Source organism: Cherax quadricarinatus, chromosome 89, assembly GCF_038502225.1.
Source record: "Cherax quadricarinatus isolate ZL_2023a chromosome 89, ASM3850222v1, whole genome shotgun sequence".
In the NCBI taxonomy this organism is placed as follows: domain Eukaryota; kingdom Metazoa; phylum Arthropoda; class Malacostraca; order Decapoda; family Parastacidae; genus Cherax; species Cherax quadricarinatus.
Window position 1 is genome coordinate 92,272 of NC_091380.1, and position 72,089 is coordinate 164,360.

At 41.6% G+C, this 72,089-nt stretch overlaps 1 protein-coding gene across 1 annotated transcript; it reads left to right on the forward strand.

Moving 5' to 3' along the window:
- The first annotated feature begins 13,075 nt into the window (after window positions 1-13,075).
- On the forward strand, window positions 13,076-44,140 carry LOC128697165 (uncharacterized). Its single transcript, XM_070104232.1, has 9 exons — window positions 13,076-13,257; window positions 17,943-18,103; window positions 21,642-21,714; window positions 26,557-26,675; window positions 33,026-33,158; window positions 35,038-35,172; window positions 36,485-36,546; window positions 40,894-41,632; window positions 44,078-44,140. Exons 1-9 carry the CDS (start codon window positions 13,249-13,251, stop codon window positions 44,138-44,140), a joined length of 1,494 nt encoding a protein of 497 aa, XP_069960333.1. The 5' UTR covers window positions 13,076-13,248.
- The last annotated feature ends 27,949 nt before the right edge of the window (window positions 44,141-72,089 follow it).

Here is a 72,089-nt window from a genome sequence, read left to right on the forward strand (position 1 = left end):
GTGGCTAGTTTATTGTGCACCCCATATCCATCCTGTGGACGGTAGCGCGAGAGCATATGGATACACAAAAGGCCTAGGAACTAGGCCCCAAAGGGTTAACAGGAATACATATGGATTTATATCTACATATCTATAGTTCACTTATCTGTTACAAGCAAATTTAGGAAATTTGCTTAGTATATCTGGTATCTTATTTTCATTAATAAGATATCTTGACATGTCACATAGGTTATTATACTGTCTGTCTCTGTATTCCTCAATAAGTGGACAATTAAGCACATAGTGTTCAAGACAGTGACCATATGCCTGATCACATAATTTACATTTAGTTTGATCATCATCTGTGTGTCTCCCAAACTGCCAGAAGTACTTGTAACCAAGCCTAAGCCTGGCCACTACAACATCAGTCAGTCTGTTCACATTGCAAGTTGCTCCATAAACATACTTATCTACGTTCATGTTATCATAGTGGGTTATAGATCTACTCAGGCTTCTAACTGCATTCCTATAACAATCATTTTCATTATTTACTTCTCTCCTAATATTATTCCTAATGCTAGACACAGTTATACCAAAGTTATATTCTACATTCTCCTTCTCGATACTCTTCTTGGCTAACATATCAACTTTATCATGAAGGAGTAATCCAATGTGTGATGGGATCCATAGCAATTGTACATTAATTCCTTTGTCCCTAATTTTTGAGTATCTATACCTGGCTTCTCCAATGAGCATGTTGTTGGAGTCATTATATGAGCCAAGAGCCTTCAATGATGACATAGAATCAGTAATGATGATAGAGTCAAGCTCAGTGTCATAGGTTAGCTTTAGCGCCATTAGGATTGCAAACAATTCAGTTTGCAGTGTAGACGCCCAGTTGTTAATTCTTATGCCTAACTCAACAAATTTATTATCGTTCTTAACTAGGGAGGTGGCAACAAGAGCAGATGCAGCCCTGCCAGAAGACTCCTGTTTAGATCCATCAGTGTATATAACTTGTGATAACTTGTTACTACCAGCTAGGTGAGAAATTTCTTCTTGAGCAGTTGCTCTAACAAGAGATTTAAGGAAGGGATTACTAGCAATGAGCTTCTTGGGAGGGACTTGTAGGTATGTGATATTAAATGAACACATCTTCCATGGAGGGGTGAAATGCTCTTGTTGCCTACAGTGATACAGTTCATGCAGGTTATAAAACTTAATGCAATTGCACGTTTTCACAATCCATTTAGATCTGTGTGTATTTACCTCTAGACACTTGGTAAGATTCACTGTGACAGTGTCTGGTTCGTTTCTCAACATTCTAATACCGAGTACAGTGTTAATTTCAACAATCCTATCACTGATACTAGAAATACCAAGCTCCTTCCTCATGTTAAGAACTTTTGTAGATCTGGGACAGCCAAGAATAATCCTGAGAGCTTCATTTTGCATTAACTCCAAGGGTCGGAGAGAACTTTCTCTAGCTAATATCAACATGGGAGCAGCATAATCAATTAAGGACCTAACATAGGCTATGTACATCATTCTCACGATTCTCACATTTGCACCATAGTTGGGATTGTAGCCAGCAACAGATTTGAGAGCATTTAGCCTAGCTTTACATTTCTTGTTTAGTTGTGGTATAGTGGATTTGTTAAAGGGTACATCTACACCAAGATATCTGTAAGTTTTAACGTAGCTAATGATTTCACCCTGCAAATAGGTAACAAGATCACTAAGGATGTGGTGGGTTACATAACAAGATCACTAAGGATGTGGTGGGTCACGTAACAAGATCACTAAGGATGTGGTGGGTTACATAACAAGATCACTAAGGATGTGGTGGGTTACATAACAAGATCACTAAGGATGTGGTGGGTTACATAACAAGATCACTAAGGATGTGGTGGGTTACATAACAAGATCACTAAGGATGTGGTGGGTCACATAACAAGATCACTAAGGATGTGGTGGGTCACATAACAAGATCACTAAGGATGTGGTGGGTTACATAACAAGATCGCTAAGGATGTGGTGGGTCACATAACAAGATCACTAAGGATGTGGTGGGTTACATAACAAGATCACTAAGGATGTGGTGGGTCACGTAACAAGATCACTAAGGATGTGGTGGGTTACATAACAAGATCACTAAGGATGTGGTGGGTTACATAACAAGATCACTAAGGACGTGGTGGGTTACATAACAAGATCACTAAGGATGTGGTGGGTTACATAACAAGATCACTAAGGATGTGGTGGGTTACATAACAAGATCACTAAGGATGTGGTGGGTTACATAACAAGATCACTAAGGATGTGGTGGGTCACATAACAAGATCACTAAGGATGTGGTGGGTTACATAACAAGATCACTAAGGATGTGGTGGGTTACATAACAAGATCACTAAGGATGTGGTGGGTTACATAACAAGATCACTAAGGATGTGGTGGGTTACATAACAAGATCACTAAGGATGTGGTGGGTCACATAACAAGATCACTAAGGATGTGGTGGGTTACATAAGGTCACTAAGGATGTGATGGGTTACATAACAAGATCACTAAGGATGTGGTGGGTCACATAACAAGATCACTAAGGATGTGGTGGGTTACATAACAAGATCACTAAGGATGTGGTGGGTCACATAACAAGATCACTAAGGATGTGGTGGGTTACATAACAAGATCACTAAGGATGTGGTGGGTCACATAACAAGATCACTAAGGATGTGGTGGGTTACATAACAAGATCACTAAGGATGTGGTGGGTTACATAACAAGATCACTAAGGATGTGGTGGGTTACATAACAAGATCACTAAGGATGTGGTGGGTCACATAACAAGATCACTAAGGATGTGGTGGGTTACATAAGGTCACTAAGGATGTGATGGGTTACATAACAAGATCACTAAGGATGTGGTGGGTCACATAACAAGATCACTAAGGATGTGGTGGGTTACATAACAAGATCACTAAGGATGTGGTGGGTCACATAACAAGATCACTAAGGATGTGGTGGGTTACATAACAAGATCACTAAGGATGTGGTGGGTCACATAACAAGATCACTAAGGATGTGGTGGGTTACATAACAAGATCACTAAGAATGTGGTGGGTCACATAACAAGATCACTAAGGATGTGGTGGGTTACATAACAAGATCACTAAGGATGTGGTGGGTTACATAACAAGATCACTAAGGATGTGGTGGGTCACATAACAAGATCACTAAGGATGTGGTGGGTTACATAACAAGATCACTAAGGATGTGGTGGGTCACATAACAAGATCACTAAAGATGTGGTGGGTCACATAACAAGATCACTAAGGATGTGGTGGGTTACATAACAAGATCACTAAGGATGTGGTGGGTCACATAACAAGATCACTAAGGATGTGGTGGGTCACATAACAAGATCACTAAGGATGTGGTGGGTTACATAACAAGATCACTAAGGAAGTGGTGGGTTACATAACAAGATCAAGATCACTAAGGATGTGGTGGGTTACATAACAAGATCACTAAGGATGTGGTGGGTCACATAACAAAATCACTAAGGATGTGGTGGGTTACATAACAAGATCACTAAGGATGTGGTGGGTTACATAACAAGATCACTAAGGATGTGGTGGGTCACATAACAAGATCACTAAGCATGTGGTGGGTCACGTAACAAGATCACTAAGGATGTGGTGGGTTACATAACAAGATCACTAAGGATGTGGTGGGTCACATAACAAGATCACTAAGGATGTGGTGGGTCACATAACAAGATCACTAAGGATGTGGTGGGTTACATAACAAGATCACTAAGGATGTGGTGGGTTACATAACAAGATCACTAAGGATGTGGTGGGTTACATAACAAGATCACTAAGGATGTGGTGGGTCACATAACAAGATCACTAAGGATGTGGTGGGTTACATAACAAGATCACTAAGGATGTGGTGGGTCACATAACAAGATCACTAAGCATGTGGTGGGTCACGTAACAAGATCACTAAGGATGTGGTGGGTTACATAACAAGATCACTAAGGATGTGGTGGGTCACATAACAAGATCACTAAGGATGTGGTGGGTCACATAACAAGATCACTAAGGATGTGGTGGGTTACATAACAAGATCACTAAGGATGTGGTGGGTTACATAACAAGATCACTAAGGATGTGGTGGGTTACATAACAAGATCAAGATCACTAAGGATGTGGTGGGTTACATAACAAGATCACTAAGGATGTGGTGGGTCACATAACAAGATCACTAAGGATGTGGTGGGTTACATAACAAGATCACTAAGGATGTGGTGGGTTACATAACAAGATCACTAAGGATGTGGTGGATCACATAACAAGATCACTAAGCATGTGGTGGGTCACGTAACAAGATCACTAAGGATGTGGTGGGTTACATAGCAAGATCACTAAGGATGTGGTGGGTCACATAACAAGATCACTAAGGATGTGGTGGGTCACATAACAAGATCACTAAGGATGTGGTGGGTTACATAACAAGATCACTAAGGATGTGGTGGGTTACATAACAAGATCACTAAGGATGTGGTGGGTTACATAACAAGATCACTAAGGATGTGGTGGGTCACATAACAAGATCACTAAGGATGTGGTGGGTTACATAACAAGATCACTAAGGATGTGGTGGGTTACATAACAAGATCACTAAGGATGTGGTGGGTCACATAACAAGATCACTAAAGATGTGGTGGGTCACATAACAAGATCACTAAGGATGTGGTGGGTTACATAACAAGATCACTAAGGATGTGGTGGGTCACATAACAAGATCACTAAGGATGTGGTGGGTCACGTAACAAGATCACTAAGGATGTGGTGGGTTACATAACAAGATCACTAAGGATGTGGTGGGTTACATAACAAGATCACTAAGGATGTGGTGGGTCACATAACAAGATCACTAAGGATGTGGTGGGTCACATAACAAGATCACTAAGGATGTGGTGGGTCACATAACAAGATCACTAAGGATGTGGTGGGTCACATAACAAGATCACTAAGGATGTGGTGGGTCACGTAACAAGATCACTAAGGATGTGGTGGGTCACATAACAAGATCACTAAGGATGTGGTGGGTTACATAACAAGATCACTAAGGATGTGGTGGGTTACATAACAAGATCACTAAGGATGTGGTGGGTCACGTAACAAGATCACTAAGGATGTGGTGGGTCACATAACAAGATCACTAAGGATGTGGTGGGTCACATAACAAGATCACTAAGGATGTGGTGGGTCACATAACAAGATCACTAAGGATGTGGTGGGTTACATAACAAGATCACTGTTATTATTTTATCATAATCACAAGCGCTAAACCCGTTAAAGGGGGTAAATATTTTAAGAGAGAATGGTAGGTAATGACTCTTGATCCTAGGAAAGGGAGGGTATCTTCAGTTCCTTGGATCAGGAGCCCTGGAGGAGACTCAGGTAAGTGACAACTGCTGAATTTCACAAGAGAGGAAAGTGATGCAAGTATTGAAAGGTTGCTCATAAGGTCGGTTTTAGTATGCTCAAGAAAAGGAGAAACGACCCTATAAAACTTTTAAGTGATCTTCTTCAAAAGTTTACCAGTCATAAAATGTTGAAGGAACTGCGTGTGTATGAGGGCAGCTTTTATATTGTGAGAGAGAGAGAGAGTGAGAGAGTGAGAGAGAGTGAGAGACTGTGGTAGGTAGCACTGGACACTGCTGGCGCTTTCGACCGGGTGTAGCACCAGGGCCTCTTAGCAAAACTGACTGTGTATGAGGGCAGCTTTTATATGTATTGTGTGAGAGAGAGTGAGAGAGAGAGAGAGAGAGAGAGAGAGAGAGAGAGAGAGAGAGAGAGAGAGAGAGAGAGAGAGAGAGAGAGAGAGAGAGAGAGAGAGAGAGAGAGAGAGAGTTAGTTTATTCAGGTATACAGTTACATAGATTATCATACATAGCAGTATATGAGATTAAGACACATGTGCAACATCTGGGTATCTTTATTGTAGACGTTTCGCCATCCAGTGGCTTTATCAATACAAATTCTAGGACATAACTTGAAGACAGTAGAACTATGTACAGAATATGAGGTAATCAGTCCCTCAACCTAGGAGTAGGTGCGAAGAGCACCTACTCCTAGGTTGAGGGACTGATTACCTCATATTCTGTACATAGTTCTACTGTCTTCAAGTTATGTCCTAGAATTTGTATTGATAAAGCCACTGGATGGCGAAACGTCTACAATAAAGATACCCAGATGTTGCACATGTGTCTTAATCTCATCTTGTCGGTATTATATACCATTCGTACATAGCAGTATATGTTTAATTAAAGAACCCAGGATAACCCAAAAAAGTCAGTGACTTATTTACATGGGGGTGGGGGGTGGGGGGGGAAGGGGGGCGTGTATAATCTCAGTAAGTTTGCAGGGGTTCGAGACTTGGTTCCTAGATAAGAACACATAAGAACATAAGAACGAAGGAACACTGCAGAAGGCCTACTGGCCCATGCGAGGCAGGTCCAAGTCTCCTACCGGCTTAAGCCGATGCACCCAACCTAGTCAGGTCAGGTCACATTGACTTAAGGGAGGAACACGGCAACCGACCTGGTATCTCAAGCTATCAGGTCCAACTCACACCCACCCACATCCACTCATGTATTTATCCAACCTATTTTTAAAGCTACACAACGTTCTGGCCTCTATAACTGTACTTGGGAGTTTGTTCCACTCATCCACAACTCTATTACCAAACCAGTACTTTCCTATATCCTTCCTGAATCTGAATTTTTCCAACTTAAAACCATTGCTGCGAGTCCTGTCTAGGCTAGATATTTTCAGCACACTATTTACATCCCCTTTATTTATTCCTGTCTTCCATTTATACACCTCAATCATATCCCCCCTAATTCTACGTCTTTCTAGAGAGTGCAGATTCAGGGCCCTTAGTCTATCCTCATAGTGCAGATTCAGGGCCCTCATAGGGCCTCATAGGGAAGGTTTCTGATACATGGGATCAACTTTGTCATCCTCCTTTGTACATTTTCCAGAGAATTTATATCCATTCTGTAATACGGTGACCAAAACTGTGCAGTATAATCTAAATGAGGCCTAACCAAGGATGTATAGAGTTGAAGAACAACCTGAGGACTCCTATTATTTATGCTTCTTGATATGAAGCCAAGGATTCTATTAGCTTTATTGCGAACACTTATGCACTGTTGTCTTGGTTTCAGATTACTGCTAACCAGAACTCCTAAATCTTTTTCGCAATCCGTAATATTAAGATCTACATTATTTAGTTTATATGTGGCATGGTTATTGTCCTGTCCAACATTTAGAACTTTGCATTTGTCTATATTAAACTGCATCTGCCACTTCTCCGACTATTGCATCAGTCTATTCAAATCTTCCTGGAGTGCTCCAATGTCCTCGTCAGAATAAATTCGACGGCCTATTTTGGTGTCATCGATAAATACGTGTATGAGTGTACTCACCAATTTGTGGTTACAGGGGTCGATGCATAGCTCCTGGCCCCTCCTCTTCACTGACTGCTACTAGGTCCTCTCTCCCAGCTCCATGAGCTGTGTGTGTGCCATTACCATCATAATATCACTGCCATTATGGTATCATAACCATGATCCTGTCACTTCCATGATGGTGTCATTATCATGATGGTATCACTACCATGATAGTATCACTACCACGATAGTGTTACTACCATGATAGTGTTACTACCATGATAGTATCACTACCATGATAGTCACTATCATGATAGTGTCACTACCATGATAGTGTCACTACCATGATAGTGTTACTACCATGATAGTAACACTACCATGATAGTATCACTACCATGATAGTCACTATCATGATAGTGTCACTACCATGATAGTGTTACTACCATGATAGTAACACTACCATGATAGTATCACTACCATGATAGTCACTATCATGATAGTGTCACTACCATGATAGTGTCACTACCATGATAGTGTTACTACCATGATAGTAACACTATCATGATAGTGTCACTACCATGATATTGTCACTACCATGATAGTGTTACTACCATGATAGTATCACTACCATGATAGTCACTGTCATGATAGTGTCACTACCATGATAGTGTCACTATCACGATAGTGTCACTACCATGATAGTGTCACTACCATGATAGTGTCACTACCATGATAGTGTCACTATCATGATAGTATCACTACCATGATAGTGTCACTATCATGATAGTATCACTACCATGATAGTGTCACTGTCATGATAGTATCACTACCATGATAGTGTCACTGTCATGATAGTATCACTACCATGATAGTGTCACTATCATGATAGTATCACTACCATGATAGTGTCACTGTCATGATAGTATCACTACCATGATAGTGTCACTATCATGATTGTGTCACTATCATGACTGAATTGACGTGCGTGACGACCTATCAACGTATATTTTGACACTATCAACGTACATGTGGACAATATCAACGTACGTGCTGACACTATCAACGTACATGTGGACAATATCAACGTACGTGCTGACACTATCAACGTACATATGGACAATATCAACGTACGTGCTGACACTATCAACGTACATACGGACAATATCAACGTACGTGCTGACACTATCAACGTACGTGCTGACACTATCAACGTGTCCGCCACACTGACTTCCAAACACTCCTGCAAGTGTCAGATTCTTATTAATATCTTATAAATACTATTTCTTTCAACATGATTTGTTTTATTGTTGGGTAGATAATGTTGTATATTATTTATTTTGTTACAAATAACTCATTACGTAGTGAGTTATTGTTGTTTATTGAGTTTCTTGATGGTTGAGTTGGAGACGTGGCAACGTTGCACTTAAACTTGGTTCTTATCTTAAGTTATTATTTTATTATTTACTCTTTAATCAATGAAAGGTGCGCCTTTATAGTCCTTCGTTTTGCTGATGTTTAAATATTTGTTTAATTATTATTTTTAAGGTGGTATCAGGTGTGGTTGGCTCAAAATATGTCATAATTGTTGGTGGTTTGAGCGGGAAACCAGCAGTGAATGGCGGCAAGTTTGAACGAATATTTCTGAGCACTTTTATTATTGCTATATTTTCTCTTATGTCTTCCATATTTATCGGCTTTTTAATTATTGTTATTGCACGGGGATGTTAACGGTATTGCCCACATCACATTATTTTGAAAAATAATATACAATAAATCTGAAAATTGACACAGACTGATCACCTCAGGCACCTTCACTGACTTTTTTGTTATCCTGGGTACTTTATACATATACTGCTATGTATGATAGTCTATGTAACTACACATATACTGCTATGTATGATAGTCTATGTAACTACACATATACTGCTATGTAACTGTTTTTGTGTATACCTGAGTAAACTCACTTCTGACCTTCCACTGTTATTCTCTATATTGGACTGTAGAAACCACTGGCCACGTCTCCTACATACAGGTATACATAAATACAGTTACACAAACTACCATACATAGTAACATATATGTATATTTAATACCAGGATAACCCAAAAAAGTCAGACTTACCTGCAAATGTTACCCAAGTGTCTCATTATTCAGGTATATATGAATAACATTGTATATCTGGGTGACCAGATATATTTTTGGTAAAAATTGTATAGGCGTTTGACAGGTGGTTCGATTAATATATATAATTCCCTATAACTTCTTGTTTATGAAGTTTTTAAGTTCATACTCCGACCTGTGTTATTATTAATGATTTTTATTGTAAATTGAGTCGTCTGTAAATATTATTATTTGTGTTTTCAATGATATATAATATACATGAGTGAAGTTTAAATATTAAAATTATTATTAAAGTCACACAGTGGTGATAACTTTCACCTGTATAATCGATGATAACTTAACAAATTTAAATATGATTGACTTCCGTCGATCCAAAAATATTTAAAAAATAATATAAAAATTAACTAAAAATAGTTTGCGTTACCCTTAAAGGGTAACTAGGTAAAGAAAACGGAAGATGAAGTTGAATAATGAGAAAGTTTCCTGAAAACTCTTGTTATGAATGATGTACTATATTATGAATAACTTGATAATGTTTTTGGTAGATTAAACACAATGTTTATCTTAATTTGTAAATAAACCTTAGGCTCGTTATTAACAAGTTTGTTGTTGTTGTTGGGGTTTATAGGGCCACTGACAGCATACGCCGTAGCTTATTATTATATAAACTACGGTGAATTAATGAACCTGTTGTTGTTGACTCAGGTGAACGTGGTTTGAACTCTCCTATATGTAGTTGCAGGGGTCGATTTACAGCTCCTTGACCCGCCTCTTCGCTGGTTTCTACTAGGTCCACTCCCTCCCTGCTCCAAGAGCCTTATCGTACCTCTTCTTAAAGCTATGTATGGATCCTGCCTCTACCACTTCACTCTCCAGATTGTTCCACTTCCTGACAACTCTAAGGCTGAAGAAATACTTCATAATACATGTATTTCTCTGATTCATCTGAGCTTTCAGTTTCAAGTTGTGCCCTCTTGTTCCTATTTTCCACCTCAGAAACATTTTGTCTCTGTTCAACTTGTCAATTCCTTTCGGCATTTTGTACAGTTGCCATATTTCCCCTAGTTCTCCTGTCCTCCATTGTTGTCAGGGTAATTTCCCTTAACTTCTCCTCGTAGGATATACCCCTTAGCTCCGGGACTAGTCTTGTTGCAAACCTCTGCACTTTCTTCAGTTTCTTGATATGCATGACCAGGTGTGGGTTGCATACTGGTGCTGCATACTCCAATATGGGCCTGACGTATACAGTATACAGTGTCGTGAACGACTCCTTAGATGTTCAGAAGCTATTCCTAGATTTTCTTGGCACCCATATGTTACAGCAGTTATTTGGCGGATGTGTGCCTCAGGGGATATGCTCGGTATGATGCTGACCCCAAGGTCCTCCTCAAGTGAGATTTGCAGCCATCCATGAAGCCGTGCTGTCTGTCATGCATGAACTCTCTCCTTTCTAGGTATTCTACCAACCTTCTGATAATCTCAATAACTTCACATACATGTGAGTGACACTGGTTTGTAGTTAAATACAAGTGTCTGTCTCCTCTTAAAAAATGGGACTATATTTACTGTCTTCCACACTGCTGGCAGTTGTCCTGTTTCAATAGGCATGTTGTGGTTGCAGGGGTTGAGTCCTATCTGTTGGCCCCACCTCTCGTCGCTTGTCAGGTTTACTCCCTTCTGTCCCCGTCTTCCTTATCATACCTGTTCTTAAAACTATGTATGAAGCCTGCCTCCACAACTTCTTCACCAAGACAGTTTTATTTCTCGATCACTCTGGGACTAAGAAATACTTTCTGACATCCTTGTGGATCATCTGTGTCTTAAACTTACAGTTTTATCTCAAAGTTCCCATTTCTATCCTGTCAAATATCCTCTCATTGTCTTCTATCAATTTCCAGGAATATTTTATATGTTGTCTATCATTCAGTGTTGTGAGATCCAATTCTGCCTCTAAGTAAGTTAATTTAGGTACACATATGTATAATTATCATGCATGTGTAAATTATTCACCAGGATAACCCATAAAAGTCAGAGTGACATGTTTCCATTGTGGTTCTTGTGATATATCTCTCATGGCTCATATTCCTAACTCTGGAACTAATCTGACTGCATATTTCTGCACTTTCTCTACTTTCTTAACAGGATTTTCCAGGTGTTTGTTCCATACTGATGCTGTATACCAGGATGGGTCTGACTTATGTTGCATATAAGGCCTGTAATGACTCTTTGTTGAGGTTCCTGAAGGCTGCTCTTAGATTTGCCAGACCAACATGGGCTGCAAAGGTTATTTGGTTGATGAGAACCTCTGGCACTATGCTGGGCACTTTGTACATCTGTAGCTGGCATAATTGGTAGCGTCTTCAGCTCCCAGGAACCCAGTGGAAATAAGTCACTTTGTCTGATTTTTGGGGGGGTTATTCCAGGTTCTGTACACATATGCTGATATGTATGATAATCTACGTAACTGTATTTGTGTATACCTGAATAAACTTACTACCCCACATTGAGGATCCGGGATCGATCCCAGCGAGGGTGAAATGTTAAGCTTATTAAGGTACAAGTACACATCAGTACAATTATCATGCAGTATTTAAATTACCCTCCAGGATAACCCAAAAAAAGTCAAAGTGACTTATTTCCATTGTGGTTGGTAATATTTTCTTACAGCTGCTGCAACCCGTCCTCTGAATTAGTCATTATTTAACTGTTGTAAAGACAGTCAAGAGGGAGACTGTTGAAGGTGACTTAAACAGTTAGATTCTGACTGTTATGTTGAGACTGGTCTAATCTGCAGGGAGGAAACATGGAACAAATAGCAAATGTGTGTCTGAGGCTGAGCAGACGGAGGATCAAGCCTTCACCACGTCTTGTGATGCATAACCACACCGTGGTTATGGACAGAACAAGGTGGACAGAACAAGGTGGACAGAACAAGGTGGACAGAACAAGGTGGACAGAATAAGGTGGACAGAAACAGGATGTTCCAGAGATGGGACACAGAAACAAGAGGTCACAGTTGGAAGTTGAAGACTCAGACGAGTCACAGGGATGTTAGGAAGTATTTCTTCAGTCATAGAGTTGTCAGGAAGTGGAATAGCCTAGTAAGTGAAATAGTGGAGGCAGGAACCATACATAGCTTTAAGACGAGGTATGACAAAGTTCATGAAGCAGAGAGAGAGAGGATCTAGTAGCACTCAGTGAAGAGGCGGGGCCAGGAGCTGAGTCTCAACCCCTGCAACCACAATTAGGTGAGTACAATTAGGCGGGTGCGGGTTTAGCGCTCAACAATGAGCACGGGGGGGGGGGAGGCCCGAGCTTTAACGGCCCTTAACAACTATATCACCAAAACTCAATTTTTCGGTCAAATTTTTGTCTTTTATTCGATTTTTACTAAAATAAATAATATTTTGGAAGATGAGAAGACAGCGAGTTTGTTATCAGTTTATGTTTCACCGTCAGATAAGATAAATAAGATAAGACACAGCAAGATATAGCGGTAAATAATGATAGTGAAATGTTGGTGGGATATCACATAGTACTTAACTACTTGTGCTTGTAGGAGGTTGAGACACAGCTCCTGGTCCCCGCCTCTGTGTCCTTGTAGGAGGTTGAGACACAGCTCCTGGTCCCCGCCTCTGTGTCCTGGTGCTGTCACGTTCTTTGAGGGATCTTGCTGTATGACCCTTGTAGGTTTAGCGATTCGTTATTATAGTAATTTTAGGGATCTTGATCCAAGGAATTGGATCATCTTAAATCGATCTTAATTACCTCCAGTTTTACCAGGTGTTGCATTACCCCTACTGGTTTAGCACTTCTCGAAATATAATAATAATGGCATCGTCTCTTAGTACCTTATTGTGGATGAAGGCTCTTGATCCAAGGAAGAGGATCAGTCCTCTCCTTGGATCAAACCTAATCACCTACAGTCTCCTGATGCTTCACAAACCGTACGAGTTTAGTGCTTCCCCTCGTTAATGTTATGGCGTTTGTATGACCCATACGGGTTTATAGCTCATTTTATATACATACTTCCTTAAATACTGACAGGTGGTTCTCAGACAGGTGGTTCTCAGACAGGTGGTCCTGAGACAGGTGGTCCTGAGACAGGTGGTCCTGAGACAGGTGATCCTGAGACAGGTGGTCCTGAGACAGGTGGTCCTGAGACAGGTGGTCCTGAGACAGGTGATCCTGAGACAGGTGGTCCTGAGACAGGTGGTCCTGAGACAGGTGATCCTGAGACAGGTGGTCCTGAGACAGGTGGTCCTGAGACAGGTGGTCCTGAGACAGGTGGTCCTGAGACAGGTGATCCTGAGACAGGTGGTCCTGAGACAGGTTGTCCTGAGACAGGTGATCCTGAGACAGGTGGTCCTGAGACAGGCGGTCCTGAGACAGGCGATCCTGAGACAGGTGATCCTGAGACAGGTGGTCCTGAGACAGGTGGTCCTGAGACAGGTGGTCCTGAGACAGGTGATCCTGAGACAGGTGGTCCTGAGACAGGTGGTCCTGAGACAGGTGGTCCTGAGACAGGTGATCCTGAGACAGGTGGTCCTGAGATAGGTGGTCCTGAGACAGGTGATCCTGAGACAGGTGGTCCTGAGACAGGTGATCCTGAGACAGGTGATCCTGAGACAGGTGGTCCTGAGACAGGTGGTCCTGAGACAGGTGGTCCTGAGACAGGTGATCCTGAGACAGGTGGTCCTGAGACAGGTGGTCCTGAGACAGGTGGTCCTGAGACAGGTGATCCTGAGACAGGTGGTCCTGAGACAGGTGGTCCTGAGACAGGTGATCCTGAGACAGGTGGTCCTGAGACAGGTGGTCCTGAGACAGGTTGTCCTGAGACAGGTGATCCTGAGACAGGTGGTCCTGAGACAGGCGGTCCTGAGACAGGCGATCCTGAGACAGGTGATCCTGAGACAGGTGGTCCTGAGACAGGTGGTCCTGAGACAGGTGGTCCTGAGACAGGTGATCCTGAGACAGGTGGTCCTGAGACAGGTGGTCCTGAGACAGGTGGTCCTGAGACAGGTGATCCTGAGACAGGTGGTCCTGAGATAGGTGGTCCTGAGACAGGTGATCCTGAGACAGGTGGTCCTGAGACAGGTGATCCTGAGACAGGTGATCCTGAGACAGGTGGTCCTGAGACAGGTGGTCCTGTGACAGGTGGTCCTGAGACAGGTGGTCCTGAGACAGGTGATCCTCAGACAGGTGATCCTCAGACAGGTGATCCTCAGACAGGTGGTCCTCAGACAGGTGATCCTCAGACAGGTGATCCTCAGACAGGTGGTCCTCAGACAGGTGATCCTCAGACAGGTGATCCTCAGACAGGTGATCCTCAGACAGGTGATCCTCAGACAGGTGATCCTCAGACAGGTGGTCCTCAGACAGGTGGTCCTCAGACAGGTGGTCCTCAGACAGGTGGTCCTCAGACAGGTGATCCTCAGACAGGTGATCCTCAGACAGGTGGTCCTCAGACAGGTGATCCTCAGACAGGTGATCCTCAGACAGGTGGTCCTCAGACAGGTGATCCTCAGACAGGTGATCCTCAGACAGGTGGTCCTCAGACAGGTGGTCCTCAGACAGGTGGTCCTCAGACAGGTGGTCCTCAGACAGGTGGTCCTCAGACAGGTGATCCTCAGACAGGTGGTCCTCAGACAGGTGGTCCTCAGACAGGTGATCCTCAGACAGGTGGTCCTCAGACAGGTGGTCCTCAGACAGGTGGTCCTCAGACAGGTGGTCCTCAGCATTATAATAATCAGGCACCTCTTAAGTGGACTACAGAAGGTTACTAGTTGAACTTATAGACTAGTATATTCTTCACTAAATGTAAACATATACTACATTAAACACACACAAAAAACGCAAAATTACTGAAATATTTCGTGAAGGTTTTAAGTAATTTTTAATGATAAAGGAGTTTTACGTTAGAACTTTAACTGTCCCATTCATCAACAACTCTATTTCCAAACCAATATTTTCCTATATCCTTTCAAAATTTAAACTTAGCCTATTTGAATCCAATATTTTGAGTTGTTTCTCAAAGGGATATCCTCAGGACCTTAGATATATCTACTTCATGATCCTCAGGACCTTAGATATATCTACTTCATGATCCTCAGGACCTTAGATATATCTACTTCATGATCCTCAGGACCTTAGATATATCTACTTCATGATCCTCAGGACATTAGATATACAGTGGTCCCTCAATAATCGTCCGGCCTGAAAGTCGTCCATTTCGGAAATAGTCTCGTTATTTCGTCTAAACATTGACTCGCAAATGGTTCGTTAACTCGCTAATCGTCTTGCGTCCTGGAAGCATACTCATGGCTCTGAGCCGTTGTTTACCATTGAGTGACAGTCCCCTCACGTGTTCATACGAAATATTTCATAATATTCCATTCATTTTAGTGCTTGCAAGTGCTAAATAAGCTACCATGGCTCCAAAGAAAGCTCCTAGTACCAAGCCTTTGGTAAAGAAGGTGAGAAATACGATTGAATTTAAGAAAAACATCATTGAACAATACGAAAGTGGCGTACGTGTGGCCGAACTGGCCAGGATGTATAACAAACCCCATACAACCATATCTTCCATCGTGGCAAAGAAAAAGGAAATCAAGGAAGCTGTTGTTGCATGGAGAAAATTGTGGCCAGATTGTGTCCACAAGAGGGATTTTGAAGGGTTTGTGGCTGACCTTGATGAGCCTGTCAGTTGTGAACTCTGTTGTGGCACTGGGGAGTTCCATGGGGTTGGATGTGAGTTTGGAGGATGTGGAAGAGTTGGTGGAGGACCACAACGAAGAGCTAACCACTGAGGAGCTGCAAGAGCTTCAGCAGGAACAGCAACAGATCGCAGCTCAGAATCTTGCTGCAGAGGAGGAGGAAGAGAGATGGAAGAAGGTGCCTTCTTCAGAAATTAAGGAGATTTTTGAAATGTGGGGTAGGATGGAAAGATTTATGGAGAAACATCACCCTGAGAAGGATGTTGCAAGCCATATCGGCAACTTGTACAGTGACAGAGTCTTGGCCCATTTTAGGGAAGTTTTAAAGAGACGCCAGAAACAGAGCTCTCTGGACAGTTTTTTTGCGAGACAGGACTCCAGTGACTCTCAAGCTGGTCCTAGTGGCATTAAGAAACAGAGAAGAGAAGTAACCCCAGAAAAGCACTTGGTACCCGAGGTGTTGATGGAAGGGGATTCCCCTTCCAAACAGTAAATCAATCTCTCTCCTCCTCCAGTCTCCCATACACTAAGAAGAATCGCCAGTAAAGGTAAGTGTTATGCTGTTAATGTTTCATTCATCATTTCCCATTGTATTGTTTATGTACTACATCTATATTTCATGTAAAAAAAAATTTTGTTTTAATACTTCTGGGTGTCAGGAACGGATTAATTGTATTTACATTATTTCTTATGGGGAAAATTGGTTCGTAAATCGTCCATTTCGATAATAGTCCCACTTCTAGGAATGGATTATGGATGATAATTGAGGGACCATTGTATCTACTTCATGATCCTCAGGACCTTAGATATATCTACTTCATGATCCTCAGGACCTTAGAGATATCTACTTCATGATCCTCAGGACCTTAGAGATATCTGCTTCATGGTCCTCAGGACCTTAGAGATATCTGCTTCATGGTCCTCAGGACCTTAGAGATATCTGCTTCATGGTCCTCAGGACCTTAGAGATATCTACTTCATGGTTCTCAGGATCTCAGATATATCTGCTTTATGTCCATAATGGATTGAACTTGTTTACAAAGATATTTATTGATCTGTCATTCTTCCTCTAATTTCAGATTTTTAGCATCAGTCTTCGAACTGAATATGACCACGTAATGGGAATTTCAAGGACCCCAGTGGGTTATCCTGGAGGGTAATTTACACTATGTATGATAATTGTAATTATGAGTACCTGTAACTAAATAAAGTTACGTACTTACTAATTCTTAGTTAGTTTAATATCTTCATTATGCAGCCCATACCCATCCTGTGGGCAGTAGTCAAAAGATTACAGAGGTACATAATGGGTCCAGGGACTGTATCTCAACATTACAGAGGTACATAATGGGTCCAGACACTGTACCTCAACATTACAGAGGTACATAATGGGTCCAGGGACTGTACCTCAACATTACAGAGGTACATAATGGGTTCAGGGACTGTACCTCAACATTACAGAGGTACATAATGGGTTCAAGGACTGTACTTCAACATTACAGAGGTACATAATGGGTTCAGGGACTGTACCTCAACATTACAGAGGTACATAATGGATCCAGGGACTGTATTTCAACATTACAGAGGTACATAATGGGTCCAGGGACTGGACCCCAAAGTTTTGATACAAGTTGCTAACTCTGCATGATGTATAGGCAGGAAATATGGAGAGGAATGAGTCGGTAGTGAAGGTTGATACACAAGAGTGTGATGACCTTCGTCACTGGGATCCACGAGTTGATGATTACATTGACCTGAAAAACTCAAGAATAACCACTGCTGGACCAGGTGCTAACTTCTCTCGATGTAATAACCTGTAAGTTGTTTAACACTAATGGTTTTTGTAGATTACTCTTGTGAAATTCTATGTTGACAGAAGGGAAATATTTAACTCAGTAATGCACCTCAAGAATACAATTCTGAGGTAGGTATTAAAATATATACGGTAGAACCCGTGTATCCACTGATTCAGTATCAGAGGTTTCAGTTATCCACAATTTACTGTGGCCCAAAAATACCTCTTAATTTTGTATATATGTTGGTAAAATTACCGACAATATGTAAAGTAAAAGGACACAAGTGCAACTAATGTGACATGTTATTGTGGCAACGTTTTGCTCTCCAGGAGTGAAACAGCTTGACAAAGCTCCTGGAGAGGGAAACGTTGCCACAATAAAATGTCACATTAGTTACACTTGTGTCCTTTTACCTCTAAATTTTGCATAATAATGGACCCAAAGTGCAAAGGTGGAGAAGCTGGCAGTTCTTAAGCCTACGATAAGCTGTGAAGTGCTTCCCATCAGTGAAAAAGTGAGAATTCTCCACTTACTGTGCATAATTTATCAATTAAACTTTATAATATGTATGTAAAGGATTAACGTATAGCGTTTGTTACTATCCCGGGTTTTGGTATCCACGGCAGGTCCTTGGAACCTATCCTCCGTGGATATGGGGACTCTACTGTATGACAATGGTTGTACAAATACTGGAATAATTTAGAGAAATTTACTATCAGTACTTTAACTACAGTAATATACTATTGCTACTTTAATTACAGTTAAAGTTTAATTAACTGGAGTTAATTAAACTTTAACTGTAGTGCATTACAGAGTCAGTATTATGTAGGTAAGGAGAGTCAGTGTTATCTCAGTAAGAATAGTCAATATTGTCTGGGTAAAGAGAGTCAGTATTATCTAGGTAAGGAGTGTCAGTGTTGTGTTGGTAAGGAGAGTCAGTATTATCTAGGAAAGGAGAGTCAGTATTATCTAGGTAAGGAGAGTCAGTATTATCTAGGAAAGGAGAGTCAGTATTATCTAGGTAAGGAGAGCCAGTATTATCTAGGTAAGGAGTGTCAGTGTTGTGTCGGTAAGTAGAGTCAGTATTATCTAGGTAAGGAGAGTCAGTATTATCTAGGTAAGGAGAGTCAGTATTATCTAGGTAAGGAGTGTCAGTGTTGTGTCGGTAAGGAGAGTCAGTATTATCTAGGTAAGGAGAATCAGTATTATCTAGGTAAGCGGAGTCAGTATTATCTAGGTAAGGAGAGTCAGTATTATCTAGGTAAGGAGAGTCAGTATTATCTAGGTAAGGAGAGTCAGTATTATCTAGGTAAGGAGAGTCAGTATTATCTAGGTAAGGAGAGTCAGTATTATCTAGGTAAGGGGAGTCAGTATTATCTAGGTAAGGAGAGTCAGTATTATCTAGGTAAGGAGAGTCAGTATTATCTAGGTAAGGAGAGTCAGTATTATCTAGGTAAGGAGAGTCAGTATTATCTAGGTAAGGAGAATCAGTATTATCTAGGTAAGGAGAGTCAGTATTATCTAGGTAAGGAGAGTCAGTATTATCTAGGTAAGGGGAGTCAGTATTATCTAGGTAAGGAGAGTCAGTATTATCTAGGTAAGGGGAGTCAGTATTATCTAGGTAAGGAGAGTCAGTATTATCTAGGTAAGGAGAGTCAGTATTATCTAGGTAAGGAGAGTCAGTATTATCTAGGTAAGGAGAGTCAGTATTATCTAGGTAAGGAGAGTCAGTATTATCTAGGTAAGGGGAGTCAGTATTATCTAGGTAAGGAGAGTCAGTATTATCTAGGTAAGGAGAGTCAGTATTATCTAGGTAAGGAGAGTCAGTATTATCTAGGTAAGGAGAGTCAGTATTATCTAGGTAAGGAGAGCCAGTATTATCTAGGTAAGGAGAGTCAGTATTATATAGGTAAGGAGAATCAGTATTATCTAGGTAAGGAGAGTCAGTATTATCTAGGTAAGGAGAGTCAGTATTATATAGGTAAGGAGAGTCAGTATTATCTAGGTAAGGAGAGTCAGTATTATCTAGGTAAGGAGAGTCAGTATTATCTAGGTAAGGAGAGTCAGTATTATCTAGGTAAGGAGAGTCAGTATTATCTAGGTAAGGAGAGTCAGTATTATCTAGGTAAGGAGAGTCAGTATTATATAGGTAAGGAGAGTCAGTATTATCTAGGTAAGGAGAGTCAGTATTATCTAGATAAGGAGAGTCAGTATTGTCTAGGTAAGGAGAGTCAGTATTATCTAGGTAAGGAGAGTCAGTATTATCTAGGTAAGGAGAGTCAGTATTATCTAGGTAAGGAGAGTCAGTATTATCTAGGTAAGGAGAGTCAGTATTATCTAGGTAAGGAGAGTCAGTATTATCTAGGTAAGGAGAGTCAGTATTATCTAGGTAAGGAGAGTCAGTATTATCTAGGTAAGGAGAGTCAGTATTATCTAGGTAAGGGGAGTCAGTATTATCTAGGTAAGGAGAGTCAGTATTATCTAGGTAAGGAGAGTCAGTATTATCTAGGTAAGGAGAGTCAGTATTATCTAGGTAAGGAGAGTCAGTATTATCTAGGTAAGGAGAGTCAGTATTATCTAGGTAAGGGGAGTCAGTATTATCTAGGTAAGGAGAGTCAGTATTATCTAGGTAAGGAGAGTCAGTATTATCTAGGTAAGGAGAGTCAGTATTATCTAGGTAAGGAGAGTCAGTATTATCTAGGTAAGGAGAGTCAGTATTATCTAGGTAAGGAGAGTCAGTATTATCTAGGTAAGGAGAGTCAGTATTATCTAGGTAAGGAGAGTCAGTATTATCTAGGTAAGGAGAGTCAGTATTATCTAGGTAAGGAGAGTCAGTATTATCTAGGTAAGGAGAGTCAGTATTATCTAGGTAAGGAGAGTCAGTATTATCTAGGTAAGGAGAGTCAGTATTATCTAGGTAAGGAGAGTCAGTATTATCTAGGTAAGGAGAGTCAGTATTATCTAGGTAAGGAGAGTCAGTATTATCTAGGTAAGGAGAGTCAGTATTATCTAGGTAAGGAGAGTCAGTATTATCTAGGTAAGGAGAGTCAGTATTATCTAGGTAAGGAGAGTCAGTATTATCTAGGTAAGGAGAGTCAGTATTATCTAGGTAAGGAGAGTCAGTATTATCTAGGTAAGGAGAGTCAGTATTATCTAGGTAAGGAGAGTCAGTATTATCTAGGTAAGGAGAGTCAGTATTATCTAGGTAAGGAGAGTCAGTATTGTCTGCATAAGGAGAGTCAGGTCAGACATATTACAACATATAATTCAAGTATGAATCCACAGTAGTTTTCTCACATTGTTTCAAGATATTTTTCATTCAAACTCCTTTAATCTTAGTTTTCAATCATTCAGACTGTTGCCATCATTTTTATGTCTTATTTTTCCACTAAAAACTAAACCGCCATTTCTTCTGTAATGAAAATGACAGCAAAGATAGAAACATTATTTATTTTTAATTGTTGGTTTATTTATTCATCTGATTTCTTTTTTTCTTTATTCTTGCTCTTATTTTGACAATGGCTAAATGTTTCTAATATATTTTTATTTTTTTTGTAGTGCAAGGTGTCAGGAATATGTGCGAGAGTCTCGTGGTTTGTTTGTTAACAATGTTCCCAGCTCACTCAGCTCGGTAAGTTATTTATGGGTTTGTGGCTGTTTGTTAACAATGTTCCCAGCTTACTCAGCTCGGTAAGTTATTTATGGGTTTGTGGCTGTTTGTTAACAATGTTCCCAGCTTACTCAGCTTGGTAAGTTATTTATGGCTTAGTTATTATGAAATCACATTCTTATTTTGTTTCTTATGCTCTTTTGGTAATGTTTATTAAAAGATTGGGTGGTAATCATGGCCTCTGTAATTATAACCGAGTTTTGTTCAGTAGTTTAGCTACACAACCTGCACATAGGAAGAAGAAACTTATGATGATGGTTTGGTCCAACCTGGACTAATTATTAGTCAGTGTTGCACCAAAATGGTTGATCTTGTACCAGTATTGTGCCATTTTTAATTTTTATGATAGATCTATTATGCACACTGTACCCATCTTGTCAGCAGTGGTCCAAAGATAATTTTAGACAAAATTTGGTTTAGAGTTAAGTAATTGATGATAGAGGATTATTAACCCTTCAACTGTCCAAATGTAGAGCTACGTTTGCACCGCTAGTGCTCCAAATGTAGATTTATGTTTGCACCGCTAGTGCTCCAAATGTAGATCTACGTTTGCACTGCTAGTGCTCCAAATGTAGAGCTATGTTTGCACCACTAGCGCTCCATACATAGATGCACTGCTAGTGCTCCAAATGTAGAGCTATGTTTGCACCACTAGCGCTCCATACATAGATCTATGTCTCATTTTACATGCTTTCAAATGTAAAAAAAAAATGCAGATCTACATTCAGAGTGCTAGCGATGCAAACATAGATCTACGTATGGACAGTTGAAGGGCTAAACAGTGGTCTAAAACAAAACATGAGCAAACACTGGGACATATTTATTAGAAAACATTTTGGTCCTGGGGCTGATCAAGGTCCCAGGACTGAAATGTTTCCTAACATTTCAGTCCTGGAAACGTATCCCTCGTTGATGTGGGGGATACGTTCCAAGGACTTACTGTGGATACTGAACCTGTGGATAGTAGCAGACCCTATATATAAGTCTTATACATACCTATTATAAAATTTAATTGATAAATTATGCACAATAAGTGAAGAATTTACACTTTTTCACTGATAAGAAGCACTTCACAGCTTCTCTTAGGCCTTGAGGAACTGTCGGCTTCTCTACTTTTGCACTTTGGGTTCATTATTATGCAAAATTAAGAGGTATTTTTGGTCCACAGTAAATGGTGGATAACTAAAACCACAGATACTGAATCAGTGTATACAGGGGTTCTACTGTGTGTCCTAGTGTTGCTCATGTGTCTTTTTAAACTAATTTGTCAGTATCAGTTATCAAGTTTTACTTTTTTTATTAACACATCTTCCCACCAAGGCAGGGTGACCTGAAAATGAAGAAACATTTTCATCATCATTCATACCATCGCTGTCTTGCCAGAGGTGTGCCTACACTATAGTTAATAAACTGCAACATATCAACACCCATCCTTCAGAGTGCTGGCACTGTATTTCCCACCTCCAGGACTCAAGTCTGGCTAACTGGTACCATTATTAAAAAGTAACACATCGTGTAGGAAGTTGGAGACTTTCCTACAATTACTTTCTTTCTTTCAACACACCGGCCGCATCCCACCGAGGCGGGGTGGCCCAAAAAGAGAAAGAAAAGTTTCTCCTTGTACATTTAGTAATATATACAGGAGAAGGGGTTACTAGCCCCTTGCTCCCGGCATTTTAGTCGCCTCTTACAACACTCATGGCTTACGGAGGAAGAATTCTGTTCCCCATTACATTGATACATATTTAAGTTGCCAAAAAAATATTGACACCTCTTGTAAGTTTGTTTTTTATTAAATCATACAAGTAATTTATTCATATAAATAAATTCAGACAGGTTTATGACAATACAGTCATAATGTATGTGGTACATGTGTAGGTGGTCATCAACTTATGACGGGGTTAAGCTCTCACAAATCCGTCATGAGTCAAAAATATCGTAATTCAAATATGATGTGCTAAATTAGTCAGTAAATAACTGCTGTTACCAAATGTGTAAATAAACAAGTAATTACTGTAACTAACTAAATACCAGTATTGAAAAGTAAATAAATACAAATTTGGACTTGCTACCTTCATGCTGGGTAATTATCTTAAGTTTCATCTCCACAGTACAGGTACCATCCGACTTACAACCAAGTTTGGTTCCGACAAACCGGTCGTAAGTTGAAATGGACATAAGTCGAACCTCACTACGGAATATCAACATCACATTTTTGTAATGACTTTATTTTGGCATTTCATTTTTGACTTTACTTTTTATGCTGTTAGTACTGTATTTTATACTGTAAGGTTTAGGATAAACACTGTGTACAACACAAACACTTGTTTATTTCCCAGAAATTTGGCATACAAAACATGGTCGTATGTTGAGCAGGTCGTAAGTCGGATGGTGGGTGTAATTGCTTTTGCACCATCGTCAAGTTGAAATAAAATAAGTCGAGGAGCATCTGTATTTTCAAAGCTTATATTATGTTTAGTGTAATGATTTGATAATTAATATTATTTGTGGTTCTGTATATGACCCCATTTGTTATTGATCTTTTTGCATATTTATATGTTATTGATCTTTTTATGGTTATGGATTTATGGTTATTGATCTTTTCATGTATTTATGTGTTCACACTCCAACAGTGCTTGATGCACTGTTGGTGTGTGAACACTGTAACAATGCTCGATGCACTGTTAGAGTGTGAACACTGTAACAGTGCTTGATGCACTGTTGGTGTGTGAGCACTGTAACAATACTCGATGCACTGTTGGAGTGTGAACACAGTAACAGTGCTTGATGCACTGTTGGAGTGTGAACACAGTAACACTTATGAAGGGATTTAGGGAAAACTGGTTGGCCAAACTTGAGTCCTGGAGGTCTGTACTCTGAAAGATGGGTGAGAGAGAGGTTTCAGTGGGAGGTACAGTGCCTGTACTCTGAAAGATGGGTGAGAGAGAGGTTTCAGTGGGAGGTACAGTGCCTGTGCTCTGAAAGATGGGTGAGAGAGATGTTTCAGTGGGAGGTACAGTGCCTGTACTCTGAAAGATGGGTGAGAGAGATGTTTCAGTGGGAGGTACAGTGCTTGTACTCTGAAAGATGGGTAGTGGGATGCTGCAGTCAAAGGGTCATCTGAATTGTGATGTCAGTTTACTTCTGGCAAGGCAGCAGTTGAATGAATAGTGGTGGATGTGTTTTATTTTTTAGGTCACCCCACCTTATCAGATGACCACTGAAATAGCAACAAAAATACTATAACAATTATTTATGAAGAAGCATAGCATGTTAGTGGCTTTTGTGCCCACCAATATTTAATTATATGTGAACTACATTACCTGTATACTGCAGAAAAGAAATTACACCTACCATCCGACTTACGACCGAGTTCGGTTCCGAGAAACCGGTCGTAAGTCGAAATGGTCGTAAGTCGAACTTTACTACTGAATATCAACAAAACATTTTTGTAATGACTTTATTTTATTGTTTTATTTTGGTATTTCATGTTTTACTTTACTTTTTATGCTGTTAGTACTGTATTTTATAATGTAAGGTTTAGGATAAACACTGTGTACAACACAAATAGTTGTTTATTTCCCAGAAATTTGGCATAAAAAACACGGTCATAAGTCGAGTGGTCGTAAGTCGAGCAGGTCGTAAGTCGGATGGTAGGTGTAATTATAACCTCTCCTCACTTAGTGACGTAACTGTTTACCAGCAATTCAGACTTACAACTGGCTCTCTGACTAGTATGCATACTTATATAATGTATATTAGAGCTGATTTCTTCTATTCTGTTTCTTATAATATACAGTACATTACTGTATAAACATTTAAAAATACAGTAGTACCTCAAGTTTCATACATAATTCATTCCAGACGGCTGTTCAAGTGCTGTTACCAAACAAATTTATTCTCATAAGGAATAATGCAAATTAGATTAGTCCATTTCAGACCCCCAAAAATACACTTAAAAAAGCACTTACAATAATTTTTTTTTTCAACACACCGGCTGTATCCCACCAAGGCGGGGTGACCCAAAAAGAAAACCGAAAGTTTCTCTTTTTAAATTTAGTAATTTATACAGGAGAAGGGGTTACCAGCCCTTTGCTCCCGGCATCTTAGTCGCCTCTTACAACACGCATGGCTTACAGAGGAAGAATTCTGTTCCACTTCCCCATGGAGATAAGAGGAAATAAACAAGAACTAGTAAGAAAATAGAAGAAAACCCAGAGGGGTGTGTGTATATATATGCTTGTACATGTATGTGTAGTGTGACCTAAGTGTAAGTAGAAGTAGCAAGACATACCTGAAATCTTGCATGTTTATGAGACAGACAAAAGACACCAACAATCCTACCATCATATAAAACAATTACAGGCTTTCGTTTTACACTCACTTGGCAGGACAGTAGTACCTCCCTGGGCGGCTGCTGTCTACCAACCTACTACCTATAACTTACAATAATACACTTACATAATTGCTCGAGTTGGGAGCTGTTCGAAACTTGTGGTACCACTGCATACCAAAAATGTCATGAATTGTGCAAAGGTGACATTAAAACAATATCAAAGATGGCTGACACAAACCCACTACCATTATAGTATGTTCCTCACTTAGTAACAAATTCGTTTACCGACGTGGTCTTAGGAAAGGAACTCCGTCGTTTAGTGAGGAGAGGCTATATACATATTTGTATTATTCTCATACACATTTATACATTTAACATGAGCTCAGATTTTAACATTTAAGGTGTACTGATCAAATCTAACCAAAAATGTTACTTTTAGACAAATGATGCGTAATGTTTTACCGCAGGAGTCTCTGAAGATGATGTTTAGTGAGCATGGTAAAGTTCTTAGTGTGTTTAAGAAGCCCAGCCAGGACTTTGTGTCTTCTCCAGTGTCTTGGGCTATTGTTAAAGTGGCCACTATGAGGTGGGTTATTTTGTTAAAGTGGCCACTATGAGGTGGGTTATTTTGTTAAAGTGGCCACTATGAGGTGGGTTATTTTGCACTTTTATTCAAGTGTTCATTTTCATTTTCTTACATAATATATTTAGGATGGGCTAAATGATGTTACAATGAAACCTCAGTTTGTTGGACTATTAGGGTAGTCGGGAGATTTGTTGCTTAATGCTAATTGTCCATTAAATATGAATAAAATTGTTATCCATGATAGTAACAATAATGGGCATTTCTGGATTTAACGTGCATTGTCCGTTAAATCCAGAATTTATCAAATCAGGTTCCTTTAAATTGAGGTTTTTACTTTGTATTTTAATTAATTAAGCAGATCAAAATTACTACATCATGTTCCATATATGTATTGTAAACCTTACTTAATTATTGCTTCATTAATGAATTGATTAACAGAAATTAGTTAAATCTCTGTTATGTTTCATATTTTTTATTGTTTTGCTGTGAAAATTATGTTGCTGCCACATCAGTGTTACATATGCCACATGCTTGCACATGTACAGAAACACACATGCATGTGTACAGAAACACACATACACATGTGCAGAAACACACATACATATGTGCAGAAACACACACACACACATGCAGAAACACACATACACATGTGCAGAAACACACATACATATGTGCAGAAACACACACACACACATGCAGAAACACACATACACATGTGCAGAAACACACATGTACATGTGCAGAAGCACACATGTACATGATACCCTCTCCTGCTTATAGAAAGGAAAATTTTTAAGTGTTGTGGTGAAGACAGTTGGGTGATGTGTGTCAGTGTCCTCTAACATGAAGACAGTTGAGTGATGTGTGTCAGTGTCCTCTAACATGTAGACAGTTGAGTGATGTGTGTCAGTGTCCTCTAACATGTAGACAGTTGAGTGATGTGTGTCAGTGTCCTCTAACATGAAGACAGTTGAGTGATGTGTGTCAGTGTCCTCTAACATGAAGACAGTTGAGTGATGTGTGTCAGTGTCCTCTAACATGTAGACAGTTGAGTGATGTGTGTCAGTGTCCTCTAACATGAAGACAGTTGAGTGATGTGTGTCAGTGTCCTCTAACATGTAGACAGTTGAGTGATGTGTGTCAGTGTCCTCTAACATGTAGACAGTTGAGTGATGTGTGTCAGTGTCCTCTAACATGAAGACAGTTGAGTGATGTGTGTCAGTGTCCTCTAACATGAAGACAGTTGAGTGATGTGTGTCAGTGTCCTCTAACATGAAGACAGTTGAGTGATGTGTGTCAGTGTCCTCTAACATGAAGACAGTTGAGTGATGTGTGTCAGTGTCCTCTAACATGTAGACAGTTGAGTGATGTGTGTCAGTGTCCTCTAACATGTAGACAGTTGAGTGATGTGTGTCAGTGTCCTCTAACATGTAGACAGTTGAGTGATGTGTGTCAGTGTCCTCTAACATGTAGACAGTTGAGTGATGTGTGTCAGTGTCCTCTAACATGTAGACAGTTAAGTGATGTGTGTCAGTGTCCTCTAACATGTAGACAGTTGAGTGATGTGTGTCAGTGTCCTCTAACATGTAGACAGTTGAGTGATGTGTGTCAGTGTCCTCTAACATGAAGACAGTTGAGTGATGTGTGTCAGTGTCCTCTAACATGTAGACAGTTAAGTGATGTGTGTCAGTGTCCTCTAACATGTAGACAGTTGAGTGATGTGTGTCAGTGTCCTCTAACATGAAGACAGTTGAGTGATGTGTGTCAGTGTCCTCTAACATGAAGACAGTTGAGTGATGTGTGTCAGTGTCCTCTAACATGAAGACAGTTGAGTGATGTGTGTCAGTGTCCTCTAACATGTAGACAGTTGAGTGATGTGTGTCAGTGTCCTCTAACATGAAGACAGTTGAGTGATGTGTGTCAGTGTCCTCTAACATGTAGACAGTTAAGTGATGTGTGTCAGTGTCCTCTAACATGTAGACAGTTGAGTGATGTGTGTCAGTGTCCTCTAACATGAAGACAGTTGAGTGATGTGTGTCAGTGTCCTCTAACATGAAGACAGTTGAGTGATGTGTGTCAGTGTCCTCTAACATGAAGACAGTTGAGTGATGTGTGTCAGTGTCCTCTAACATGTAGACAGTTGAGTGATGTGTGTCAGTGTCCTCTAACATGAAGACAGTTGAGTGATGTGTGTCAGTGTCCTCTAACATGTAGACAGTTGAGTGATGTGTGTCAGTGTCCTCTAACATGAAGACAGTTGAGTGATGTGTGTCAGTGTCCTCTAACATGAAGACAGTTAAGTGATGTGTGTCAGTGTCCTCTAACATGTAGACAGTTGAGTGATGTGTGTCAGTGTCCTCTAACATGAAGACAGTTGAGTGATGTGTGTCAGTGTCCTCTAACATGAAGACAGTTGAGTGATGTGTGTCAGTGTCCTCTAACATGAAGACAGTTGAGTGATGTGTGTCAGTGTCCTCTAACATGAAGACAGTTGAGTGATGTGTGTCAGTGTCCTCTAACATGAAGACAGTTGAGTGATGTGTGTCAGTGTCCTCTAACATGTAGACAGTTGAGTGATGTGTGTCAGTGTCCTCTAACATGAAGACAGTTAAGTGATGTGTGTCAGTGTCCTCTAACAAGAAAAGAGCTCTTCAGATCATTAATTCTCCACGCACCAACACCACCCCCAACAAAGTTATAATTCTTCCCAACAGCCAGGTTGCACTGAACGTTTCAAAAGTACTTTCACAAGCTAACACCAGAGTCGCCATCGCTTCTAGCACTTCAATAAAGGATCTAACCAGGACAAAATCCAAGCACCACGAACCAGTCAATGCAGGAGTTTACACTATACCCTGTGGAGGCTGTGACAAGATTTACGTAGGTGAAACAGCAAGAAGCCTCGACACCCGCCTCAATGAACACATTTATGCATGTAGGAACGATAACTTGAACAACGCCTGTGTACAACACCGAAATTTCACCAATCATCTCATGAAATTCAGAGACGCCCAATTAGTGATCAAAGAAACTAATTTCCGCAGACTCAAGTGCCTTGAATCAGCACTGATCGCTGTTTCGAATACAATTAAACAAAACAACGGCAGCTTCACCATCTCCGAAGTCTTAGCAAGAATCCTCCTGAAAACAGTAAACCCTGCCATCACATAGTCTCTCCTGTTATACTACACAAAGCACATTACAGAGAGTGAACACTGAAACAAGCTGCCTCTTTCCAGTCTATATTTGTCCAACCTATTTTTATGTTACCCAAGTAATAGCTCTACCATATTGTATTACTTTTGTCACTACTACTACTATTACTACTACTACCACTAGTGAACATCAAAATGGTACCTCTCTAGTATTAAAAATCCGAACGAAATCTTATCTTATCTTATCTTATCACTCTGAGCCTTTATATACCCTCTGTGTTCATGTATTGTTTGTAATGGCTTGATAAAGCTCCTGGAGAGCGAAACATTGCCACAATTAAATGTCACATTAGTTGCACTTGTGTCCTTTTACTTTACTAAACATGAAGACAGTTGAGTGATGTGTGTCAGTGTCCTCTAACATGAAGACAGTTGAGTGATGTGTCAGTGTCCTCTAACATGAACATAAGAAAGAAGGAACACTGCAGCAGGCCTACTGACCCATGCAGAGCAGGTCCATGTCCCCCCCTCACCCCCGGATTAGCCCAATGACCCACCCAGTCTGGTCACCTCCACTCAAGGAAGGAGCACGGCACCAGACCCAGCAGCACAAGCTAGTCAGGTCCAACTCACACCCACCCACACCCACTCTTGTATTTATCTAACCTATTTTTAAAACTACACAACGTTTTAGCCTCAAGAACTGTACTCGGGAGTTTGTTCCACTCATCCACAACTCTATTACCAAACCAGTGCTTTCCTATATCCTTCCTGAATCTGAATTTTTCCAGCTTGAAACCATTGCTGCGAGTTCTGTCTTGGCTGGAAATTTTCAGCACGCTATTTACATCCCATTTATTTATTCCTGTTTTCCACTTATACACCTCAATCATATCCCCCCCTAATTCTATGCCTTTCGAGAGAGTGCAGATTCTGGGCCCTTGGTCTATCCTCATTGGGAAGATTTCTGATACGTGGGATCATCTTTGTCATCTCACTTAGAATATTGCCCAGTGCTGACGGCCCCGTTTAGGGCAGGAGAAATATTTGAGCTGGAGCAAATACAGAGATCGTTTACTGCTCACATTGAGCCAGTGAAGCACCTAAACTACTGGGAACACCTGCAAGTCTTGAACATGTACTCACTGGAGCGGAGGAGAGAGAGGTACATGATAATATGTACCTGGAAGGTACTCGAGGGCTTGGTCCCAAATCTGCACACTGCCATAACAACATACTGGAGTGAGAGATATGGGAGGAAGTGTAAAATAAACCCAGTGAGGAGCAGGGGTGCGATGGGGACAATAAGGGAACACCATATCAACATCCGGGGTCCCAGACTTTTCAACATCTTACCAGAAGATATCAGAAACACTGCTGGAACAAGTGTTGAAGCCTTCAAGAGGAAACTAGACAAGTATCTTCACCAGGTGCCAGATCAACCAGGCTGTGATGGATATGTGGGGCAGCGGGCCTCCAGCAGCAGCAGCCTGGTTGACCAGGCGAGCATCAGATGAGCCTGGCCCACGGCCGGGCTCAGAGAGTAGATATACTCTCAAAATTCTTCAAAGGTATAAAGCTCCTCTGTACGTTTTCCAGAGCATTTATATTCATTCCGTAATACGGTGACCAGAACTGAGCAGCACAGTCTAAATGAGGCCTAACCAAGGATATATAGAGTTGAAGAACAACCTGAGGACTTCTATTATTTATACGTACTTCTAGATATGAAGCCAAGAATTCTGTTAGCTTTATTGCAAACACTAATGTACTGCTGTCTTGGTTTTAGATTACTGCTAACCAGAACTCCTAAATCCTTATTGCAATCAGTAGTATTAAGATCTACATTATTTAGTGTATATGTGGCATGGTTGTTTTCCTGTCCAACATTTAGAACTTTGCATTTGTCTATATTAAACTGCATCTGCCACTTCTCCGACCATTGCATCAGTCTATTCAAATCATCCTAGAGTGCTCTAGTGTCCTCATTAGAATGAATTGGACGGCCTATTTTGGTGTCATCAGCAAATTTGCTTATGTTGCTATTTATTCCCTTATCTACGTCGTTTATGTAAATTGTGAACGACAACGGTCCCAACACTGACCCCTGTGAAACACCGCTTGTGACGTGCCCCCATTCTGATTATTTCCCCATTTATGCAAACTCTTTGCTGCCTATTTGTCAGCCATGCCTCTACCCAGGAAAAAATTTCTCCTCCTATTCCGTGTGCCTTAAGTTTCCTCAATGGTCTCTGATGTGGAACTCTATCGAAGACAGTTGAGGAATGTGTGTTAATGTCCTCTAACATGAAGACAGTTAAGTGATGTGTGTCAGTGTCTTCTAACATGAAGACAGTTAAGTGATGTGTGTCAGTGTCTTCTAACATATACAGAAAATATTAGTTTTAAAAGTTTTCTGAGTTAAGAAAGTTTTATATGGATTTTGAAAAACAATTCATAAAGAAAAGCCGTAGTAGGAAGCACCAGTCAAAGATTGGTCATGACTTCACACCAACAGCAGTAACAAAGAAGAGAACTGGTGGAACTGGTATGGTGATACCAGTATCAATAAGTTGTAGGTAAGGTATGATAAGATTTTGTTGGGATTTTCAACCCCAGAGTGTTAGCTATCCAGGATAACCCAAGAAAGTCAGTGCCTCGTCTAGGACTGTCTGTTTTATTTCCATTGTGGTCCTTCAGTTTTGTCCCCCAGGATGCCACCTACATCAGTCCACTAACACCCAGGTACTGTACCTACTTACTGCTAGGTGAACAGAGACAGCAGGTATTTTAAGGAAATCCCCGGCCGGGGATTATTAGGGAGACTGAGTGTGTGAAGCGAGAGCGTTGTCAACCAGGCCTCAGGACACCTTCACATACACGTCCTGATCAAGACATTTACTTATGGCAAAACATTTCCTCACTAATTGTCTTGATCAGTGCATACATGTCTCTTGTGTAGTAGTTATTAAACAGTGTATGTTGGAGTTAGTCAGGTGTTGAGGGTGGCATTGTAGTGAAGGACCATAAGATATTACTGGAAATGAGCAACACTGCTTGGCTATCTTGGGTTATCCTCAGTTATTTATCCCAGGATACACACTCTAAGTCAAACTGTATTCATGTCTGTGTGCCATGCAAAAAAAAAAAAAAACAGTAAAATCATGTGGGTTATCATCTATTTTGTTTTCAAAGGGATGCAATGTCGATGATAGCTGCACTGAACTCTAAGTCACCTCTGAAACTGAGGGTGGAACTGGCACTGACTGAACAAGAGAGGACGATGCGACACAGAGAGAGAGAGGCAGAAAAGAAATTTCAACAGGAAGTAAATATAACTAATTTCTTTTTTTACTATATTATCCATTTGTTACCCAGATAGGCTTACCAGGTAGGCTGACCCCAAAGAAGAAAACCCATTCACCATCCTTTTCTCATCAATAGTTGTCTTGCTAGAGGTGAGTGGGCATCACGGTTTATATGACAGTATGAAATACAGCCTCTGTGTTCATTGTTCAGAGTGCAGACACTGTACTTCTCACCTCCAGGACTCAAGCCCAGTTAACGAGTTTCCCTGAATCCCTTCATGCATGTTACCTTGCTCACACTCCAACAGCATATCAAGTCATAAAAACCACTTGCCTCCCCTCACACCTGTCATGCTCACACATGCCTACTGGATGTCCAAGCCTCTCACAACAAAACTTTCTTTAGCCCGTCCCTCCAACGTTTTCTAGGAGGACCCCTACCCCTCCTTCCCTCCACTATAGATTTATATGCCCTGCAAGTCATCCTATTGTGCTTCATCCTCTCTAAATGTCCAAAGAACCTCAACAACCCCTTCTCAGCCCTCTGGATAATAATTTTAGTATAGTGGACCCCCGACTAACGATCAGCTTTTAACTCGACCAATTATGTAAGTGTATTTTTGTAAGTGCTTTTGTAGGTGTATTTTTGGGGGTCTGAAATGGACTAATCTAATTCACAATATTCCTTATGGGAACAAATTCGGTCTATAACGGCACCCGATCAGACTTCTGGATTGAAATAATATCGTTAGTCGGGGGTCCACTGTAATTATGAATTCTCTGCATAATATTCATGGCATACATTGCTGTCAGACACAACATCTTCACTGCCTCTGGCTTACTACTTGCTACAACATTTAAAACTCACGCTTCACACACATACAGTGGTACCTCGGGATACGAACAGCTCAAAACTCGAACAATTATGAAAGTGTATTTATGCAAGTGCTTTTGTAAGTGTAGTTTTGGGGGTCTGAAACGGATTAACCCGTAAACGGTCCAAGCAGATCTACGTTCACATGTGTAGTGCTACAAAAGTAGATCTACGTTTTTTTTTACATATTTTCAAATACTGTATAACAAAAAAAAAGTAGATCAAAGTTTTTTACACATTTTCAAATGTAAAAAAAAAAAACAAAAAAAAGATCTACTTTTTTTACATACTTTCAAATGTTGAAAAAACGTATATATACGTTTGGACCATTTACGGGTTAATCTACTTTACATTATTCCTTATGGGAACAAATTTGTTTGGTATCGGCACTTGAACAGCCTTCTGGAACAAATTAATTTTGTATCCCAAGGCGCCACTGTACAAGAGTGTTGGTACCCCTATTCTTTTATACATTCTTCTATTTTGCTTCTTTAGACACTGTTCTTTGTCTCTGCAGATGCCTCAGTGCACAACCCACCATTTTCCTCTCACCAGTTTATGGTTTACCTCGTCTTTCATAGACTCGTCTGCCAACACCTCCACTCACAAATATCTGAACATATTCACTTCTTCCACATTCCATCTCTCCGATCTCTTATCCAATCTTTCATTACCTCAATTTTTTGTTACTCTCATCACCTTGCTCTTTCCTTTGTTTCCTTTTAAGTTCCTTCTTTTAATTTTACATATTATGATTATTATTACTATCATTATTATTATTATTATTATTTATATTTTTATTAACACACTGGCTGATTCCCACCAAGGCAGGGTGTCCCGAAAAAGAAAATCTTTCACCATCATTCACTCCATCACTGTCTTGCCAGAAGGGTGCTTTACACTACAGTTTTTAAACTGCAACATTAACATTATTAATATTTTAGTATAGTAATAGTAAATTATGTCAGTCAGTTGCATTTATTAAAGTTATCAAGATATTAAAGACTTTTAATGTGTTGTAACAGGTTGAAGCTCTTACTGTGAGAAGAATTAGTGCCACCGATTACTACTTAAATAATCCATCTGTACACTTAACATCTTCCACAAAATGTCAACCAACTGGACAAGATGGAGAGGCGCTGTCTTCATTGTCTGTAAATGTAAGTCTCTTCGTGAAAGTTTTACTTTACTTTGTGGGTCTGTTCTTTTTCTCCTTATTATGCTGTTTAGAGGGACATCTAAACTGTCCTATCTGTGTGCATCTGGCAAGACAGTGATTATGTGAATGGTGGTGAAAGTGTTTCTTTTTTTGGGTCACCCTGTCTCAGTGGGAGACGACCAGCGTGTTAAAAAGAAAAAAAGCTTATCTTACATTACATTACATTATGCATTTCCTGACAGTCATAGATTTTATCTCCACTATTTTTAATTAGTATTTGATGTTTGATCTTAGTCTAGATAATTTTTTCCATGTCAGAACTAATTCATATAAATACTGTATATATGTACCTGAAAATATTAAGAAGGTTAAGGCAGGCAAAACTGTAGCTACGGTCTTATTGAGTTGTTATTATTATACAACTTAAAGCTTGAGATGACTTTAAGGGAAGGTTATCAAAACCTGTAGCTGCCATATTCAAAATAATACTTTTCTAACCACTTTCCTTGCTGCTGCTGCTGCTGCTGCTGCTGCTACTGCTGCTACTGCTGCTACTGCTGCTACTGCTGCTACTGCTGCTACTGTCTTGATATTTTCTTGTTAGCTGCTTCAGCTTAGCTTTTGTACTAGTCCTTTGTGTGGTACTGTGTCAGAAGCCTTCCTGTATCCCTCTGTCTTCTCTCTTACTTTTACCCTGTCATAGACCTTCAGTAGGTTTGTGAGTCAGGATTTATCATCTCTGAAGCCATACTGGTTATCATGTATGAATCCACTCCTCTCTAGATGTTCCACCACACTTCTTCTGATAATCTTCTCCATAACCTCACATACCGTACATATCAGTGACACTAGTTTGTAGTTTAATGCTACCTGTTTGTCTCCTGGGAATCTAAACTAAGACCTTTCAGGTGTGAGTTGATTGTTCTACCACTTAAATACTGCACAGCCTCTCCTTCCTCTCAAGGCTGAGACAGTATGTATTAATATATCTTTCCCAGTTGTCATGTACACTATTTTAAAAACTTGCTGAGCATGAGTATTACCTAAATACTTTTATTGAAGCCAAGTAGATGTGAAATATTGAGTGAACGTTACATTGGGAAGGTTATTGCGGGAAGAACTCTGGGTTTGATGAGGTCTCATTATTGAGTGAATGTTACATTGGAAAGGTTATTGTGGGAAGAACAATGGTTTTCAAGAAGTCTGAAGAGCCTTAGATGATTTTTTTAGATTTCAAGGGTGAATAGAAATTCTGCATATTTTGTAATATATTTTAAAATGACCAACATTTGATAATGTTTTCTTATTTTCAGCCCAATGAAAGATTGTTGATGAATGGTCAGCAAGAGGAGGTCATCTCTGCCAGTAAACATCGGTATGGTGTTAGGAGATTGTTCCAACAAGTTCAGTGGTATAGTTAATGTATTAGTTAATCTTAAGTTAATTTTAAGCCTGCCCGTAATGCTATGCATTCAAGTGGCTTTGGCATGCTGCGTTTAACTGTATTCTTTTGTACTTCTCTGTATCATGTTCAAATTAATAATTTTTTTTTTTTTTTTCAACAAGTTGGCCGTCTCCCACCGAGGCAGGGTGACCCAAAAAAGAAAGAAAATCCCCAAAAAGAAAACACTTTCACCATCATTCAACACTTTCATCACACTCACACATAGTCACTGTTTTTGCAGAGGTGCTCAGAACACAACAGTTTAGAAGCATATACATATAAAGATACACAACATATCCCTCCAAACTGCCAATATCCCAAACCCCTCCTTTAACCCTTTGAGGGTTTCGGCCGTACTAGTACGGCTTACGACCCAGGGTTTTTGACATACTAGTACGCCTAAATTCTAGCGCCCTCAAATCTAGTGGGAGAAAGCTGGTAGGCCTACTTATGAAAGAATGGGTCTATGTGGTCAGTGTGCACAGTATAAAAAAAATCCTGCAGCACACAGTGCGTAATGAGAAAAAAAAACTGACCGTTTTTTTGGAATAAAACAACAACTTTTCACTGTATTTTCGTATGGTATTTATTGTTGTATTCTAGTTTTCTTAATCGCATTTTATAGAATGGAAGACATATTACAGAAATTGAGATGATTTTGACTGGTTTTACAATGAAAAGTACTTTGAAATTGAGCTCAAAGTAGCAGAAATGTTCGATTTTTACCAAAGTTCAAAAGTAAACAAATCATGCCAAGTGTCCAATACACGTCAACCAGTGAGTCTAATATTCTTTTGCAAGTGCGCCAATATTATTTATATCATTTTTTACACTAATGCAGTAGTCTGCATAACAGTAAATCCTCTATTTTTTGTGAGAATAAAAATTCAAAGTGAAAAGCAAAAGAATGTAAGAGGGGCCTTGAGACGTGGCTAATGAACAGAGGAAATGTCATTTTAGTGCCAGGAATGTCTTTCTTGTTTATTCTGGACCCTATTCGGAAATTGGCATCTTTGGAAATTTGTGTGAAATTGGCAAAATTGCTAAATTCTGACCACTGTATTGGATAGTTGAAATTGATAAATGGATAGTTTCTTGCACTCATTCGATAGAAAAAATGGAGTTCTAGCGAAATATTCATGTTTTTTGTCGACTAGTACAGTGGAATTGGCCGAAAATGGGGCTGAAAGTGGGCAAAATCGCCGATGCGTAAACATCGCCGAGACCGCTAACTTCGCGAGAGCATAATTCCGTAAGTTTTCCATCAAATTTCATACTTTTGGTGTCATTATGATCGGGAAAAGATTCTCTATCTTTTCATAAGAAAAAATTATTTTTTTTTTTTAAATTTGGCCGACCCTGAGAACGAGTCTCGGAGAGGGCCTGTCGACCCTCAAAGGGTTAAAGTGCAGGCATTGTACTTCTCATTTCCAGGACTCAAGTCCGACTATATGAAAATAACCGGTTTCCCTGAATCCCTTCACTAAATATTACCCTGCTCACACTCCAACAGATTGTCAGGAAATTAATAAATAATAAATAAATTGTGGCCCTTCATGATGGCTACATTAATCTTCTTAGTTCTAACTTGGGTACAAGTGGGCTTCACTTTACAGCACTTCGTTTTACAGTGTTTCACTAATACAGCTGTTTTTAATTATACCAATTCTTCATATATTCAGACTTCCTACAATAAATATATTCACCACTCACTATAAGCTAACAATGAAAATATTTTAAGGTAAGTAATGTGTGTACTGTATATGCATTTTTTAGGCCTAGCTTTTATATGCATCTAAAAATGAAAAAAAAAAGTCTGCTGCACATTACAGCAGTTTTTATTTTACATCAGTAGGATGGAACCTGTTGTATAAATGGAGCAATCTTTTACTTCTTGTTATGACAACTTATTGTTTTGAGCAATAATGGAAGTTCTTTCTTCTTTCAACACACCGGCCGTATCCCACCGAGGCGGGGCGGTCCAAAAGGAAAAACAAAAGTTTCTCCTTTTACATTTAGTAATATATACAGGAGAAGAGGTTACTAGCCCCTTGCTCCCGGCATTTTAGTCGCCTCTTACAACACGCATGGCTTATGGAGGAAGAATTCTGTTCCATTTCCCCATGGAGATAAGAGGAAATAAACAAGAACAGGAACTAGTAAGAAAAATGGAAGAAAACCCAGAAGGGTTTATATATACATATATGCTTGTACATGTATGTGTAGTGTGACCTAAGTGTAAGTAGAAGTAGCAAGACATACCTGTAATCTTGCATATTTATGAGACAGACAAAAGACACCAGCAATCCTACCATCATGTAAAACAATTACAGGCTTTCGTTTTACACTCACTTGGCAGGACGGTAGTACCTCCCTGGGCGGTTGCTGTCTACCATCCTACTACCTATAATAATGGAAGTTAACCCAAAAATTACAATTGAAAAACAGTCCAGAATAAACAAACAGTATATGCATTACAGACACAAAAGCAACCTTAAATCTGTTCATTAATTACATCCTCAGGCCTCTCCTACATAACACTTGCTCTCCACTTTGAATCAGTCACACAAAAAGTGGAATTTTACTGTATTTCTCGGATAATAAAATATAACCAAGAGTGATTGGTCACGGTTTAGGCTGTTCCATTGAAGAGACCAGCAGGACAGGAAGCAAATGAACAATATATTAGTATCTTTCTTTTCTACTTAACAGTACTTTATTACATGTAAACTACATCTTGTAAACTGCAGAAAGAAATAAAGTTTGTTTATGGGGGTCCTACTTTTAATTAGGAAAAAAATCACCAAAAATTTAATATTTGATCCCTTTTTCAGGCTACTTCTGGTCTGAAACCAATCACAAGCATATCTTCCATTTTCTTGCATAGGGAAGTGGAGAAAAATCCTTCCTCCATAAGCCATGTGTGTCGTAAGAAGTGACTAAAATGCCAGGAGCAAGGGGACAGTAACCCCCTTCTCCTGTACAACTTACTAAATGTAAAAAAAAGAAAAATGTTTCTTCTTTTTTGGTTCACCTGCCTTAGTGGGTGATGGCTGATGAGTTACCGAGGAATGGCAAGTAAAACCATTAAAGCCATCCTCGAAAACACCCCAAAGTCCTTATTTTAAATCAGCCCCTTTTTGTACTGCGTGGGGCAGAATTTTTTTTTATTGTACCGCGTGTTACGTCAGGGGCCATGTCTATGGGCCTGTTTGGGCCTCTTTCCGTAACAAGATGTCGAATCCAGCTCTCGTCTAGTTGTCCTTAGACACATGTCAATTTAATATGGGGATTATCATTAGGAGACTGATCCGACTAAATAAAATGTGATCTTTATTATAAAAGAATCCATATAAAACTTAGTATATGATACAAAGTTCTCTCTCTCTCTCTCTCTTGTGTAGTGCTACACATAAAAGTACACGTAGTCTGGGACTAAGTAATCTTCTAGTGCGGGGGAATGTATTAAAGGCTGAGTGCCTGAATGTGCTCAGAGCAAGGGTGGTGAACCTTCTCTGAGCAAGTGCTGTGAACCTACTGACAGTACCACTGAGTGGTAAGCTGACGTCAGGTTGGTCACGTGACTTAGGGAGATGTCAGTACCTGAACTGCTAACTGGCACTGTAACTAGTGGTTTCCCACTACATGACAATGTTATGAAGGCCTAACAATATATTAACAATATTACCATTAACATATATAATAAAAAGGAGCACATTCTAGTATAAAATATAATGGGTATGGCCATACTTGTAACACCGCGCTCACTCACCACACAGTCTGGGCCAGAATTGTCACTCGCAGCATATTCAAGGAAGCTGAACTTAACCCTTCAACTGTCTAAATGTAGATCTACGTTTTTGCGCGTCCATTTGAAAGCATGTAAAAAAAAAAAGTAGATCTACGCTTGGACAGTTAACAGGTTAAAACACAGATGTGCATGAGTGACACTGCCATCAATAATCTCGACCTACATACAAGATGGTGGTAGCAAAACTTTCTCATAAAATAATATTTTGTAAACTCCTTACCAGTATGGAATGTTTTGTTTCTTGTGCTTCTCGAAAACATATCTCATGGCATTATTTATGCATTTTTATCATGGGGAAAGCTCTAAATCCTTATGAGTCATACAGTGCCTGGTGGGAGGAGGGATCAGAAGCAACCATGTTCAGTCCTAGGAAGATAAGTCCAAGTTCTTGGATCAAGGACTCTCTTGATTACTTATATGGAATGTGTTGTTTGTGTTTCTCTAAACAATATATTTTGATGTTGCAGCAGTACAACTTGCAGTTTTACCTCAGCACCAAGTGTGATGCCACATCAACCAAGTTACAGTGTTACCTCAGCACCAAGTGTGATGCCACATCAACCAAGTTACAGTGTTACCTCAGCACCAAGTGTGGTGCCACATCAACCAAGTTACAGTGTTACCTCAGCACCAAGTGTGATGCCACATCAACCAAGTTACAGTGTTACCTCAGCACCAAGTGTGATGCCACATCAACCAAGTTACAGTGTTACCTCAGCACCAAGTGTGATGCCACATCAACCAAGTTACAGTGTTACCTCAGCACCAAGTGTGATGCCACATCAACCAAGTTACAGTGTTACCTCAGCACCAAGTGTGATGCCACATCAACCAAGTTACAGTGTTACCTCAGCACCAAGTGTGATGCCACATCAACCAAGTTACAGTGTTACCTTTGCACCAAGTGTGGTGCCACATCAACCAAGTTACAGTGTTACCTCAGCACCAAGTGTGATGCCACATCAACCAAGTTACAGTGTTACCTTTGCACCAAGTGTGGTGCCACATCAACCAAGTTACAGTGTTACCTCAGCACTAAGTGTGGTGCCACATCAGCCAAGTTACAGTGTTACCTCAGCACTAAGTGTGGTGCCACATCAACCAAGTTACAGTGTTACCTCAGCACTAAGTGTGGTGCCACATCAGCCAAGTTACAGTGTTACCTCAGCACTAAGTGTGGTGCCACATCAACCAAGGAAGGACAAGGTCAGTATATTATATTCAGTGTTCTTTATATAACTTTGAAACATTCTGCTAAATTCCTTTATTTTTATTTATTATGTACTTTTGTGAAATTTAGCAAAAAATGTAACATAAATTAGCTGTCTGCTACCACGATGTTCTGGAAGAGCTCCTGGTCTGAATAATCTCTGGAGGGGAATCTAAATTGTGATGTCAGTACACTTCTGGGAAAACAGGGATTGTATAAATGCATTTCCTTCTTTGTGTCACCCTGTCTTGGTGGGACATGGTTGGTATAGTAAATAAAAAATAATATTACTGATTTCCTTACTGGCACACACATGCACGCATCTATTGAAACATGGAGATTACCTGAGGTATGGAAGAAAGCAAATGTAGTCCCAATTTTTAAAAAAGGGGACAGACAGGAAGCACTAAACTATAGACCAGTGTGACTGACGTGTATGGTATGCAAAGTCATGGAGAAGATTGTCAGGAGAAGAGTGGTGGAACACCTAGAAAGAAATGAGCTTATCAACAACAGCCGACATGGTTTCAGGGACGGGAAATCCTGTGTCACAAATTTACTGGAGTTCTATGACAGGGTGACAGCGGTAAGACAAGGGAGAGAGGGGTGGGTAGACTGCATTTTCTTGGACTGTAAGAAGGCATTTGACACAGTTCCACACAAAAGATTAATGCAAAAACTGGAGGACCAGGCAGGGATAACAGGGAAGGCACTACAGTGGATCAGGGAATACCTGTCAGGAAGACAGCAGCGAGTCATGGTACATGGTGAAGTGTCAGAGTGGGTGCCTGTGACAGGTGGGGTTCCACAGGGGTCAGTCCTAGGACCAGTGCTGTTTCTGGTATTTGTGAATGACATGACATGAGGAATAGACTCCGAAGTGTCCCTGTTTGCAGATGATGTGAAGTTGATGAGAAGAATTCAATCAGATGAGGACCAGGAAAAGCTACAGGGATCTGGACAGAATGCAGGCCTGGTTCAGCAATTGGCTCCTGGAGTTCAATCCCACCAAGTGCAAAGTCATGAAGATTGGGAAAGGGCAAAGAAGACTGCAGATGGAGTACAGTCTAGGGGGACAGAGACTACAAACCTCACTCAAGGAATAAGATCTTGGGGTGAGTATAAAACCAGGCACATCTCCTGAGGCACACAGGGCGCCTAGCAAACCTAAAAACAGCATTCCGCCATCTTAATAAGGAATCGTTCAGGACCCTGCACACTGTGTATGGTAGGCCCATGGAAATAAATGGTATAAAATACCGACACAATGGAAATATAAACATATGTGCAGTATAATGTGATCCTTTATTGACAACGTTTCACCCACACAATGAGCTTTTTCAAGTCACAAACAGATCTCAAACAGATCTGTTTGTGACTTGAATAAGCTCACTGTGTGGGTGAAACGTTGTCAATAAAGGATCACATTATACTGCATATGTGTTTATATTTCCATGGTAGGCCCATATTGGAGTATGCGGCACCAGTTTGGAACCCACATCTAGCCAAGCACGTAAAGAAACTAGAGAAAGTGCAAAGGTTTGCAACAAGACTAGTCCCAGAGCTAAGGGGTATGTCCTACGAGGAGAGGTTAAGGGAAATTGACCTTACAACACTGGAGGACAGGAGAGATAGGGGGGACGTGATAACGACAAGAGGAATTGACAAGGTGGACAGAGACGGAATGTTCCAGAGATGGGACACAGCAACAAGGGGACACATTTGGAAGTTGAAGACACAGATGAATCACAGGGATGTTAGGAAGTATTTCTTCAGTCACAGAGTTGTCAGGAAGTGGAATAGTTTGGGAAGTGATGTAGTGGAGGCAGGATCCATACATAGCTTTAAGCAGAGGTATGATAAAGCTCATCTTGGGGGGAGGGTGACCCAGTAGAGGCCATTGAAGAGGCAGGGCCAGGAGCTATGACTCAACCCCTACAACCACAACTAGGTGAGTACATATGTGCACACACACACATGCATGTATTCCACTTACATATGAACACACACACAGTTACATATATTTATTAAAGTAAGATTTTTATAATTAATATGTATCCATTAGTGTCTTTGACATTTGTATAGTTAATTTAAATAGATTTATTATGGTTTGCATATAGTTAATTTAAATAGATTTATTATGGTTTGCATATAGTTAATTTAAATAGATTTATTATGGTTTGCATATAGTTAATTTAAATAGATTTATTATGGTTTGCATATAGTTAATTTAAATAGATTTATTATGGTTTGCCCATGGTAAGGAAAGTAGTGTAAAAATTATAAATGGACATAAATCATGGAAGAGTCGGAACTTGAAACCATAGCAGCTCAGGTTCCATGAGTTGCACTGCAACATTATTGTTAGTTAAGCAGGTTGCAGTAGTAATTAACTGTACTAATTTTTATTCAGTATATATTTACTCTGATGATGATTTCAGTGTGTTGTGGAGATGAGTCAGGGTTCAGTGTGTGTGTGGAGGGAAGCAGCCACAAACCTTTAGGTTGTGTAAGTTTTAAAGCTGGGTGTGTTCGGAAAAGGTTTGGGATTTTAAAAAAGGTGGGGCCAAGGAAATTCACTGCCACAGCAACACCTCCCTACCTTTTCCCCTCCCCCCTTTCCTTCCTCCCCCCCGTGTCATACTTGTTTTATTGGGGTTTTCATTTTCTGTTCTATATTGAGTATGGAAAAGGGGGAGTGGAGGAAAGTGGGTTTTTATGACTTGATGCTGTTGGGGGGAAGGAACAATAAAGGGGTTTCGGGAAAACCCGGTTGGGCTGGATTTGGGAGTCCGGGGTTGAAGTAAAACGTCTGCCCCCTGAAGGAGGACGGGGATATCTACACCCTTTAAACTGTGATGGGCCGGACCTGGCAAGACAGTGGTGGAGGAGGAGGGGTGAAAGTTTTTTTTCTTTTTGGGTCACATCCCCTTCAGGAGAGGGCCAGTGTTTTTAAAAAAATTTAAAAAAGATTTTTTTTCCAACTTTCTGGGAATTAAAAACTTTAAAATTTTCCCCGAAAAATTTTAGTGAGGTTAATTATAATTTTTTCTATATTTTGATAAATTTAAAAAAATTTCCCTTAGTACGGGTCGGTTATCACTAATCTGGCATCATTGGCACCCTGTAGTGTCCCGGGATTAGTGAGTGCCGGATTAAAAAAGTGGAAGGTTAGAAACCCCAAATTTAACCCATAAAATAGAGATTCGGGAAAAGTAAAAGACATTGGGGAAAATTTCACAATTTTAGGGGGGGCAACGCCCGACAAAGCCCGGGGCCAAACGCCAAACAATGAAATGTCACAAATACGGTGCCCTTTTTTACTTTATAAAATTTCGGAAATTTTTACCAACTTTATTACAATAGAGTTTCCCCAACATTTTCCCTCATTTTCATAAAACGGGCCTTCCTCCACTGGTTTGGGTTGGTTGGGATTTCCCCACCCGCCAATTCCTGAGTCTTATAATGATTTGAATTAGTATAAGGATGAAAATTGAGCCAGTATAATGTTTTGAATAAATAATGGGAAATTTAAGTTATGCTTACTAAAAGGTCCCGGGATTACTGAGGGCCGATAACTGATTGCTGCATTAGTGATGGCTGACCTGTAATGTCTATATCTGATGTTTATTAACTATTTTAGTGGGGGTAACCCCACATACACCACCACCCGGGGATTTATAACCACTTTTTTTACACCTGCCCCGGATTTTTTTTCCCCGGGAATTTATGACCCCCGGGGAAACACCAGGGTTTTATGCCAAATTTCTGGGAAATAAACAAGTTTTTTGGGTACAGTGTTTATCCAAAACCCTTACATTTTAAAAAATACGGGTTAACACAGCAAAAAAGTAAAACATGAAATACCAAAATAAACAATAAAAAAAAAAGAAATTAAAAATTTTTTGGGTTGATATTCAGAAAACATTTTATTTGATTATTTTGACTTTTACCCAGTTTCGAACCAACCCTCGGTCAAAGTCGGAGGGGTAGGTGTATATTGTTATCATACTTTCCCTTTTTCCCAGTTATTTTCCATCCTTTGGGCCGTGCTTCTTGTACAAATTATTTCCAGCAAATTGGGACAAAATTTTTAGCCCAAAAGAAAAGGGCTGAGGCCCCAGTTCCCCAGGTGAGACAAGACATGTGAGCCCCGGGTGACACGTGGAAAAACCAAAGGTGAAAAGGCCATTGGCCCCGGTGAATAAAAATTTTGGAGACCAGGTGAGAAAGACATGGGGGAAAACCAGGTAACAAACAGGGGAATTTGGGAGACAAGACATGGAGACAAAGGTGAGACAAAGACAGGGAGACCAGGGGGGCAAGACTTTGAGACTAGGGAGAGAAAAAGAATGGGAGACCAGGGGGGAGACAAGACATGGGGAAAATAGGTAGACAAGACATGGGGAGACCAGGTGAAAAAAGTAAACATGTGAGACTAGGTGGGGGAGACAAGACAGGGAGACCAGGGGGAGACAAAGTGGAATTAGGTGAGATAAGAAGGGGGAGACCAGGGAGACCAGGTGAGACAAGACATGGAGACCAGGTGGACACGGGGAGACCAGGTGACACGAGAGACCAGGTGAGACAAGACATGGGGAGACCAGGGCCCTTGAAAACCAGGTAAATGTGTGGAAACCAGGGAAAACACAGGGAACCAGGTGCCCGGGGGAGACCAGGGACAAGAAGGGAGACCAGGTGACACGTGGAGACCAGGGGTGAGACCAGGTGGGGCAAAAATGGGGACCAGGTGACATGTGGAGAAAGGGGACACGGGGGTGAGACCAGGGAAAACAAGACAGGGAGACCAGGTGCCCGTGTGAGACCAGGTGAGACAAGACAGGTGGAGCCCAAGGGGGAAAAGACATGTAGACCAGGTGACCGGGAGACCAGGTGAAAAAGCACGGGGAGACCAGGTGAGACAAGACATGTGAGACCAGGGGGACAGGGGGGAGACCAGGTGAAAAAGGAAAAGGAGACCGGGGTGAGACAAGACATGTGAGACCAGGGGGGAGAGAAAAACGGGGGAAATTTAGGTGGGGCAAGACATGGAGCCCGGGGTTGCCCGGTGGGAGACCAGGTGGAGACAAGACAGGGGAGACCGGGGAGATGAATGTGGGGACCAGGTGAGAAAAAAGGGGGTGAGACCGGGGAGACAAGACATGTGGGGACTGGGGGTGAGACAAGACATGGGGGAAAGGGGGGAGAAAAGGGGCAGGGGAGACTGGGTGAAAAAGGGACATGTGAGACCAGGGAAAACATGTGGGGACTAGGGGAGATAAGACATGTGAGCCCAGGTGAGACAAACATGTGGGACTAGGTGAGACAAGACATGTAGACCAGGGGGAGAAAACATGGAGACTGGGGTGAGAAAGACAGGGAGACCAGGTGAGAACAAGTAGCCCGGGGAGATAAACATGTGAGACCGGGGTGACACGTGTGAGACCGGGGTGACACGGGAGAAAGGGTGAGACAAGACAGGAACCGGGGACACGGGGAGACCAGGTGGGGGCGGTGAGACCAGGTGAGAAAGACAGGAGACCAGGTGAACAAAACCAGGGGGAGACAAGACAGGGGGACCAGGTGACACGGGGGAGACCAGGAGAAAAGACATGAGACCGGTGAACGGGAGCCCGGGGACATGAGAAGGGTGGGGAAAACATGGGAGACCGGGTGGGGGTGTGAGACCAGGGGGAGACCAGGGGAGAAAAAACATGGGGAGACCAGGGGGAACGGGGGAAAACCGGGGGTGAGAAAAGGGCAGGGAGCCCGGGGAGACAAAAAGGGAAAACCGGGGACATGTGGACCAGGTGAAAAAGGGCATGTGAGACCAGGTGGGGAAAAAAGGGTGGGGCCCAGGGGGAGACAAACAGGAGACCAGGGGGACACGTGGAGACCAGGTGAAAAAATGGAGCCCCCAGGTGACAGGGGAGACCAGGTGAGAAAAAGGGACAGGGGAGACCAGGACACGGGGAGACCGGGGAAAAGACTTTGGGGGAGACCAGGTGAGAAAGACAGGGGGGAGACCAGGTGAGACAAAAATGTAAACCGGGGCCGGTGAGACCGGGGGTGAGACAAGAATGGAGACCAGGTGAGAAAGACATGTGAGACCGGGGGGCCGGGTGAAACCAGGGGAGACAAGACATGGAGACCAGGTGACATGGGGGAGACCAGGGGGAGACAAGACATGTGAGACCAGGTGAATGGGGGAGACCCAGGAGAAAAATGTGAGACCAGGGAAAACATGGGAGACCGGGGAGACAAGACAGGGAAACTGGGGAGAAAGACATGAGACTAGGTGAGACAAGAATGGGGGAGACCGGTGAGAAAGACATGGGAGACCAGGTGAGAAAGACATGGGAGACCGGGTGAGAAAGAAAATGTGAGACCAGGGAGAACACAGGGAGCCCAGGGGGACACGGGGTTGACCAGGTGAGAAAAAGGGGAAACCAGGGGGAGACAAGACAGGGAAACCGGGGAGAAAAACATGTGAGACCAGGGAGACAAGACATGGGAGACCAGGGGGGAAATGTGAGCCCAGGAGAAAAGGGCATGTGAGCCCAGGTGAGAAAGACCTGTAGCCCAAGGTGAATGTGGGGAGACCAGGTGACACGTGGGGGAGCCCTGAGACAAGACAGGGAGACCGGGGAGAAAGACATGTGGGGGAATTAGAAAAGAAGGGAACCGGTGACATTTTAGAAGGTGGAACAAAAAGGAGACCAGTGGAATGGGGGAGACCAGGGAAGAGCAAGAGGGGGAGACCAGGTGAGACAAGACCTGGTGGGGACCCGGGGACATGGGGAGACCAGGGGGGGCGGCATGTGAGACCAGGGACAAGACAGGGGGAGCCCCAGGTGGGGACAAGACAGGGAAAACTAGGTGGACAAGACATGGAGACTGGGGAAAACAAGACAGGGAGCCCAGGAAAGACATGTGAGACCAGGTGAGACAAGACATGGGGGAGACCAGGGGGGAGACAAGACATGTGAGACTAGGGGGAGACAAGACATGGAACCCAGGTGAGACAAGACAGGGGAGACTAGGGAGAAAGACATGTGGGGACTGGGGTGGAGACAAGACATGGGGGAACCAGGTGAGACAAGAATGGGAGACCAGGTGAACTTTAGACTGGGGAGAAAGACAGGGAGACCAGGGGGAGAAAACATGGAGACCAGGTGAGAAAGACAGAGCCCGGGGAAAAGGGACATGTGAGACCAGGTGGGTTAAAACATGGGGCCCAGGGGAAAAGACATGTGAGACCAGGTGAGAAAACAGGGGAGACCGGGTGAGACAAGACATGTGGAAAAGGGGGGTGAGAAAGACATGGGAGATTAGGGGAGACAAGACATGGGAGACCGGGGGAGAAAAGGGACATGGGGGAGCCCAGGGGGAGAAAGACAGGGAGACCAGGGGAGAAAGAAAAGGAGACAGGGAACCGGGGGGAAACAAGACATGGGGAAAAGGGTGAGACAAAAAACATGTGGCCCAGGGGGTGAGACAAGAAGGGAGCCCAGGTGAAAAAACAGGGGAGACCAGGTGAAAACAAGACATGTGAGACAAGGTGGGGGCCACAGTTGCTCTTTTTGATAGTCAAATATTTTTTTGGGGGATTAAAGGGGAAATTTGGGAATTTTGAAGAATTTAGACTATTCTTTTTAGTAAATTTTTGTTTTAAAAAAAAGGAACTATTTTTTTTGAAAAACCCATTTAACCCCATTCCTCAGATGCTGTATCATTGTTATGGGTTGCCCCCAAAGGGAATAAACCGAAAATGATAATTAATATAAAAAAATTTGGGAAAGGTTTTGAGAGGATTTAAAAATTTAAATTTTTTCACAATTATTTTTATTTAGCCCATAAAAGGGCCAACGATATAAAAGCTTTTTTAATTTTTGGAAAAGTATAAAAATTTTTTTTTACATTTAAAAATGTGAAAAAAACTTTGATTTATTTTTTGTTTTTATTTAAAAATATACAAAAACGTGGGGATCATTTTTGGAGCACTACATGTGAACAAGATCGGGTTTGGCCCGGTTTAATTTTAAGATACAGGGTACTAAATTTGGCCCTTTTTATGTTCCAGAAGGCTGTTTAAGGCCAATCCCTAAACAATTTTTTCCCCAAATAAGGAATAATGTAAATTAGTTTAAAAGTACGTTTAAAACCCCCAAAAAATACACTTACAAAAAACTTAAAAAAAATACTTTACAAAAGCATTTAAAAAAATACACTTAAAAAAAGCCCCATAAAAATACACTAAAAATTGTTGAGATTGAAATTGAGGCCACTGTATGAAAAATGGTTTGATATTTTTTCCTTTTCTAGTTTTCAAAGAATTTTTTATTTGTTGCAATTAAATGAGAGATTTTTTGTATTTGATGCTTTCTGCAAAATTTTTCCCCAGAGATTATTTTTTCAGATCTTTGAATTTCCAGATTCATTTCGCTAAAGCTTGAGGAAAAAGGACAGAGAAAAGAAAAGGATATTCGGGAAAAGAAAAAATTCTTGAAAAAAAAAATAATTTGCCTATTAATGTAAACCCTTTAAAAAACCGGGCCAGTCGTTTTGTAAAAGGCCCAAAGGGAAAGAAGGGCGGAATTTTGGGAAAAAGGGACAAAGTGATAGTGTGGCTGCCCCTGAGGGGAGTTTTGGCACAACCTCCCACCCAAAAAATTTAATCACCCATCACTGAAAAACCAGAGGGCCACCCGGGTAACTCACAAAAAAACTGTAAATACACGGGAAAAAATTCCCTTTTGAGCAGACCTTTTATTAATTCCAAAGAATCTACTGAAAGGGTTAAGTTCTCAAAAGAACCCACTGATAATATTGCTCCATGGTTTTTTGACAGCCATAGAAATTGCAAAAATGTTATCACAGTCTTGAAATTAGGGAGGCAGAGAACATCAGGGAATTTTTTTCCAAAGATTATCTGCACACAAGTCTTCCACAGTACAACTTTTCTTAAATGAATTAAAGAAAGATGAAATATATGAAGGAATAAATACACAGGTTGATGGGTTACAAGCATTTTTCCTTTTTAATAAGATGCCTTTGTAAAAGTTTTCCCGGTGAAGCACAAGAGATATTAGCCGGGTTTTCCTTTTGATGTAAATTTTCATCCTAGTGGGGTTCTTTAGGGGTTGCTGGATCTTCATCCCACATTTCCCTGGTACCCGGGGGGTGTGTAGAATAGATGGTGAGAAATGGTTTTAAAAGATTTTGGTAAAATGGGGGACAGCAAGTGGTTAAACCACTTCCACCCGGGCCCGGGCCCCCGGAAACCCGGGTTTTTTGCAAAAAAGCCAAGATTCAGGATGTACAATAAAAGTTCAGAAAAGTTGAAAAAATTACTTGGAAGATAAGAAAAATTTTAGAGAAAAGGTAAGAAGTTAAAATTTTGAAATTTTCTCTGTTAAGAATGATTTAACTGGTCTAGTGGCAAATTATTTTTGAGAAATGGCACACCTCTCCCCTTTTTGTCACAAGATTTTGAGATAACATAAACAAAAACCCTAGGACAAGTTTCAAGAGTCGGGCGGGAGATTCTCCCCCCTTCCCAGTAACAGAGAAATACCAGCATCTGTTGATTAAAGAAGATGAATTTTAAGCAGAAGTTTTTTCAACAAGCCCGGGGCCCCCCACCAAGGGGGTGACCCAAACAGAAAAAAAATTTAAAAAGAAAATATTTTCATTATCATTCAACACTTTCACCTCACTCACACATAATCACTGTTTTTGCAGAGGTCCCTTTGAACACAACAGTTTAGAAGATATACGTATAAAGTTTAACAACATACCCCTCCAAACTGCTAATATCCCAAACCCCCCCTTTTAGAGTGAAAAACAGATTTCCCTTTTCCCCAGGACTCTAGCCCCGGCATATAAAATAACGGGTTTTCCCCTGAATCCCTCACTAAATATTACCCTGCCACACTCCAACAGATCGCCGGGGCCCCAAAAAATAATTATCTCCCATTCACTCCATTTAAATCCCTCATGCACGCTTTCTGGAAGTCCAAAAACCTCCCCCACTAAAACCTCCTTTTTACCCTCCTCCAATTTTCAAGGATAAATTCTACTCCCTTTCCTTTCCCCCACAGTTTTTATATTTCTCCCCGGGGTGGTCTTCTATTTTTTGATCCTTTTCCCCTTCTAAAAAAACCCAAAACCACTCCAAAAACCCCCCTCTTCAGCCCTTTTGACTAAAAATTCTTTTATTAACCCCTACCTTTCAAAATTTTTTTCACTCTGAATTCTTTTGCAAATTTTTTAAACACCACACATTGCCCTTAGACGGGACATCTCCACCCCTCCTCACTGCAGCTTTTAAACCCCAAAGTTTCAAAAACCCAATAAGTTTTGGGTAATTACTTTCACACATTCCCTTTTTTGGGCCCCCATAGAAAAGTTGTTTGTCTCCAAAAACCCTTTCAATGTACCACTCCCCCTTTTTTCCTTCATAAATTTTAGGTTTAAACCCCTTCTATCCTTCATACACCCAAATTCCGCTGACACGCCAACCCCCAAAATACAGTGGACCCCACTTTTACAATATTAACCGCCCCTGAGAGTCATCCGAAAAATTACTTAGCCAATTAATTTTCCTAAAAAAAGGAAATAAGGGAAAACCAAATTAATCCGCCTGAAACCCAAAGTAGGGAAAAAAATTTTTTTTCCCAAAGGGGGAAATATTAATTTTAATACACAAAACTAAAAAAGAATGCAAAATTACTTTTTCCAAAAATAGAATACATAAATTTTTTCCCTTTATTGAAGATCGGGAAAGATTGATGGGATGGGGGGAGGGGAGGGGGAAGTTATTGTTTAGAAGGAAACCTTCCAAGACTTGAGGTAAAGCCCTTTTTCGGGGGACTTTTTTTTTAATCCCAAATGGGCCCAGCTTGAGAGTCACTGCCTTTTTACCAACAAATCGGGTCTATAGAGCTCCCCTTCCCCCTTTTAAGATTTTTAAAATGGGCCATAACATTGCTTGGCAGGTTTCTTAAAACCCCCGGAAGAGCTGTGTCGGGGGATTTTCATCCGAAAAGGTTTTTGGGGAGTTAACCCACTTGCAACTTTTTAATCTTTTTTTTTAAACCTCCCAATTTTCTCCCCCTTTTTATCACAGGGATGGCCCCAGAAGCTTTTTTTGGGGTCCATGGTGACTTTTTTTGCAGTTACAAGCACTGAAACACGGGGATAATGTGAAATGTCCCGAATGTAGGGTTATATGTGACTGCACTGGCTGGTTGAAAACCGGGCTGGGGGCCACAGGCCCTTCCGGACTAATCACAAAAAGGCGAATTTTTTTACCATGAGGCGAGGAAAAAATTTTTGCTTTAAAATGTTTAATGGCGTTTTAACGTAACCCCTGGGTCTGGGGGGGTCCACTGTATCTGAAAAAATTTATTTCTTCCATACTTTTTCCCAATTTGGTATCCAATTTTTTTTTTATCTAAATTTTTTATCCCTTTTCATCCCCTTTACTTTTCTACGCTCATTTTCAATTTTCCTCCTTAACCCCCCAAACCCCCCCCACTAATTTTTTGCAACTTTTTTTAAAATTTTAATAAGCACAGTATCATCAGAAAAAGTAACGGGGCCAATTTTTCTTGTTTTGTATTTGTTTCCCCAAAATTTTAATCCCCCCCCTCCCCCAACACCCTAGCATTTATTTTTATTTTTAGTAATCTGAAGGGAAAAAGGGGGGTTTAAATTACCCCATAGACTTTTTCCCAAAGGAAGTTAAAGATTAATCTTGTGAAAAATTTTCACATCACAAAGAGTTTCTGCAAATTTTGAAAAAGATAGCTATTAAGGAATGTGCACGGGAACCCTGATAAATATTTTTGGAAAAAAGACCCTGATATTTCAATTATTCAACTGAGAGAAAAATTTTGTAAGATCAAGGGCAAAAAATTAAACCAAAGAATCCTGTAAAAAGAAAAAGCTCTGGCCCCTTTTAACACACCTGTACAGAGAAAATTTATCACTGAAAACTCAACCCAGCAAGAAAAAGATGGATAAAAATTTAAAACAGACATACGGGAAGAAAAAAAAAAAAGAAAAACCATTAATTTAGCATTGAAAAAACCCATTGGTTTTCACCTAAAGAAAAGTTCGGGGGTTGAAGCCCCAGAGATCCGGGTGATGCAAGATGGTGAATTTTAAAAGTTTTTGAAATATGTACATGACCCCCTTTCCCTTAAAATTGCCCATTATCAAAATAACATCTAAAAACTGTCATCTCAGGAATTTACTTTGGGCCCGACAAAATTTATTGGATGTCAAAAAACACAGTTAAAAGGGGCATTTACACTGCTGAAAATGAAACTCAGATAAAACAGTAGGTTTTGTAACCCCCCTTAAGGTAATCTACCAGAAAAGTTATTAAAGGAAATTTTTGATATGTAGATTTGGAAAAGGGAAAGGGAGAATTTTCGTTTCTTCGGGAAATTTGGGGAAGAATAATAAAAGGGAATATTTTTTAATTTATTCAATAAAATTTAAATTTCCCAGTTTAAGATATAGGGGAAAACTGTATTTAGAACCTTTTTTTTCCCAGAAGGCTGTTTGAGGGAACTTGGAAAAATTTGTTCAATAAAATAATGTAAAAATTTAATCCGTTTAGACTTTTTAAAAAATATTTAAAAAATTAAAAAATAAATACATAATTGTTTGAGGGGGGAATTTTTTTAAAACCCAACCCCACTGTATCTTTCTTTCTTTCAAATAAATTTTGGCCATACCCCACTTAGGCAGGGGGGGCCCCAAAAAAGAAAACAAAAGTTTTTTAATTTTAGGTTTACAGGAAACAACCCTTTTGCCCGGGCATTTTAGTCCCCTTTATGACATGATGGTTTACGGAGGAAGAATTCTGTTCTACCCCCCCAAGGGGAGTTTTAAGAAAACAGTGGCCCTCAAAACGTCCCCTGGAGTCCGTCCATTTGGAAATAGCCCCTGTTTTTTCTAAAATATTGGTCTAAAATGGTCCAGTAATTTCCCCAAAGGGTTCGGGTCTGACCAAAATACCCCTTTTGAGCCGCCGGTTTTCCCTTTTCCCCAGCCAGTGTGCCATTGTTTACCAGTGAGCGAGGTCCTCACCCCCCAGCAAATTTTAAATATTCCATTTTTTTTAGTGCTTTGTTATTTAAGTCCCAAATAAGCTCCCAAACCTCCAGAAAAGTTTTCCCTATCCAACCCTTTTGGAAAAGAAGGTGAGAAATATGAGAATTTTTAAAGAAAACATCATTGAACAATAAGGAATATATATTGTGTGGAATTTGGCCCAAGATGTAAAAAACCTCATAAAAACCATTTTTAATTAGCCAAAAAAAAGGGGAAAATCAAGGATGCTGTTGTTGAAAGGGGAAATATGCTGAAAAAAATGAGATCCCCGTACTGGTTGTTTAAGTTATTTTTGGGTGGATAAATGAGAAACAATTAGCAGGAAAAGGCCCATGATGCCCTTAGGAAAAGGGGAAAAGGCATGACGTTTTGGGAAAAAAAATTGCCTGAAAATTAGGGGTGATGTGAGTAAATTAAAGGCCGCAAAGGCTGGTTTTGGAGATTTAAAAGGGCCCCAAATACAGCGTGGTAAGGGGTGGGGTGCTTTGACCACAAGGGAAAATATGGCCATAAACAAACAGAGATAAACCAAAATAAGTTTCAATTGTGATGAAAAAAATTTTTTTAAAGAAAATGCCAAAGGCCCCACATTATCGGGGAAGAAAATCCCGGGACACTTTTAAAGCATAAATTTTTGAAAAATTTTGTGCAAATTTAGGGGGGATTTCAAAGTGAAACCACTAGTGTCCCATTCTGAAAACCCCAGAGTGTTCAGGAAAACAACATAAGAAAAATGTGTGTGTTTGGGAGATCTAATATGGCAAAAAGGGGGATTTTTTCGAGTGGTTCAAAAAGTTTTTGGCCCATGTGAAGAATTCCCCTCCGGGAAAAAAAAAAAATCCAATGCTCCTAGAATGGAAATGAAAACCCGTTTAAATCCACAAACCTGGATCCCCCAAATTTGAAGGAGTTTTTATCACGGGAAAGTTTTTCCCCCGGCACCACCCCCTCCCTCCACCCCCATGCCCAAAAGGGGTTTTCAAACTTTAAAAATCCCCACCATGGCAAGTTTGAAAGGGGCTTGAATGACCTCAGACACTCATTTGGGACTGCAGGGTTTTTTGGAAAGAACATTTCGTATTCCCCCTTTTTCCCCCTTATAGGTGGTTTTTGGGGGGGAGTGACTACCAGGATTTTGAACTCTGCTTGGGAAAAAATTGGCCCGATTGGGTCCAAGAGGAATTTTGAAGGGTTTGGGGCTCCCCCTTGATGGGCCTTTTTGCCAGTTTTAACCAATTGTGGCACTGGGGATTTCCCATGGGGTTGAGGGATTTTGGGAGGATGGGAAGAGGGAGGGGGGACCACAAGGGGCTAATCCCCAGGACCCCAAAAGAGTTTCCACAGGAACAGGAAACAGACCCAGCCGGGAATCTTCCCGCAGGGGAGGGGGAAGAGAGAGGGGAAAGGGGCCCCTTCAGAAATTAAGGAGTTTTTTGGAAAATGGGGGGTAGGATGGAAAGATTTATGGGGAAACATCACCCTGAGAAGGATGTTGAAACCATATGGGGCAACTTGCAGTGACAGAGTTTGCCCATTTTAGGAATTTTAAAAGAGACGAAAACAGACCCTTTTGGAATTTTTTTTTGGGGAGACAGGACCCCATGATTTGGTTGGTCCAGTGGCATTAAAAACAGAGAAGAGAAGTAACCCCAGGGCAAACCCCTTTGAGGTGTTGAGGGAAAGGGGTTTCCCCTTCCAAACAGTAAATCATCCAACTGTCTCTCCAGTTTTCCCATACACAAAGAAGCACCCCCTGCAAGTGTTATTCTGTTAATGTTTAATTCATCATGTGCCACTGTATTTTTTATGTACTACATTATATTTCATAAAAAAATTTTTTGTTTTAAAAATGGGGCCGGGAAGGGGATTAATTGTTTTTTTAATTTTTTTATGGGGAAAATTGGTTCGAAATCGCCCATTTCTTAAAGCCCCACTTCCAGGAATGGATTAGGGACGATAATTGGGGGGACCATTGTAAAAGGATTTCAAAAGAATGGTAATATGTTTTTTTTGATTAAAGAGTTTTTTTTTTGGGTTTTGGGAGTAAGAAAAGTGACTTAAACAAAATAAAAAAAAATGCAACTTATTGGTTTAATACACAAATAACTCATAAAAGGAGAAAGTAACATCATCTATGTCTTCAAAAAAGTGGTTATTTTTTTATTGTCTCTGGGTAAAGATTGGCCTTTTTTTGTTCTGTATTATCTTAAATTTGTAATCACGGGAAATCTTGTACTGAGATTCAAATTTCCCTTGGTATTTTTTATTTGTTGCACGACGGGCCCTAGGTTGTAGTAATGAAGTTTGTTGTTTCCAACATGTTTTTTGGTTAAATATTGATATTAAAATTTAAATTTTTATTGTGCTTTTTTTTGGGTTTTTTTGGTTTGATTTATCGACAAGTTATGTTTGTGTGTAAATAATCATGACATTTTTCCCACGATTTTTTTCAAAAAAAATTCAATCCAAAGGTACACTGTTTTAAAAGTTAAGTTTTAAAAAAAAGGAAATTTGCATGAAGTATTTTCTGGGTTAGTTCCTTTGGGGTGATTTAATCTTGATTTTGTAAGTAAAATTTTCATTTAATTTTCGTTTTTGCAGATAATTTATTTAGAGAATAGTATCATCAGTTTAAAATTTTGAAGCGGGCTACAGGAGCAGAAATCCTTGCGGGCCTTGTCTAGGGAAATTTTTTCATCATATTTTTTTTCCTGAATCTCGAAGGAATTCGGGGAAATGTTGGGGTGGATTGAGTCCGGGGAGGGGGGGAAGTACAGTCCCTTTGCTTTTGGGAAGAAAAAAAGGGGGGGTTCAGTGCCCATTTAAAGAAGTGTGGGGGGAAGGGCCCGGCCTGCACTCGGGAAGAAGTTGGGGGGTGGGGGCACAGTGCCTGCACCTGGAAGAAGGTGGTGGGGGAAGTAATGCCTCCCCCCAAGAAGGTGGAGGGGGGAAGACGGGCCCCCGCACCTGAAGAAGGGGGGTGGGAAGTACAGTGCCCACCTGAAAAAAGGGGTGGGGGGGAAGACAGGGTCCCTTTTGGATTTTGAGCGGGCCCTATTTTGAAAAAACCCCAAGAACCACCAAACAAGCACACCTGCCAGAATTTCCCTTAAACTATTTTGTGTTTCTTCTCATTTTGGTGTTTTTATATTATTTGTATAAATGTCACTATAATAAAAAGGGGGTATGTTAACCAACCAACCAAAAAAAAAAAAAATTGGGTTGGGGAAAAATTTGTTTGATATTGAAGGGAAAAACCCCGAGCACCCCCCCGGGAAAATGAATTAAGTTTGAGTCCCTTTTCCCCAAAATGTACAGGCCTGACCGGGAAGGTGGAGGATGAGGGGTTTTTTTTCGGGTCCCCCGGCCTCCGGGGAAACAGCCAGTGTGTTAAAAAAAAAAATTTTTAATTTTCCCAGGGGGCCAGCACTTTCTACATACAAGTCTTTCCAATGGTCAGCACCATGGGGAAAACTCGGGGTTATTTTTATTTGTGCCATTTATTCATGTTTGATGGGTTAAAGTCTCAGCCCCCTGCCTGGTATTGACTGGGGTTATTATTTACATATTACAGTAATTTTTATTTCTTAGTTTATTTTTTTATTTTTTTTGGAAAAAAATTTATCAATTGATACATAAATTTTCAAGAAGATATTGCTTTTAAAGGTCTTTATATTGGGGGAAGATTTCTTTTTTTTTTAGGCCCCCTTCCCCTTTTGGTTTGGGAGACAGCTGGATTAAAATAAAAAATTATGTTTTTTGTTAATCACTGTATTAAAAACCATTGTGAAAAATTGACTCATGGCAAATAAAAAAAGATTCTGCATTTTGAATTTAAATTCAATATTATGCAAAAAAAATGTATAAATATAAAGGTGTTTATAAAAGAGAGAAGTTTACGATGACTTTTTGGTCCGACTTACCATTTCAAAGTCACACAAAGGGGTTATTTTTTATCGCCCAGCCATGGTTTTTGTGCCTTTTTTTGTTTTTAAAATTTTAAAGTGGTTGGGGGGTAAACTAGAGGGACAGCGACTCTGAAAATAATATTACAGGGGACCCTTTTGGATTAGTAAATGGAATTCATAATTTTGGAATAAGTAACGTTTTCCCAAAAGTTGGCTCAGTGATTACTTGAACTCGTATTTATTCATCCGGGAACACGCCTGAGGCCCGGGGCGTCCGGACAAATTTCAAATTTGGCATTGTTTATAAGCCGGGAAGAAACCCCAAGCGCTTATACGATATTTTTTGTATTTTTCCCATTTTTTTTAGTGCTTGCAACGTAAATAAGCCAAAGGGGCCCAAAAGAAAGTTTGGCTGGTTTTTTGCAAAGGGGGTTAAAAAACACTAAAAATTCAAGAAAGACATCTTTGGGAAAATATGAAAGGGGGCAATGCGAGCTGGCCGGGGTTGTATAAAAAAACCCCATACAACCATCGCTTCTATCATCCAAGAGAAAGGAAATCAAGGAAGTTTGTTGTTGTGAAAGGTTCAAAATTTAAAAAAAGAGACAAAATACTGGAAGATGGGGACTTTGTTGTTGGGGGGAGAAACAAAAACAAATATCATTGGGATGGTGTTATGCAGACAATAATTTGTGAAGAGGGCAAGGCACCCATGATGATCTCAGAAAAAAAAATCCCCGAACTAGTGGGGATATTGGGGGAATTTAAGGCCAGAAAAGGGGGCTGGGGGGAGATTTAAGAATAAAGTGGACACAGGGGAAAACATGGGTGAGGCTCCCAGTTCGGGGAAAAAAAGCAAAAAATATGTTAGACTTAAAAGGGAATGGGAGACTGAAAATTCCCCCAAAAAGTGTTCAATTGTGATGAAACAGGCCTTTTTTTGAAAAAAAATCCCAAAGGGGATGTCCATTACTCAGGGGGAAAAAGGCAGTGCCAGGATAGTTTCGGGGAAAGACAAGCTGACTCTCATTTTTTTAGAATGTTGGGGGGATATCAAAGGAAGTTTTTACTTGTAACACTTGAAAACCCCAGGGGTGTTCAAGAAAACGGGGAAAGGGAGTAAATTGTGTAGGGGAAGGAAAACAGAAATTACGGGGGACATTTTCCGGGATTGGTTTAATGAAGTTTTTGGGCCCCCATGTGAAGAAATGCCTCCTGGAAAATAAATTGCCCCCAAGGGTCCTCCTGGTAAGGGAAGTGCCCCTGTTTCATCCCCCAAATTTGGGAGGAATGGGGGCAGGAGTTTCTTTTCATAGAGGAAGTTCTTGCCTAATACCTTTTCCCTCTCCCCAGCCTATAACCAGCAGGCATTTAAAATTTTCTAAAAACTGTACACCCAAAGCAGTGTTTAAAATTTTGAATGACCTCAGAAGGGAATTGATCCTAAGAGAGTTTTTGGAAGGATCATTTGGATCCTAAAGGGGCAAACTTTTAGGAAAGGGGGCTTGGGGGGGAGTTTTTTTGCAGGATTTTTGAACTCTTTTTTTGGGGAAAAAAAAGGGGCTACAAAGGGGGATTTTGGGTTGGGGGTTTGATTTGGGGGTTTCATGCCAGTTGGGGAAAAGGGGTTTTATGGCTTTGGGAATTTTTCCAAGGGGTTTGGGAGGGGAGTTTGAGGGGGTAAAGACCCGGGGAGGACCGGGGATGAAGAGCTAACAACTAGAGCTTCAAGAGTTTCCCATCTGCAAAAAACAACAGCCCACAGCTCGGGAAAATTTGCTTCAGAGGAGGAGGAAGAGAGAGGGGAGGGGGTGCCTTTCAAAGTTTAAAGGAATTTGAAATGGGACAAAGGTGCAACATTTATGGATGAACTTCACCCTGACAAAGCGGTTAAGCCGTGTTGGCAACATCTACATGACAATGTTGTTTTTCCCATTTTGGGGAATTTTTAAAAAAAACGCCAGATCCCAAAATTTCCGGGAACATTTTTTGAAAAAAAGGGGGTCCATTGACCCCTTTTTGGTCCAGTGGCATTAAAAAAAAAAGAAGGGAACCCCAAAAAGGGTTTTTTGGGTCCCTAAATTTTTAAAAGGGGATTCTTTCCAAACAATAATATACCCCCATCCTCCCCCCCCCCTTTCATCACTCATCAATAAGTCTTCAATACAGGAAAAGGTCATTTTGGGGATTGTTTATTCTGCATGTCTCATTTTTTCTGTGTGGGGAAAATTTTAATTTCATGTAAAAAAATTTTTTTATATTTTGGGGTGTGGGGAATGGTTTAAATTTGGGATTTATTATTTTTTAGGGGGGGAAAATTAATTTTGAATTTTTTAGATTTGGGTTTAGTCACTTTCTGGAAAAGATTAATTAAAAAACGGGGGTCCACTCCCAGAAAGTGGAAAATGAAGACACAAAACAGTAAATTTGGGAAGACCTTAAGACAATTTTGTATTTTCAATCTTCTTAAGATTTGGGATAAAACCTGCTGAAGAGGTCTAACATTACCTTAGATAAGCTTATCATTTGTTGCTTGTGTGTGTGTGGAATAACTAACCAAAATTATGAGGGAAAATTTTTCAATATTTTGTATCTAAGCTGAGTACAGTGACCTTTAACATTTTTTCACTTTCCCGAAGGCATATGGTTGGTGCCAGTACTGACCGAATTTTTTCCCATAAGAAATATTGTGAAGTAGATTAGTCCATTTAGACCCCCCAAAAATACACACAAACGACTTCAAAAAACACTTACAAAATTTGGGCAACATTCGGGTAATTTAACGTTTTAAACCAAAAGTAATTTAAAATTTAAAAAATTTTTAAAAAGGGGTGGGGAATTTTGAGATTTTCACTAAGAGAATAAATTGATAAAATAAAGGGAAAATGGAAATAAACATAGTTTAAGATCCTTTATTGGGTATCATTTTTTCCCCGGGCCTTTTTTTACAAATATTACCTGGGGTAAGGAATTTATAGTCCGACCCTAAATACCCCCGCACCCTTTCCCCCCCCAGGAGTGACCGGGGATTTTAAAAAAACCCAACTGTGGGCGAAAGTTTTCAATGGGTCCATTAAACTAATTTTTTATGCCCCAGATTTTTCACTACAATTTTCAGTTTTTCCTGGACATATCCATATCAATTTTCCACATTTTTTTTTTAAACCCCAACCCAATTTAGTTCAAAATGTAATTAAATTCAGTCAGATGACTGATGAGGGGACATCCCCCTCTTCCCTCTCCTCCTCCAGAGTGCAAGAAAAAGTTAAAATTTTTTTTTATGCAGCCCATACCCATCCTGTGGGGTAGTCACCCCCCATACCCATCCTGTGGGGGAAATACCGGACACATCCTTTGGGGAGAAGTCACCCCACAAAAACATCCTGGGGGAAATCACCCCACACAAACCTGTGGGCGGTAGTCAAAAGATTACAGAGGCATTACAATTCCAGGGGCTGACCCCCAAAATTTGATAGCTGAACAAGTTTTCAGCAATGAACCCAGGAGACCTGGGTCACAAACCGCAATTTAAAAAGGTAAAGAACTCCAGGTAGACTCCGGCCAATCATGACAAGGGTTTCAAAGGTAATGAACTCCAGGTAGACCTGGTCACAATCAAAGACAAGTTTTGTGGGAATGAACTCCTGGGACCTGGTCACAACTGGGCAAGTTAAAGGTAATGAACTCCAGGAGACCTGGTCACAACCAGAAAATTACAAAGGTGAAGAATCATCTACATTTTTATTCATGGTTTTCCTTCCCTTTCCCCCCTCCAAGATTCAAAGACCATAAGAAAGAAGAAGCAATGCAACCTTGGTAATTTTATCGCTTTCTCCTACTGTAGTGACCAAATTGTTTTAAAAAACACACCGATACCCCTATCTTCTACCCTTTTTAAAATTCCCCCAGAACCCCAAAAAACTGCCGGGGCCCGGGAAAACAGCCGACTAACACTTTCCACTTTTGGGCCCCCGATTGATGACCTTATTCCTTTTCATTTTTCATGTTTACAAAAAATTGTCCCCGTTTCAATAAATGGGATTGCAATTTCTTTTCAGTACTTGTCTAGCCGGGAATTTTACCAACTGATATCCATTCATTCCGAGCCAGTGAGAGGGGGGAAGGGGGGTTTTGCCACCATTGGTAAGTAAGTTTATTCAGGTATACAAAAAACAAGGTACATAGGGTTATCATAAGTTAAGGGCGGGGGAAAACCCGGGGTACCTGGAGTTTACCTGGAGAGTTCCGGGGGCAACCCCCCTGGCCCGGCCCCCACCAGGCCTCCCGGACCCGAGCCCGATCAACCAGGCTGCTGCTGGTTTGGGTGCACCCCAAAAAACGGGCAGCTCGCCCGGCTGGTCAGGGAACCAACTTTAGGTGCCTTTTCCAGTGCCAGCTGAAGACCCAGGGGCTGCTGGGTAATCCCCTTATGATGCTGGGAGGCAGTTAACAGTCTCGGGCCCCGAAAACTTATTAAGTCCGACAGACTGACTTATTTCCCTTGGGCCCGAGCCCAGCTGTGAATCTGTTTGTTTTGAGGGAAAATTATTGAAATTTTTAGGACAGTAGGGGGCAGAAAGACTTAAGAAACTTAAAAAATATCAAAAACTTATTAAAGTCTAAAATGTCCAAAGTTGACTTACTGATTTATCAAGAGGGGTATTGAGTCAAAAATTGCCAGAGAAATTTATTATGATAATGTTATTACAAACTTTTTCAGATAAAAAGCCAGAAAAACTCATTTCACTAAGTCGTTTAAAAAAATTTAAAAACTTATTTTACTTTTTAAAGAAAATTTTAAATGTTTAAAAATTTAGGCACTTGTATAGTTATTTGGGGAAAAAAAATATTTTTAAAAGGGGAAGTATAATATAAAGTTTGTGTTATCTGGGTTTCTGGGTTGTTTAAATAAAGTTTAAGAAATTTTCCAATGGTTTTATTTTTCCCCCAAAAGCCCTTTATGCTGGTGAGGGTTTAATCCAGGGAATTGGGGTCTGTGCTCCAGTTCCATGAATTAAAACCTAATTCCCCATCCTCCCCACAAGCACTGTATAATCCCTACGTATTTAGTGCCCCCCTTTTTTATAAAAAAATTTATTGGACTTTAAATTCCCAGTTTTGATGGAAGCCTCAGCCTGCCCCCCCCTCAGCCCCCCCCCAGGACCCCAAAGCATTCTCCGTTCTGCCCTTTCCAACTTCTTGGGGGTCCTGCATTCATAGCCCTTCCCCCCAGGGAACATGCTATATATGATTGGGACCCATCCCCCAGGTCTAATTTTAAAACTATTACTTCCCGGGATTTTAAATAGGGCCCCCGTTCCTGCCCCGCCCAAATTTTTTCCCCCCATCACCGAGGGAGAAGGGGGCGTGTTCCCCCTTTCCTGGGGATATTACCAACTTTTGACTATGCCCCCATTTCCACTTTAAAACACCCTTTTGTCTCACCTTTTCCCATTCCCTTTTCAGAAAGCAGATCAATATCTTACCTGTGAATTGCCATCCACAAGGAAAATTCCCACCCCTTTTTTAGAAGAAGTTTGGTACCCCATCCTCACTGACCAAGGGGCAATTCCCCCTATGCAGAACAGAGAAGAATTTCCTACCTTAAAATTTTTTTATCCGAAAAGCCATGACAATTTTAAAGTCAACCCCCGTTTATCATTGTATCATGCCAAAAAAAATGTTATATTTTTTTCTGAAAAACCACCCCCTTGTGAGAGCTACAAATTTTTCCCCGACCCCCCAACCCTTTTTCCCCTTTATTAACTCCTGAACCCCTGGTAACCTTTTTTCCCTTCATTAACTCCTGACCGCTGGTAAACCCGCCCTTCATTAACTCCTGACCGCTGCAACCCTTTTTCATTAACCCCCGGGCCGCCGGGAAAACCCTTTCCTTTATTAACCCCGACCGCTGGAAACCCCGTTTTCTTCATTAACTCCCCTTGACCGCTGGGGGAACCTGTTTTTCATTAACTCCTTTTACCGCCCCGGGAACCCGTTTTTCCCCCCCTTAACTCCCCGACCGCTGGGGAACCTGTTTCCCCTTTATTAACCCGACCGCTGGAACCTGCCCCTTTATTAACTCCCGACCGCCGGGAACCGTTTCCCTTTATTAACTCCTGACCGCTGGGGAACCTGCTTTTCTTTATTAACCCCGACCGCCGGTAACCTGTTTTCCCTTCATTAACTCCTGACCGCCGGAACCCGTTTTTTCATTAACTCCCGGGGCTCCTGGAACCTGCTTCCCCCATTAACCCCGACCGCCGGGAACCCGTTTCCCTTTATTAACTCCACACCACCCCCATTTCCAAAATTTTCCAGAAGACATTTGCCTATAACACTCCACACCGGCCCTTTTTCTGTCCACACACCAGTGTATGGTCCTTTTTGTTGTCCACACCATGTATGGCCCTTTGTCTGTCTACACACCAGTGTATGGCCCTTTTTTCTGCCCCCACCCGTGTTGGGCCTTTTTTTCCCCACAATTTTTGGGATGGGGCCCTTTTTCCACACACTAGTGTATGGCCCTTTTCCACACAAGTAGGGTTTTTTTTGTCCACAACTCCAGGGGCCCTTTTTCTGCCCACACCACAAAATAGGTCCTTTTCTCTCCCCACCAGTGATGGCCCCTTTTTCTGTCTACACACTTCAGTGTATGGTTCCCTTTTTGTCCACCCCACCAGTGTATGGCCCTTTGTCTGTCTACACACCAGTGTATGGCCCTTTTTTCTGGGCCACACACCAGGGGGCCCTTGTTCGTTTTACACACCAAGGGATGGCTCCTTTTTTTCCGTCCCACACCAGGTATGGGCCTTTTTTTCTGTTCACACTATGTATGGGCCCCTTTTTCTGTCCAACACACTAGTGTATGGCTCCTTTGTCCGTCCCCCCAGTAAAAGTATGGCCCTTTTTTTCTGTCCAACACACCAGTGTATCCCTTTTCTACACACCCGTGTATGGCCCTTTGTCTGTCCAACACTTTGGTATGGCCCGTCTTTTCCCAGTAAAAGGGCCTTTTTTCTGTCCACAACCAGTGTATGACCCTTTTTTCCCACACCTTATGGCCCTTTTTTTCATGCACCAGTGAATGGCCCCCCGTTCCCCCCAGTGTAAGGCCCTGTTTACACACCAGTGATGGGGCCCTTTTGTCCAAACACCAGTGTACGGCCCTTTGTTCACACTAGTGATGGGCCCCCTTTGGTTTTACACACCAGGGGTATGGCCCTTTTTTTTCCCACTAGTGTATGGTCCTTTTTTCACACACCCTGGGCCCCTTTTTCACCCCTAGTGTATCCCTTGTCTGTCCATAAGTAAGGATTTCTGTCCAACAGTAATGTATTCCCCGTCCCACAGTAATGGGCCCTGTCCAACAGAATGGGGCCTTGTCTGTCCACACTAGGGGCATGGGCCCTTTGTTTTCCCCCAAACCCGTGTATTTTGTTCACGCACTAGTGAACCCGTCCACACATTGGCCCTTTGTCCAAAACCAGGTTGGGCCCTTTTTTCCCCACTTTTATGGCCCTTTTTCCACACAGCATAGGGCCCCTTTTTCTGTCCAACAAACCAGTGTATGGCCTTTGGGTTTACACCAGTGTATGGGGCCCTTTTACTGTCCACCAAATAATGTATTGTTTTTTTTGGGCCCATACAGTAAAAGTATGGCCCCCCTGTCCCCTAATTTGGCCCCCTGTCCACAGTAATTTATGGCCCTGTCCCACACAGAAATTTTGGCCCCTGTTCACAAAAGTAATGTATGGCCCTGTCCCCAAAAGTAATGTTGGCCCCCTGTCCACAGAGAAGTTGGCCCCCTGCCCCCACAGGGTAATTTTTTTGGGCCCCTGTCCAACAGAATGTATGGCCCCCCGGGGTTTACAAGTAATGTTGGGGGCCCCTGTCCACACAGTAAGGGGTCGTCCAACAGTAATTGGGATGGCCTCTGCCCCACAGTAATTTATGGCCCCCTTTTCCACACAGGGAATGTAAGGCCCTGGTCCAAAGTAATGTAAGGGCCCCCTGTCCACACAGTAATGTATGGCCCCTCTGTCCACTTTTAATTTTTGGCCCCCTTTTCCACAGTAATGTATGGCCCCTGTCCCACAGTAATGTTGGGGGCCCCTGTCCACACAGTAAATATGGCCCCCTTTTTAAAACAGAATGGCCCCTCTGTCCCAAATTTTTAAATAATGTATGGCCCTCTGTCCACACAGAATGGGGCCCCCGTCCCCAGGAATGAAGGCCCTCTGTCTAAAAAGGGGAAAAGTTTGGGGGCCCCCTGTCCAGTTTTTATATGGCCTCTGTCTAAAAGAATGTATGGCCCCTTTTGTCTAAAAGTAATGTATGGCCCTCGTCCACAGTAAAAGTATGGCCCCTCTGTCCACACAGCAATGTAAAGGCCCTGTTCACAGAATGTATGGCCCCCATCCACACAGTAAAAGGGGGCCCTGTCCCCAGTAAAAGTATGGGCCCCTGTCCACAAGTAATGGGGCCTTTTTTCCCAGAATGATGGCCTCTGGGCTACAAGAAAAGTATGGCCCCCTGTCCAGTTTATAGGCCCTGGGTTCACAGTAATGTATGGCCTCTGTCTACACAGTAATGGCCCTTTTTGACAGTAATGTATGGCCCTTTTGTCCACAGTAAAAGTATGGCCCTGTTCACAGTAATGTATGGCCCCCTTTTCCACAGTAAAGTATGGCCCCCTGTCCAATTGAATGTTTGGGGGCCCCTGTCCCACACAGTAATGGGGTTTCCTTTTGTCCACAAATGATGGCCCCCTGTTCACCGGGAATATGGCCCTATCCCCCCAGTAATGTATGGGGCCCCCGTTCCCCAGTAAAAGGCCCCGTCCCACACTAATGTATGACCTTCCCCCACAGGAAGTTGGCCCCCCTGCCCCCACACCCAAGGGGGGCCCCCCTCTCCCACACACTAATGTATGGCCCCCCCTCCCACACAGAAAAGTTGGGCCCTCTTTTACAACTTTTAAAAAGGCCCTCTGTCCACACAGTAAAAGTTTGGCCCCCGTCTAAGTAATGTGTGGCCCTGTCCAACATTAAGGGAAAAAATTTCTGTCCACAAAAGTAAGTGTGACCCTCTGTCCACAGGGGAATGTATGGGCCCCTTTTCCACAGCAATGTATGGCCCTCTGTCCACTAATGATGGCCCCTGTCCACAAAAATTACGGCCTTTTGTCCACAGTGAAATGGCCCTTGTCCAACAGTAAAAGGGGCCCCTGTCCCAAAAGTAATATATGGCTCCTCTTAAAACCCGCAGCAATGGAAGGGGTCTCTGTCCACAAGGAATGTATGGGGCCCCTGTCCACACAGTAATGTATGGCCCCCCCAAAACAGTTAAAAGTTGGATCTGTCCAAAGTAAGATGGGCCCCCTGCCCCTTAAAGTAATGTATGGCCCTCTCCACACAGAAAAGTATGGCCCCCTTTTCCCACAAAAATGGGGGCCCCCTCCCCACTAATGTATGGCCCCCTGTCCACAAAAAATTAAAGGCCCTCTGTCCAAGGGGCAAAGTGTGGCCCCCTTTTCCACAGAATTTTCCCCTTGGGCCACACAGTAAAAGTATGTCCCTCTGCCCAAAAATAACCCTTTGGCCCCCTGTCCTAAGGGAATGTGTGGCCCCCGTTCCCCAGTAAAGTGGCCCTGTCCACACAGTAATGTATGTCCCCCTGTCCACAAGTAATGTATGGCCCCCGTCCACAGTAAAAAGTGTTTCCCCTGTCCACAGTAAGTATGACCCCCTGTCCACACAGGGAAATGGCCCCTGTCCACACCCGAAAAGGGGCCCTGTCCCACAGTAAAGTGCACCCCTGTCCCCCGTAATGTATGGCCCTCTGTCCACAAGTAATGTAGGCCCTCTGCCCACAGTAATTTACCTGGAGTTTACCTGGAGAGATTCCGGGGGGCAAAGCCCCCGGGGCCCGGTTCCTGACCAGGCCTCCCGGGGGTCAGAGCCCGACCCAAACCCGGCTGTTACTGCGGGTGAACGGAAACCAACGCAGCCCCGCCCGACCGGGGCAGGAACTGACTTTTTGGTGCTTTTTTCCCCGTGCCAGCTTTTTAAGACTGGGGCCCGGGGCCCGTTTGGGAATTCCCTTTGGGATGCTGGGGGGGGCAAAAGGGAAAAGTCCGGGCCCCGACACTTATTGTTGGGCCTTTAAGTGCAGGGCACCCCCTGCCTTCACTGGGATGTTCTGTCTGGGCCCAAATCTTTTGGGTTTTAGTGAGGGGATTTTGTGTGCAAGTTCGGTACTAGTCCTCTAGGATTTTTTCCAGGTGTATATAATCATGTATCCTCCCCCTGGTTCCAGGGAATAAGGTTCAGGGAACCCCCAAAGGGCCCAGTAATTGGGGGTGTTTTTATCTCCATTATGTGCACCTTTTAAGGTTCTCTTGTACATTTTTCTAGGCCCGCAATTTACCTGCCTTTTAAAGGTGCTGTTAGGGGGCAATTTTTCCAGCCTAGATAGAAAAAGTGACCTTTTAAAAGTGTCACTGGGCTTTGGCCCCCTAGTTTTGAAGGTTCTCATTATCCATCCTGTCATTTTTCTACAGATGGGCTGATACAAAAGTTAAGGGGCCTTTAAGGTGAGATCCTCCGACATGATCATGACATAAAGGGGCCCCCAAGGCCAACACAGAATGTGTTTCCCGTCCACAATAATGTGTGGCCCCCTGTCCACACAGAATGTAGGCCCCGTCCACTAGAATGTATGGTCTTGGGGCCACACAGGGGAAGTGGGCCCCCTGTCCCAATAATGTGGGCCCCCTGTCCAAAGGGAATGTATGGCCCTCTGTCCAACAGTAATTTTATGGCCCTGTCCACACAGTAAAAGACCCTTTTGTCCAAAAGGGAATGTGTGGCCCTTCCAACAGCAATGTCCCCCGTCCCACAGTAATGTGGCCCCCCCCTGTCCACACAGTAAAAGTATGGCCCCTCTGTCCACACACTAGATTACAATTTTTCCCTTTTCACACACTAGTGCATGACACTTTTCCCTTTTTCCACAAACTTATGCAAACACTGCTCATTTTGGGACCGCCATACAAAAATATACCGCCGAGATACTTTTATTTGGTCCTTAGCCCCAGCAGTAACATCTTGAATTTTTTGTTACTTTTCCATATATATGGGTAATTTAAAAGAGCCCATGGGGTTCACCAGTCCGACTTATAACGAACCCATCCGGCCCCAGATATCTCACAACGAACCCGTCCAGGTTCACCAGTCCGATTTTTAAAAGAACCCATCCGGGGTTCACCAGTCCGATTTATAACGGGAAACCCCCCCGGGTTTTACCAGTCCGATTTATAACGGAAAAATCCGGGTTCACCAGTCCGACTTATAACGAAAACCCCTCCGGGGTTTACCAGATATTCAAAACGAACCCATCCGGGTTCAAATCCGACCCAAACGAAACCCCCTCCGGGGTTCCCAGTATATCTCATAACGAACCCAATCCGGGGGACCACTTCCTGAGGGGGTTTAGCCAACCCCCCCCCTGTCCCTTTTAAGAAATTTCGAAGGTTTTAAGGTTAAAATTTATTTTATTGTGAACTTTTTTGGGAGTGTAAGGGGGCTGAGGCGGATGTGGGGTATTTTTTTTAGCAAATTTATTTAGGGAGACATTAACAGTTACAAAATTATCACAAAGAAAATTCCCCAAGAGTCATTAAGTTTTTTTACGGTACGGAAAATAAATTACTGGGGGCATAAGTGAAATTACCTAGAATAACCCCTGGAGCCCGCTGGCACTGACAAGCACCTAAAGTCGTTCCGGATCAGCGGGGTTTGGGTCGTAGTTGGTTTGCGTAGAGCAAAAAGCCTGGCTGATCAGGCCCCGATCCACCAGGAGGCCCGGTCACAGACCGGGGCGTTGGACCCCGGAACCCCTTCCCCGATATTCAGAACCCGATACCAAAAAGGTATTTTATTGGGTGATCCAGGTTGGGGGATAGGGGAATCAGGTTGGGTCCGGGGGAAAGGGGGCAGGTTAACCCCGATAAGATCCCTATACCAACAGGGCCATCCTAAACTATAACATCAATTTAAACAATACAAGGGCCTGGTCTTCCCCCCCACACATTAAAGATCAAATATCCGGGGAAAGGATATTCCCAAAAACATCCCCCTTTAAAGGAAAAAAAAAAAAAAAAATTAATTTATTTCCAAGCTGTAATTTTAAAAATGTGTCCAAGGGGAAAAATTAAGAGCGTATTACGGTAATATACAGGAAAACTTTGAAGGTGATTGGGAAAGGTTGTCACCGCCGTCCTAGTGGGAAAGGGAAGTAAAGGGCACAATTTTCTCAAATTTTACCCCCAAAAAGGGTAATGGCGGCTAACAACACCTCCTCTCCCAAAAAAACACACACTGTACATATTCAACATGCTTTTGAAAGGGACCTTAAAAAATCAAATACAAAAAATAGTCGAGAAATAGGAAAAGAAAGGGCTACCATTAAAAAAAACTCTTAAAAACATTAAAAAAATGGGGGGATAATTTTGTTTTAAATTACCGCACTCCAGAGCAAGTTTTTTCTTTAAGATGAGACAAATATTGTCCCTGCAAATGTGTTGTGAATTTTAGCCCCTTTATTGCACTGGCTTTTTCATCATGACAGGGTGAGAGGTGAGACAAGACTGACATTATTACTAAGGGCAGGTGGAGGGGACAAGACTGACATTATTACTATGACAGGTGTGAGGGGTACAAGACTGGGCATTAACCCCTTTACAGGGGTGAGGACAAGGGCTGACATTATTTCCTTTTACAGGTGGGAGAGTACAAGACTGACATTATTACCCTGACAGGGTGGGGGAAAGACTGACATTATTACCAATGACAGGGGTGAGAGTAAAAAGACTGACATTACCACCCGGTGTGAGAGTACAAGACTGACAATTTCCACAGGGTGAGAGTACAAGACTGACATTACCTGCCAGGTGGGAGTACAAGACTGACAACCAGACAGGGGGGAGGCAAGACTGACATTCCATGCCAGGTGTGGGGTACAAGACTGACATTACCATGCCAGGTGTGAGAGGACAAGACTGGGAATTACCCTGCCAGGTGTGGGGTACAAGACTGACAACCATGACAGGGTGAGAGTACAAGACTGATATTACCATGCCAGGTGTGAGAGTACGACTGAATTACCATGACAGGTGGGAGGCAAGAAAATTATGGCCTGGGTGTGAGAGGACAAAACCCGACAATTTTGCCAGGTGTAGGGCAAAACGAATTTCCACCCGGTGTGAGAGTACAAGACTGACATTACTATGCCAGGGTGGGGGAAAAACTGACATTTCCCTGCCAGGTGTGGAGGTACAAGACTGGGCATTTTAATGCCAGGTGTGGGGTACAAGACTGACATTCCATGCCAGGTGTGAGAGTACAAGACT

Bases quoted from the DNA above. Each gene is read 5' to 3' on its own strand.
- LOC128697165 (XM_070104232.1), top strand. The intron at 21,715-26,556 runs GTAAGTTATTTA...GTTTTACCGCAG, and splicing joins TTCCCAGCTCACTCAGCTCG to GAGTCTCTGAAGATGATGTT. The intron at 41,633-44,077 runs GTCAGTATATTA...TGATGATTTCAG, and splicing joins ATCAACCAAGGAAGGACAAG to TGTGTTGTGGAGATGAGTCA.